This window comes from Coffea eugenioides, chromosome 10 (genome assembly GCF_003713205.1).
Source record: "Coffea eugenioides isolate CCC68of chromosome 10, Ceug_1.0, whole genome shotgun sequence".
Lineage (NCBI taxonomy): Eukaryota > Viridiplantae > Streptophyta > Magnoliopsida > Gentianales > Rubiaceae > Coffea > Coffea eugenioides.
Genome location: NC_040044.1, coordinates 22446371 through 22518459, shown reverse-complemented (window position 1 = coordinate 22518459; position 72089 = coordinate 22446371). Strand labels below are relative to the sequence as shown.

General features: G+C 39.1%; 1 protein-coding gene across 1 annotated transcript; it reads left to right on the top strand.

The window, feature by feature from the left end:
* Positions 1-20966: 20966 nt before the first annotated feature.
* Positions 20967-29397, top strand: LOC113750576. Its single transcript, XM_027294538.1, has 4 exons — positions 20967-21055; positions 21227-21317; positions 23983-24849; positions 26455-29397. Exons 1-4 carry the CDS (start codon positions 20967-20969, stop codon positions 29395-29397), a joined length of 3990 nt encoding a protein of 1329 aa, XP_027150339.1.
* Positions 29398-72089: the final 42692 nt, after the last annotated feature.

Genomic DNA, 72089 nt, shown 5'->3' with positions numbered 1-72089 from the left:
CTGGCCCGAACAAGGAATTTAAAACGGACTGACCCGAACAGGAATTTTAAAACGGGATTGGAAATTTAAAACGGGACTGGCCCGAACAGGAATTTTAAAACGGGACTGGCCCGAACAAGGAAATTTAAAACGGGGCTGACCCGAACAGGAATTTTAAAACGGGATTGGAAATTTAAAACGGGACTGGCCCGAACAAGGATTTTTAAAACGGGACTGACCCGAACAGGAATTTTAAAACGGGACTGGCCCGAACAAGGAATTTAAAACGGGACTGACCCGAACAGGAATTTTAAAACAAGATTGGAAATTTAAAACGGGACTTCACTGGGGAAGTTTGAAACGATGAATTGCATTTTTACCTGAGAGTAGTTCAAATTTTTGTACCTAAAGAGAGATTGGATCTCTGTAGTTGAAGCGATGGCTGACGTTGGTCCTTATAATCCAACTTTGTGAATAACATTGCTTTAGGTTTGAAAAAGAGAATGATCGCTTTTATTTGTGAATGCAGTGTTCCTGCAAGAAAAGAATAAATGATAATGGATTTGCCACCATTATTTGATCCGGTTTGCCTTGAGAATCGTGTAGACATGAGTCTTGTGACACTTTTGCCTCTGTTCCGCGGTGTCTAGCTTAAACCTTTCCATTTCTGAGGCTGATAAAATGCAGATTTACCACGTCACCCAATCCAGGTGGTAACTTTTTGTATGTTTCTCCCTGTAACTGATGATTGAATCCCCTATCTTTACACAAACCTCAGGGTTTATCATTCATTTGAATTTAATGGTGAAAGAATGATGCATGAAAATTAGTCATATAAAAATCAATGTATATGCAAGATGATTTCCTATATTAAACAAAAATGAGCATGCAAAAGAATGTATACAATCATAAGCATTCATACACAAATAATTGAGAACAACCAAGAGGTTTATAAAGATACATTTTGCCAAAGAATATTTGTAAAGAATAATACAAATTTAGCCGATGACTATCATATTCAAGACTTTGGATATTTTCTCCTTGGAACCCGATATTGGCAGAAGTATCACAAATATGAGGAAAACCCTAAATGCACCAAGTCACCAGCTGTTCCTTCTTGAGCTTGTCTGTTGAGAAAACCTACCTTGGCGCCCTTTCGGATTTTCACCAAGGTTGCCCCCACCCTTTTTGTTATTATTTTTCTTTTCCTTTTTCTTTTCCTTTTCCTTTTTTTTTTTTTTTTTTTTTCTTTTTTTTTTTTTTTTTTAAGGCGCCCTTTCGGGTTTTCACCTAAAGAATAAAGACACATCTCGCCCATGGTTGACTCAGAAATATGAGTTAAAGGTTTCAGGCATCAGTAAAATGCACTTCCCTTATAGATTAGGCGAAGGCATTACGGACATCATTTGCCAGTTGATTAACAAATTTTCTAATAGAAATGCAGCAAGTGACGAAAGCCAGGACTTTGGGCTTTGTAATGAGGTCCGGTGGGGTGTTTTTCCAGAAAGGTTAAGGCTTGAAAGCAAAATCGATGCCAGGGGTAAAATAAACTGAGATTGCCCAATTCTGAAATCATTTCCGATTTTGAACGAAACCGGGGAAAATTTGCCCCAGTTTGATCGGATTTTCACTCTTTGCATTTTCTTCATTGCATTTTCCTTGCTTTTGCAATTTTTCTTTGAAAACTAAATTTGCCCCAGTATAGGGTTTTTTTTTTTTTCCCGAAACTAATTTGCCCCAGTGAGAGTTTCTTTTTCGAAACAAATTTACCCCAGTGTAGGGTTTGCAATTCTCAAGGGTTATCAAACAAAATTTTGTCAATTCTGATGGCTCAAAGGGGACAAGTAGAGATAAAATGTTTTTAGTGTAAAAGAAGATGGCCTGACTTGCATTTCGCCATTTGCATGGATTTCTTAAAGAAAATTTGCATGATCAAATAAAAAACTTTTTGCACATATCTGAGTTGATGGGTTGAGGGAAAACCCGTCCATCCATTTCCGCCAAAATAAGAGCTCCGCCAGGTAAAACCTTTTGGACAACGAACGGCCCTTGCCAATTTGGAGCGAACTTGCCTTTAGCTTCATCTTGCATTGACAAAATTCGCTTCAGTACCTTATCACCTTCTTCAAATGCCCGCCGATGAACTTTTTTATTGTAAGCTCGGGCCACACGTTTTTGATAGCATTGCCCATGACAGATAGCATTGAATCGCTTCTCATCTATCAAAGTCAATTGCTCATGGCGCTGCTTGATCCAATCGGCCTCCTCCAATTTAGTCTCCATAAGGATTCGCAACGAAGGAATTTCAACCTCAGCTGGTAACACAGCTTCCATTCCATACATGAGTGAATACGGCGTTGCCCCAGTTGATGTCCGGATAGAAGTCCGATACGCCATTAATGCATAAGGCAACTTTTCATGCCAATCGCGATGCTTTTCTGTCATTTTGCGGATAATCTTCTTCAAATTCTTATTTGCGGCTTCTACAGCTCCATTCATCTGAGGCCTATAAATGGCAGAATTGCGGTGTTTGATTTTGAACTGCTCACATAGTCCATCTACCATGTCATTGTTCAGATTCTTGGCATTGTCCGTGATAAGCGTTTCGGGTACTCCGAAACGACAGATGATGTGATCTCTCAGGAAATTGGCCACTACCTTCTTCGTGACATGTTTGAATGACTCCGCTTCAACCCATTTGGTAAAGTACTCGATCGCCACCAATATAAATCGATGTCCATTTGAAGCGGGAGGATCGATTGTACCAATCACGTCCATACCCCACATTGAACAGGGCCACGGGGCGGTCATGCTATGCAACTCAGTGGGCGGAGCGCGTATAATGTCACCGTGCATTTGGCATTTTATACATCTCCGGACAAAATCTATACAATCATGCTCCATAGTAAGCCAGAAGTATCCGGTTCTCATGATTTTCTTTGCTAGCAAATGGCCATTCATGTGAGGTCCACAAACGCCACTATGCACTTCTATCATCTGCAGCACCTACAAATAGGACCCTCTCGTCAGGGAAATAAGTACGGAGTGGTTGATAATCATCATCCCTTGGATTTTCCGCCAAATGATCAGCTATAGCTTGCCCCTTGACCGCCTTTTGTGAGGTAAAAACAATATCGAATTCTGAGAGAATTATTTGCCATTTCGCCAAACGCCCAGTCAGCATCGGCTTCTCCAAAAGATACTTCAAAGGATCAGACCGGGAAATAAGATAAGTGGTATGGCTCAACAGATAGTGTAGCCCTAAAACCACATGCATGTAGCTGAATACCGGGTTGGCCCCGAAACAAGGAATTTAAACGAGGAACTGGCCCCGAACAGGATTTTTTTAAAACGGGACTGACCCGAACAAAAGTTTAAAAACGGGACTGGCCCGAACAAAAAATTTAAATGGGATAGACCCGGACAGAAATGTAAACGGGATAGACCCGAATAAAATTCAAAAGTCATGGGACTGGCCCGAACAAGAGGTTTAAAATCATGGGACTGACCTGAACAAACTTAAAATCATGGGACTGACCCGAACAAAATTTAAAACGGGACTGGCATCGAACAGGAATTTTAAAAACGAGACTGACCCGAACAAGGAATTTAAAACGGGACTGACCCGAACAAGGAATTTAAAACGGGACTGGCCCGAACAGGAATTTAAAACGGGACTGGCCCGAACAGGAATTTAAAACGGGACTGGCCCGAACAGGAATTTAAAATGGGACTGACCCGAACAGGAATTTAAAACGGGACTGACCCGAATAAGGATTTAAAACGGGACTGACCCGAACAGGAATTTAAAACGGCGACTGACTCCGAACAGAATTTTAAACGGAATTGGAAATTTTAAAACGGGACTGCCGAACAGGATTTTAAAACGGACTGGCCCGAACAAGGGAATTTTAAAACCGGGCTGGCGACCCGAACAGGAATTTTAAAACGGGATTGGAAATTTAAAACGGGACTGGCTCCGAACCAAGGATTTTTAAAAAACCGGGAACTGACCCGAACAGGAATTTAAAACGGGCTGACCCGAACAGGAATTTTAAAACGGGCTGACCCGAACAGGAATTTTAAAACGGGATTGGAAATTTAAAACGGGACTGGCCCGAACAAGGATTTTTAAAACGGGACTGACCCGAACAGGAATTTTAAAACGGGACTGGCCCGAACAAGGAATTTAAAACGGGACTGACCCGAACAGGAATTTTAAAACAAGATTGGAAATTTAAAACGGGACTTCACTGGGGAAGTTTGAAACGATGAATTGCATTTTTACCTGAGAGTAGTTCAAATTTTTGTACCTAAAGAGAGATTGGATCTCTGTAGTTGAAGCGATGGCTGACGTTGGTCCTTATAATCCAACTTTGTGAATAACATTGCTTTAGGTTTGAAAAAGAGAATGATCGCTTTTATTTGTGAATGCAGTGTTCCTGCAAGAAAAGAATAAATGATAATGGATTTGCCACCATTATTTGATCCGGTTTGCCTTGAGAATCGTGTAGACATGAGTCTTGTGACACTTTTGCCTCTGTTCCGCGGTGTCTAGCTTAAACCTTTCCATTTCTGAGGCTGATAAAATGCAGATTTACCACGTCACCCAATCCAGGTGGTAACTTTTTGTATGTTTCTCCCTGTAACTGATGATTGAATCCCCTATCTTTACACAAACCTCAGGGTTTATCATTCATTTGAATTTAATGGTGAAAGAATGATGCATGAAAATTAGTCATATAAAAATCAATGTATATGCAAGATGATTTCCTATATTAAACAAAAATGAGCATGCAAAAGAATGTATACAATCATAAGCATTCATACACAAATAATTGAGAACAACCAAGAGGTTTATAAAGATACATTTTGCCAAAGAATATTTGTAAAGAATAATACAAATTTAGCCGATGACTATCATATTCAAGACTTTGGATATTTTCTCCTTGGAACCCGATATTGGCAGAAGTATCACAAATATGAGGAAAACCCTAAATGCACCAAGTCACCAGCTGTTCCTTCTTGAGCTTGTCTGTCGAGAAAACCTACCTTGGCGCCCTTTCGGGTTTTCACCAAGATAAAGGGTTTCTCGTCCTCTTCAAATGGCAGTTCTATGACAAAAGGTTGGTCTGTGACCCCAAACACTTCAGCTTTCCTTGCCAATTCTTTGACTGGTTCCACATACTCCGTATCATCCAGAATAACCCCAATGGTATTGGCATGTTCCGGTAAAGGGTTCCTATTTACGTTCGGCCCTTGCGCCTCCCTTTTCCGGATTACAATCTCCCCGGCTTCAACCATATCTTGGATTTTATGCTTAAGCGCTTTGCAATCAAAGGTGGCATGTCCGGGGGCCCCAGAATGATAAGCACAGACAGCTTGTGGATTATACCACGCGGGCATACCATATGGGTAGGTAGGAGGGGGTACTGTACCAATTTTCCCGGCGGCCTTCAACTGGTCATACAATTGGTCCAGAGGCCTGCCTAAATTGGTAAATGTACGGCTAGGGGGTCGGTTGTAAGGTTCAAGAGGTTGAGGATGGTTGTAAACAGGTCTATTTGGTGGAGGAAATCTTGGGTTATATGGAGTGCGAGGTCGGTTTTGAGGTGGATTTGGTTGGGAAATTTGAAAAGGGGTTGAAAGTGGGTTTGGATAGCTTGGGTGAGGTCGAGGGTGGTGGATGTTGGTAGTATATACAGGATGCGGATTTGAGTAGTAAGGGTAATGGGGTTGGTAGGTTGGGCTGTGTTGGTATCGGGGTCTGGGTGAAGGGTTTTGGTTCCAAATAAATGTTGCATCCCCCTCTTTCTTTTTGAACGGCGGCTTCTTCACATTGCTTCCCTGCCCTTGTAAAGCATCCAACTGAGATTTCAGGGCAGAGACATTGACAATCTTCCCGGCTCTCACGAAGTCGTCAAACTCTTCCAATTTATTCACAATTGCAGCAAAAGAACAACCAGTCATGCGGAAAATTTCTTCGAAATATGGAGGATCATGCGCCTTTATGAATGTGCGAATAATTTCATCCTCAGTCATCGGTGGCTCCACCTTCGCAGCTATCTTTCTCCATCTCTTGGCATATGTCTTATGATCTTCAGATGGTCGCCTTTTCGTTCCTTCCAGAGTAGTCCGAGTTGGCGCTAGCTCACAGTTATACTCATATTGTCTAATGAAGGCATTGGACAGATCGAGCCAGGTCTTCACTTCCTCTGGCTTTAGGTTGGAGTACCAATCGAGAGCATCCCCTTCTAAGCTTTCTGGAAATAATCTCAACGGCAAATTCTCGTCATCCACTGGCTTGCCCAACTTGTTAGCAAACAAGCGCAGGTGCGTTTTAGGGTTGCTTGTTCCATCATATTTGTTGAATTTAGGAGTCTTGAACCCCTCCGGCAGTTGTACGTTTGGAAATAGGCACAAATCATCGTAATCCAGCACCCCTTGCTTGCTTAAACCTTGGCTTTTCCTGATAAATTCATCAAAACGATCCAAACGTTTAAGTAACTTCATATTAATCTGGGCAGACGACTCTCCCATTTCTGGCTTATTTTGAAAAGTGTGCTCCGGCACCACGGGCTCCGCGGTGGTTTGATAAAAAGCTGGTGGGTTCTGATGCATGTTTGGGTCGCTTTGAGGCTGAAACCCTTGACCATAAGGAGGGTAGAAAGGAGGATTTTGAGTAAAAGCATATTGCGGGTTAAAAGTTCCCTCAAAGGTGGTTTGAAATGGAGGAATAACAAATGGTTCGGATTGTGGTTGTGTAACGGGTACAGGCTCAGGTTGCACTCCGCTACTAACGAGCTCGTCAATCAACTTCTTCTGAGTGGCCATTTCTGACGCCATTTCTCCAAATTTTGTGAGTAACTCTGTCAACTGAACCCCAGGACTTGCAGCTTCTGGCTGGGTAGTGGCAACGGCCTTATCGGATGATTCTGGTTGAGTACTCATGTCTACACGATTCCTTTGGGCCTTACTTCGGGATCGCGTAATAATGGGGCTTTTCCGAAAAGCTATTTTGAAATTTACCTGAAATGAAGAAAGAACTCCCTTAGATAAACCAATGATTACTGAATTTCTGCAATTTATTCAAAAAGAGAAAAAAGAAAAAGGCATGAGTTAGTAATTATTCGAAAAATTCGGATGCATGTCCTATGGGGGGGCCCTTTTTGTGCCAAGGGTAGGCCTAGCATGATGCAACACTTTCGGAATGAGACCCATTAATCAAACCTGTTATTTGACAAACACTTTGTGAGAAGGGATTCATTGCAAAAACCAAATACATCTGTTTACATTATATTGCGAAGGCGATTTTGTACAAGATCACCAAAGTTCCTAAGCCTATCTAGTACAGAGTCTTTACTCTCTCTAGTATATGGCATCTGGACACGTTCGGCTTGATCATATAATTCCCCACATTTCCGCTTCATCTCTTGGCGCCTTTCTCGCTCCTTCTCATATAACCTCTTGTTTTCTTCTGCCTTTCCTTTGTGCACTTCGATGGATTTCTTCAACTGTACCACCTCCATGTCCTTGGCTTTAATGATGGCTCTCAGCTTCTCAATTTCCTCATACGGCTCATGTTGCAACCCTTGCGTGGTGGAATCTTTCAACCAATCCTCGTATGGTGCGGTCATTACCCCCTTCTGTTTGAGCTCCGGAAGATAACGAATGCTTCTATCGTCGGATATTGTTCTCCAAGATTCAGTGATTTGGCTCTTCATAGGGATCTCTTTTGGGCATACCCCCTGATCAAAGAAAATGGTGACTTCACTAAACTCGGAAATCGGTGGCGGCCCCTGAATGCGACCTAGTTGTCTGAGAAATCTCTTCGGGGTATACGAGATGATTCCTTGAGTACCCAGCAAGAGAACACGTTCGGATTCCTTAGTGCGAAGTATCGGCTCAAAGCAGTCTGTCCAATCTAATACCCACCTAATGTTGAAATCTTGCAATGTTTCCAAGTAATCCACACATTCGGATGCGTTCTTAGGTAGATCTCCCTCGTTGACTCTTTTGGGATGTGTGATTACCCAATTATATCCAACCACCGGCAAACTATCGGCAACTGATGCTTGTCTCTTAAAATGTTCCGTAGCCCATATGTATAAAACCAAGTTCGCCCCATGGAAAAACTTTTCTCCCTTTCGACAACCAGTACAAGCTAAGAAAATATCTGCGAGAATGGTCGGGACTATAGAGCATTGCTTACCCTGAATTCCTAAGAGAAGGTCATTCACAATTTTTGCTGATTTGAAGGCTATCTTTTGATCTTTTCGCGGAAAGAGATAGGTCCCAGCCATAACTACCCCATATACTAGTAGCCTTTTGCGCTCCCATACGGCTTTGGAAGTGAACACAAAATCCGTCACATGCCTCTCGAATCCATCGCGTGGCGCAAATCGTTCAAACAGAATATTCACAGCGACGCCCTGATCTGACCTTCGTAGCACGGACTCTTTCAATCCTATAATTTGACAAAATTCGGCCTTGTCGGAAGCAAATGGAAACACCAAGGCAGTTCCTCGTGTGGGTAAACCAAGGAGGCCAGCTACTTCTTCGAGTGTTATAGTCATTTGCCTATTGCCTATTCTAAAAGCAGTACACTCGGGGTCCCAAAGATGAACTAAAGCCTCTACCAAATAATTGTTGGATTTGATCTGCTTAAAGTCTCCAATTGGTCCTAAAAATTGGGCTACTTGATTCAATTCACTAGGTAACATGAAGGTGGGCCATTGTTGAACCTCAGTTGACGGTATTAACAATTGGTAGATGCGGCGAGGGCAAGCCATCTGATAATGAAGAGGGTAGTTTGTCAATTACCTTACCTACGAGTCTCATTCCTCCAGTTATGCGATAACTTAAACGTGCAGTCCCTTGAAGGGTTAAATACCCATGGGACACAAAAGGGTTGGCTTTATTCCTAAAACGGGATTCCCTACGTGGCGTTCCCTTTCTAGGGTTTATGCATGATGCCATTTTATTAAAACAATAAAATATGCAATTTGAAATGAAACGTGACCTAAGGATCCCTTTATTTGCCAGAGTAGGCCTAAAACGGTATGGCATTATGAATTGATGAACAAAATAAACCATAATTTGTCAAACGTGCAATAGCCTATCTACAAGGGTAGGTCCTAAAAGAAGGTCATGCCAGACCTCTTATTTCTTAATGTTTGTGAATGCCAAAGACAAAAACAAGGAAACGTGAGCTCAACACATAATCACATAACACATTTGGACAAATAGAAAATATAAAAGGCAATAAAGATAAATAAGAAAAGAGGGTTGGGACCCCTCCCCTCGTGAATAGTGTCCCTAGTTCAGGATAATGGCTGACTCTACTCTAGGCAGTTCTAATATGAATGCATGAGACTTGGCTTACTAATGCATCTAGACTCGATAGGTCATAGGCCCCCGAGCCTTCAGACTTAGAAACCAAGGGTCATCAATCCCAAGGTTCTTTGTCGGTGGCTCGAGCGATTCCCCAAACACCGCTACGCACACATCGTGTCACGGCTACGTGTTTGAGTGAATCTATCAAAACCTCAATCTTCGACCAAAAGCTAAAGGCTATCAACCAATAGCTTTAAGCGGAAGATTGAGTGACCCATTGGAACATGCTACACACACATCGTGTCGTGATCACATGTCCAAGTGAGTCACCTAATCCTAATAGGGTGGAGTGGCGTGACAAGCCACTAAAGAAAAATAAAAGGGATAAATAATTAAAGCGTATGCACGTATGCTAGTGCTCATTTGGAGGGGAGGGATCAAGAACCAACGCGTGGCTCTAAGGGTGACACACACCCCCCCAAAAATGCAAATGCAAAGCGTGAGATAAAGCAAGTACAATCATACATTCAATCGTCCAATCATACATACGTGAGTGAGGGAGTAGTTTGATATGCGCGTATGTGGCAAAAAGTCCTAGAAAGGGAAAATGCAATCCTAATATCCAAATGCTATACATAAAAAGGGTAGAAAAAAGGAAAAGAATGGCTAAATCAAATGCTTGGACCCACTTAGGAATTCCCCAGTGGAGTCGCCAACTGTCGCGCCCCACTTTTTGGTAAAACATAAAATGATTGTGTTTTGTGAATTTATTGATTTGGAAAAAATGAATTTTGTTGATAAAAACAAAAATGGGTCTAAATGGGACTTTTGAAAATGCGACGATTTGACCCAAGAAAAATAATTCAAAAAGGGTTTTTATATGAAAAATGGAGTCGCCACTTGGTATAGAGTTAGGGTGTACCAAGTCACCCAAAAAATGAATTTTTTAAAGAAAACAAGTAAGAAAACCCTTTTTAAACGACTCCTAGTCCACGTAAAACAAAGAAAAAAGGTTCGGGAGTCACATTTGACGAAGGGGAAGGCAAGGATAAAAATCCAAGGCACCCCTTCGACCTAGCCAAGGCTAGTTGCGTGATTTAACCCTTATTTTCCTAATTTTTCTACCCAAAGTATGTATTTGCAATTTGGACAAAGACTAATGAATGAGAAATGCAATCCTAAATTCTACGATGTCTCTTGTGAGGTTTTTGGTCCCAAACCACATGAATTGTGGCGGCCAATAAAGGGAAACCTCATAGAGGTCGATTGATGCAAATGGTGACTCAAGTGCAAGTGTGCAAGTGTATGAAAGGATTCATGTATGAAATAATGTAAAAAAACAAAGTGTTTGTGTGCGAATGTGTAAAGAAAGTGCATGTGTGAATTTGTATGAAAATCAAAGTGCTTGTGTGTGCAAATGAATGAAAATAGAATAGTACACATATAAGTGAAACTTGAATTTCATTTGTGAAGTAAAGTAAATAAATGATAAAGATGTAGCGAAAAATATGGATTGAGAAATGTAAGAAAAAATGTGATTAAAAGAGTATGGAAGTGATAAAAATGAAAGTATGACCCTAGGGGAATGCAACAAGTCGGGTACGGGGGTTGACTTCTAATTTTTCGACTTCGATTTTCCCTTTGATTAGAAGGCGAAACTAGCGTGCTAAGGCTATTTTGAAGCCACACTCGCTCGTTTCCCTTACCCAAGGGGGTTTCTCAGGCAAATGGACCCTATAACTAGCATGAAATGCAAAGGCCTAAAATGAAAGGGAAAAGGTTAGAGGGACATGCCAAATGCCATAAAAACTAAAAAAATGCATGAAATGTAGTGGAGCATGCGAATGTGAACTAACGAGGAGGGTCCCTAAGGGTCTAGCATTGGACTAGCCCATTCTACGAATTTCGACTAGCATTGGACTAGCGGAAACGTACATTCATCCATCACATTCATTTATAAATATAGAAAGCAAGTAGACATGCAAAATCACTTATAACACGTAGCACATAACACTTAGCATGCTCGACTAGATGCAATAGCTTAATAAAGCAAATTAAGCACATAGCAAACCAAATAATACCCCAAAAGCAAATGAAACTATTACATGGGCTAACTAAAACAAATGGGGAAAGGGAAAATGGACCGAATTACTTACTACGCCCTATCTATTACAAGCCAAGAGGTATACACATACCCCATAAATGAAAATAAAAGAAAGATTTAAAAAATGAAATAAAAGTAAATAAATGAAAGGCATTAATAAGCATTTAAGAAAATCAAATAGGCATGCAATTTTCATTTAGCAAGTTGGATCACATAGGGAGATACACAAAAAAGATAAAAGAAAGTATACCGTCCCCTTTTGTGGTGCTAATAAGTTGGAAAAGGTTCTAAATTGAAGCTACAACCACTAAACAAAGGATTAATGCACCAATTTAATAGTAAATCAAACAACACAAATTCTTCAAAAACAAAAATTAAAGAACCACTAATAACTATGAAATTGAACCATTAGATCCCTTTAGATAATCAAACAAGTCCATATTCATCAAATGAAATTCCAAGTTAAAAGGGAAAGGAAACTCGAAGGACCCAATCAATTAATCTTTTCAATTGCTTAGGCCATGGTAGAATAAGAAGGGACTTGAGGGGTTAAAGAGCTATTATAAGAACTCTTTTCATGCAAAAACATGCAACCTACGAAGGAAACTTGTTTCTTTGGTATATAAAAATCCTCCAAATACACTAAACCCCTCGGAATACAGATTTTCCATCAACAAGGGTATTAAAAAAAAATGAAGAATCTTAACACCTCCTTAGGACCTTTTGAGAAGAAAATAGATGTAATAACATCAATAAAAGTAGACTGCAATAGGTCCCTATTAAAATCAAGTTTGACCAATTCGCTACTGTGAGTCAAGTATCTTTTCCACTACACTCAAAGGAAGCAGGTAATGCAGCAAAAGCAAGAGACAAAGCATCACTTTAATCAAGAAATAATCACAAAAGATAAAAGTAAACATGAAATTGGATCAATCCAAGGCATTTAAAGGAAGGTGAACAGCCCATGTAGAATTTAAAACAAGTAGTGACTTGATTGCAAAAACTAAAGAAATTTGAGAGGTCAATTTGATTGATTTTCCCAATTTTTTTGGGTCATACTGGCATAAGGGGAAACTTGAGGGGGTTAAGAGGCAATTTTGAAACAATTTTCCATGCAAATTCATGCAAGCTACGTAAAAAACTGAAATCCTCTTCACTTATGCAAATTTCTGCCGCAAGTTTGGACAGCTTCAAATCACATACCAGAAAAAACACAAAGACCCATTTGTTTTGCTGAGATTAAACCAATCCCGTTGGGCCTGGATTTGGTGCCGCCAACATCACTTTATCACGTTGGGCTTGGTTTTCGTGCCACCAACTTCACTCTATCACGTTGGGCTTGAGTAAACCAATCCAACGTTGGGCCTGGATTTGGTGCCGCCAACATCACTTTATCACGTTGGGCTTGGTTTTCGTGCCACCACTCCAACGTTGGGCTTCACTTTATCACGTTGGGCTTGGTTTTCGTGCCACCAACTTCACTTTATCACGTTGGGCTTGGTTTTCGTGCCACCAACTTCACTTTATCACGTTGGGCTTGGTTTCGTGCCGCCAACTCAAATATCAAGTTGGGCCTGGATTTCGTGCCGCCAACATCAAATGTCAAGTTGGGCCTGGTTTTCGTGCCACCAACTTACTTTATCACGTTGGGCTTGGTTTTTGTGCCACCAACTTCACTTTATCACGTTGGGCTTGGTTTTCGTGCCACCAACTTCACTTTATCACGTTGGGCTTGGTTTTCGTGCCACCAACTTTACTTTATCACGTTGGGCCTGGACTTGGTGCCGCCAACATCACTTTATCACGTTGGACCTGGACTAGGTGCCGCCAACATCACAAATGTCACGTTGGGCTTGGTTTTCGTGCCACCAGCTTCACATCACCATGTTGGGCTTGGATTTAGTGCCACCAACTTCACAAAATCACGTTGGGCCTGGACTTTGTGCCGCCAACTTCACAAGATCAAGTTGGGCCTGAGTTTCGTGCCGCCAACAGTTCACAAGATCAAGTTGGGCCTGAGTTTCGTGCCGCCAACTGTTCAAATGTCAAGTTGGGCCTGAGTTTCGTGCCGCCAACAGTTCAAATGTCACGTTGGGCCTGAGTCTCGTGCCGCCAACAGGTCAAAAGTCACGTTGGGCCTGGATTTTGTGCCGCCAACATTCCAAAGATCCCGTGGGTCTATCCCAATTTTACATTTCTGTCCGGGTCTATCCCGTGGGTCTATCCCAATTTTACATTTCTGTCCGGGTCTATCCCGTGGGTCTATCCCAATTTTACATTTCTGTCCGGGTCTATCCCAATTTTACGTTTCTGTCCGGGTCTATCCCAAATTTAAATTTCTGTTCTGGTCTATCCCATTTTTTTTTCATGTTCGGGTCAGTCCCGTATTAGAATTCCTGTTCGTTGGATTTTTTTTGCAGCCCAATAACACAGGTAAGTATTTGGTGTCTACTTCTTTGCCTCAAGTTTTTTCAAAACTCAGACAAAGAGGGGCAAACTGTAGACACCAAATTTTGAATAATTTTATGTGGCATCTATTTCATGATTTTCATTTTAGATTGCTTGCATTCGTTGTTTACTTTTAGTTTTAATTTTTAGTTTTAGCTTTTAAGTTTAAAAATTAGCGTAGAGTTTTTAGAAAAAAAAGAAAAGGAAAACATCAAAAATATGTTGTAGTCATCTTGTTTTTATTCAATGCTTTCTTGAAAAGAAAAATTCGAAAAAATAGGCTTTAATTGGATTGGAAAAATGAAAAAAAGAGAAAAAGGAAAAAGGGAAATTCGTTCACAAAAATATGTTTATTTCTTTAAATTCAATCTTTGGGCACTTTAGTTATTTTTATTTTGAGAAAAAGAAAATGAATGAAAATGAAAAAAAGAAAATGTAGGAAAAGATTGAAAAATGGCCATTTTTTAGTTGTTTAGTTTTTTGTTTGTTTTCATCATTATTAGTATTATTATTATCATTATCTGGTTTTTGGCAATTTGTTATTATTATTTATATTTTATCATTTCTGTATTTATTAAGTTGAAAGTTAAAAAAAAAAAAAAAAAAAAAAAGGTGATATGCGGCAGCAAGCTGCGTTTTTCGCAGCTTGCAAAGAAATGATTCGGCAGCTCCTTGGGCTGCAAATATAGAAGAGCTGGCTTGAAGTTTAGGGTTAGCTTGGTATAAATAGCAAATGAAAGCAGCAGCCGCAGGAGAGAGTTTTGGGGGGGAGATAGAAACACAAGCAAAAAAAAAAGGAAAAACACAAGGAGAGGGTTTCTGGGCAGAAAGGGGAGAGGTAGTCGGGGACCTGGGTTTGATGAGAAGAAAAGCTGAGGTTTTCGAGTGAGTAGATGGCTAGGAAATAGAAACCAGAAGAGGGGGAACGAACGGGGAAAGAAACAGAAAAAAAGAAGAAACCCACCCGAGAGCTAAGAGTTACGGGCATCAGGAAAAGAAAGAAACCGAGGGAGAGAACCGACGGGAAGCAAAAAAAGAAACTAAGCAAGGGTTTTAGAAAGGGGTTTTCAGGGCAAAAACAAAGCACAGAGAGCTAGTGTAGGAGGAGAAGAGTGAACGGCTAAGGGGGGAATTCCAAGTAAAAGAAAGGGCAAGTAGTTCGTGAAGGAGAAATCCAGCACCTCCATAGTCGGCTACTACTATCGTTGGAAGGCAAAGCTGCCCGCTGAAGATCTTTCCAAGCTGCCTCATTTTGCTGTTCAGGTATATGGATGTTTGCTTCCTCTTTTCAAATCTTTTTAATGTTAACATTGTAGCCTTGCCATGTTTGGGTTTGAAACTTTTGATTTTTGGAAGAAGGTAATGGGAAGAACATCGTTGGCTTATGGTTTGTGTTTTAAAGCTGTGAACTTTTGATGTTTTTTGGCATATCGGGCATGGTAGGGTCTGAAATTTGTTGGGTGTCAATCATATTCCGTTCCTAGATTGAAATTCAATAGCAAGTTCCTAGCTTTGAAAAGGAAGGATTTTAGCATGGCCTGTCCATTTGATTTGTCGAATACAACCATGAAGAAAAGTAGCTTGTTTCGTTTTTAATCATCTGGTTTGGTTCGGACGTTGGAGCTTTTGTCTTGGTTGTTGTTGGAACTTTTTGTTTGGACTGAAATCTGGGATTTGTTGCTCAGTTTATGCACCACATGCACGCCCAAGCCAAAATTCTGATATTCAGCTTGAGTTGATAAGAAAGTTATAACAGTTTTTGTCCGTCCTTTTCTGCATTTTTTTTCCTTTCCAGATTTATCGTGTGGTACCTTTCCAAGTTTCTGGTCATGTGATTGTAATCATCATGAAGTTTTGTTGCTCAATTTAAAATTGTGATGTTAAGATAAGAAATATCTAATATAAGCTGCGCATTTGAATCAAAATCTGGTCTTCATGGAAGAGAAGGTCGTGTCTAAAATTTTGCAGCAAGTGTTCGTGACATTTAGTGGTGTTTTGTCCTTCCCCTCTCCCTTCCCCAAGTTTGTGCCTCTAGATTCTTGCATTTGGTTTATCCTACCTGAATTCGTTTAGGCTGAGCAAGGGAGTTGCTGCAATAGAAAATTTCAGCAAGTTTCACTCTCGGTTTGCTGAAAATTTTCATTCATAGGCAATGGTTTCAGTTTTTGTTTATTCGTTGGAGTGTTAAATGTTCTTGATTGGAGATGATTAGAAGGGTTTGCATGAACTTTGTTTGCCAAAAGATTGCATTTGATGATAGAAGTTTGTGGACAAAATGCAGCTGGCTGTTTTCTTTAAGTTGCAGAAGCAACATTGACCAGAAAATTGCAGAAAGTTGCGGCACTTTTTCCTCTTTTAATGCTGTTTTGCTGTTTAGTTTCTACCCTTGATGATCAGCTCTTTTTCTTGATTCAATCGTGCAATGAAATGGTATGTTTGGGCGATGTTTGATAGGCATGAAATCTGAAATTTGGAGAACTTGCTTGCATTATGAAACGGGTAAAAGCTGTGGCTGGAAATTGCAGAATGCTATTTCAATACTGACATGATCTTTGGCCTGAATTTACCAATGTTTAAACACAATGATTGTGGGTCATAAGCTGTCTTCATGCGCATGCTATTGCAATAAAAAGAAACCAACAGTTTTGCTTGGTTCATGGTTGCCGAAAGGAAAAACTCTTGCTGCACTTTGTTTGTTTCTTTTTGCTGTTATCTCTTTTGTTTTTGGCAGCTATCATTCCAGTTTTTTTCGGCCTTGATTCTGTAATAAAAACATGATATTTGGTTTGGTAGATGTTTGGGAATGGTATCTTGTGTTTTGGAGTGGAAATCCGTAAATGAAAGTTGAATGATATTTGGTTTGGTAGATGTTTGTTTTTGGTCGAAAGTGGTTGCAGAAATTTCAGTCTTTTTTCTAACGTTTGCATGCATGAAAATTTCAGGAAAATTACACTTTGATCCCTCAAGTCTCTTTTGTTTCACTTAGGCCCATAAGATTGGGAAATTTCTTCAATTTTGCCCTTTTACCATGCTAGTTTTCCTTGGCCTGTTTTTGTTTGATTCGTGAATAGATTTTTGGTGAATTCTTAGAATGAAATAAGAAGATTCAAGGGGTTTTGGGAGCTCATAGTTTGATTTTTTCGTTCGGTTAAGATCATGACTAATTTTCTCGTTTAACTCTAACGAATTGTTTTTTTCATGTCACTTTTGAGAAGTTTGGCGATTACTTTGATAGATTTTACTCTTGAGCCACCATTTTAGTTTAGAACTCTCATTTCCAATTGGCTTTTTGTCCACTCTAATCTCTTGAGTTTCAATGTGCTTTTTAGGGAAGAAATTCATCAAAAATGATTTTTCAATCTTTCTTTTCTCTTTCAATTGGATTCAAATTTTATGATTCATGGGTTGTTTAATCGTTTAAATGTTCTCAATGTGTCAATTTCATGTTTTAGGTTGATTATTTGAGATGCCTTGATCCCTTACATTCCATTTCCTGGCAATTAGGTCCTAAAGTGTTTGCATTTCAATTGTTGTTCGGCTTTATTATTATTTTGGGGACCTTTGAAATTCTTAAGTGTTTCGATTGAGCTCGAATGGGTGACTAGTGTTGCAATTGTTTCCCTCTTACATGGCAATTGGCTTTGGCACATTTTTATGTGATTTTTGGATAATGTTTAACAAATTTCTAGGATAAAACCATAGAAGCTTAATAATTCGGAAGAGTTTATAGTTTTAGCTCCGTTTCATTTTAATTTTGCTTAGTTAATCTTTTTATTTAACTTTAATAGATAACTTTCCATTTTTTTCCTTTCGTGATTTTCTTGCATTTGATTGAGGCAGATTACACCTTAGATCATTCAATTTAGCATTCTATTTTAGGTTTTGAGACCTTTCATTTGGGATCGAACTTTGCTTGCATGTGCATGGTCTATTTCATATCTAATTTTTGTTTTCGTGATTAATTACCATTTTCGTGTCTAATGGTTATTTTATGCGTTTATTTGACAATTTAAGTGGTACCTTGACTTTTTTATTATTTTGGAGGGTAAATTAGTAACTTCACTACATTAGGGCGTCGATTCAAGGGAGGTACATTCTACCCCTTTATTTGCACTTCATTTGACCCTACGTGCTCCTACGTGTTATGTGAATATGCATGTCTACTTCGCTTTCCTTATCTCCTTGCGTGCATTTACTTGCTTTTTACTTTTATTTAAGTTTTATGGGGTATGTGTACACCTCTTGGCTTGTAATAGATAGGGCTCGGAGAGCCTCTTGTCCATTTCCCCTTCCCCTTTATGCTTTTATGGGGTATGTGTACACCTCTTGGCTTGTAATAGGTAGGGCTCGGAGAGCATCTGGTCCACTTCCCCTTCCCCGTGCTTGCTTGTTTTTGTTGCTACATGTTTAATTGCTTTATTAGGCTCTTACATCTAGTCGAGCATGCTAAGTGCTACGTGTTACGTGTTTACGAGCATTTTGACATGTCTATTCGCTTTTCATACCCTGAATGAATGTGATGGATGAATGTACGTTTCCACTAGTCCAACGCTAGTCGGAATTCCTAGAATGGGCTAGTTCAACGCTAGACCCTAAGAAATTTCCTTTCTTTTCACTAGTACATCATTTGCTTGTTCACCACATATCACGCATTTTTCTTAGTTTTATCACTTGGCATGCTCCTCGAACCCCCTTTCCCTTCATTTTAGGATACCACAAGTAAGTATTTGGTGTCTACTTCTTTGTCTCAAGTTTTTTCAAAACTCAAACAAAGAGGGGCAAACTGTAGACACCAAATTTTTAAATAATTTGTATGTTGCATCTAATTCATGATTTTGTTTTAGATTGTCTGCATTTTAGTTGTTACCTTTTTATTTGTCTTTTATTTGCTAATTATTTGTCATATTAATTTTGTTCACGTTTTAGTTTTAGTTTTAGTTTTAAGTTTTAACGTAAAACTTGTGAAAAAAAATGATGAAAAATGAAAAATGAAAGAAAAGATCGAAAATGGTAATTTTGTTATTTTTAGTTTGTTTATTTTGATGTGTTTGTAATTAAAATTGTTGTTTTTATTTAGTTTTACTATTATTTTTGTTAAATTATTAAGTTGAGAAAAGAAAAAAAAGGAAAATGATGAAAATTGATGAAAATGGAAAATTGTGTTTTGTTGATTCTAGTTTATTTAGTTTCTACCCGATGTTAATTAAATTACTTTTTTTTTTGTTGTTTTTGTTGTTAGTTATCTATTTTTATTATCAGTTTTATTCAATTAATGTCAAAAAGGAAAAATCAAAATCAAGAAAAAAGGAAAAATCACAACTCTATTTCTGCCGAATCCATTTCCACTTCGCATTCCAGCACTTTCCAGCCTCTACCACAACATTTCGGAAGCTCAGGAGGACATACACACATTTCCATTTCTGCCGAAGTGCAATCATCCACTAATGCACACTACTCCCAACTCACTACAGCAGAAGAGAGGACTTCGGTTTCATTTTGTCTGCCACAATCCGAGAGAGAAAAGTGAGTGTCAAACCATTTCCTCTTTAAAAACACTAAAGCCGTGAGTGTTGTGAAAACCTGAGAAGTAGAAGTGGAGTGGAGAGCTTCGGTATTGACACCACCGACTGATGAGGAGCTGGAGTGATTAGTTACTTAGGTAATATCGACCGAGAGGAATAGAAAAAAAAACAGAGAGCGAGGCTTCCTTTCTGCGGCAGACTCGAAACTGTGAGAAAGAGCGAGAGTGGAGGAGCATTTCTGGTTCCTTCCAGCCACAACCAAGAGAGAGAGAGAGAGAGAGCTCTGTAATTTCTGAGCAGTAGTTAGACAGCAAGGAACCTTAACTCGGTAGATTGAGCACCAGGTAGAAACGGAAGATTTGTTTCTGCCGAGAAACTGTGAGGAACTAAAGTCGCAAGCTTGGACAAGAGAGAGGAGGAGTGACGGGCTGCATTTCTGGGCTGACCGAGAGGAGGGAAATTTGTTTTGCAGCTAGCCGAGGGTATTGAGCTTCAAGCTAAGGTAATTTCTGAACTTAGATGAGTTGTTTATGGGTTGATGAAGCTGATTATAAGCATGCATGTGGTGGTTGTGTGGTTAGATGTTAGATTAAGTCACAGAAAAATCTGATGTTGAAGGAACTGTGGTTGCCGAGAGCTTAAGCTGGAAATTTGCAGCTTTATTTGACCAACTTATGATAATCTGAGTTAGTTATGTGCTTAGCTAGCTGGAAACTAAATGATTATGCTATACGCGAGGGTAATCAGTTCGGATTAAACAAGAAAAGGAAATGAAACAGAAAACTGGTTGCATGCAGGCCAACCGAGAGAATTGGATGAAATTCTGGTTAGATGTTTTTTTATGACATCCGAAATTGGTTTTGGATTAAATCTTATGGGTAGCTGTTTGTTTGATCATGCATGTAGCTGAATACGGGTTGCATTTTGGTTTTAAGCCGTGACTAATATTTTGTGGCTGAAGGGAATTTTGATATATAAAAATGTGAGTTGGACCTAAAGTGAGGAACCGAGAGCTTGCATGTTGTTTTGCAGCTTGTGATTCTAGTATAACAGAAATTTATATTGATAGGGCATAAAAATCGTTAGCTTTATGTGTCAAGTGAAGGTTAGTTGCAGCAATTATTTCTACGTTTTGAGTTCCTTCCTATGTCTTTGCTTGCTCGATTGTCAAAATTTTGTTTGTTTAGTTCTAAGTTCGGATGTTATATCAAGAAAACTTGGTTAAGGTATGTGATTGGATCTGAATTTGGTGTTGGAAGTTGGAACAAAATTGCAGCAGTTTTATATCCAGTGCTGCACGCTTTCTCTACCTGAATTTTGTGCTTCAAATCCTAAAGTTTTGTGTTGCAAAGTGAGATGATTAGGTGGTTGTCTCGTTGCTTTAGTTCATATTGAATTTGAGTGTGTTTAGGAGCTGTGGAAAGCTTTGCGGATAAGAATTGCCGAAAAACTTTGCTGCACTTTCCTTTTCTCTGTCGATCAAAAATCAGATTTGTCATCTTAATCCTGCAAACAAAATTTCATGTTTTGATTTGGGTCAATAATTTCTGGTTTGGTGAACTTGTTTGTATGATGAAATGGATGTATTTGCTGCTAAAATTGCTGAAGTTTTGGAAACAAGAGGGCAGCAGCATGCGTTGGTTCTTGATTTGCAGAAGCTTGTTTTGTAGCTTTGAATGAAAACCTGCATGAAACTTTTCTAACAAGTGCATTATTTAGACATGTTCAGCCATGTTTTGATTGGAATTTGTTTCAAAGCCGTGGCATAAATTTGGTTTGCTGAGATTATGTGAAGTTGCAGCAGCTTTCTTTCTTCAAATGTTTGCATATGTTCCAGATTTCTGCACTCTTTTCCTTCTGAACCTTATGCTGAATGTAGGAGTTTAAGGTTAAAGCTGGGAAAAACATTTGATGATCTTGCTTCTTTGGTCTAAGTTTTAGTTTGTTAAGCCATTAGTTGAGTTTGGATTGGCAAACAAATGGGTCTTTGTGTTTTTTCTGGTATGTGATTTGAAGCTGTCCAAACTTGCGGCAGAAATTTGCATAAGTGAAGAGGATTTCAGTTTTTTACGTAGCTTGCATGAATTTGCATGGAAAATTGTTTCAAAATTGCCTCTTAACCCCCTCAAGTTTCCCCTTATGCCAGTATGACCCAAAAAAATTGGGAAAATCAATCAAATTGACCTCTCAAATTTCTTTAGTTTTTGCAATCAAGTCACTACTTGTTTTAAATTCTACATGGGCTGTTCACCTTCCTTTAAATGCCTTGGATTGATCCAATTTCATGTTTACTTTTATCTTTTGTGATTATTTCTTGATTAAAGTGATGCTTTGTCTCTTGCTTTTGCTGCATTACCTGCTTCCTTTGAGTGTAGTGGAAAAGATACTTGACTCACAGTAGCGAATTGGTCAAACTTGATTTTAATAGGGACCTATTGCAGTCTACTTTTATTGATGTTATTACATCTATTTTCTTCTCAAAAGGTCCTAAGGAGGTGTTAAGATTCTTCATTTTTTTTTAATACCCTTGTTGATGGAAAATCTGTATTCCGAGGGGTTTAGTGTATTTGGAGGATTTTTATATACCAAAGAAACAAGTTTCCTTCGTAGGTTGCATGTTTTTGCATGAAAAGAGTTCTTATAATAGCTCTTTAACCCCTCAAGTCCCTTCTTATTCTACCATGGCCTAAGCAATTGAAAAGATTAATTGATTGGGTCCTTCGAGTTTCCTTTCCCTTTTAACTTGGAATTTCATTTGATGAATATGGACTTGTTTGATTATCTAAAGGGATCTAATGGTTCAATTTCATAGTTATTAGTGGTTCTTTAATTTTTGTTTTTGAAGAATTTGTGTTGTTTGATTTACTATTAAATTGGTGCATTAATCCTTTGTTTAGTGGTTGTAGCTTCAATTTAGAACCTTTTCCAACTTATTAGCACCACAAAAGGGGACGGTATACTTTCTTTTATCTTTTTTGTGTATCTCCCTATGTGATCCAACTTGCTAAATGAAAATTGCATGCCTATTTGATTTTCTTAAATGCTTATTAATGCCTTTCATTTATTTACTTTTATTTCATTTTTTAAATCTTTCTTTTATTTTCATTTATGGGGTATGTGTATACCTCTTGGCTTGTAATAGATAGGGCGTAGTAAGTAATTCGGTCCATTTTCCCTTTCCCCATTTGTTTTAGTTAGCCCATGTAATAGTTTCATTTGCTTTTGGGGTATTATTTGGTTTGCTATGTGCTTAATTTGCTTTATTAAGCTATTGCATCTAGTCGAGCATGCTAAGTGTTATGTGCTACGTGTTATAAGTGATTTTGCATGTCTACTTGCTTTCTATATTTATAAATGAATGTGATGGATGAATGTACGTTTCCGCTAGTCCAATGCTAGTCGAAATTCGTAGAATGGGCTAGTCCAATGCTAGACCCTTAGGGACCCTCCTCGTTAGTTCACATTCGCATGCTCCACTACATTTCATGCATTTTTTTAGTTTTTATGGCATTTGGCATGTCCCTCTAACCTTTTCCCTTTCATTTTAGGCCTTTGCATTTCATGCTAGTTATAGGGTCCATTTGCCTGAGAAACCCCCTTGGGTAAGGGAAACGAGCGAGTGTGGCTTCAAAATAGCCTTAGCACGCTAGTTTCGCCTTCTAATCAAAGGGAAAATCGAAGTCGAAAAATTAGAAGTCAACCCCCGTACCCGACTTGTTGCATTCCCCTAGGGTCATACTTTCATTTTTATCACTTCCATACTCTTTTAATCACATTTTTTCTTACATTTCTCAATCCATATTTTTCGCTACATCTTTATCATTTATTTACTTTACTTCACAAATGAAATTCAAGTTTCACTTATATGTGTACTATTCTATTTTCATTCATTTGCACACACAAGCACTTTGATTTTCATACAAATTCACACATGCACTTTCTTTACACATTCGCACACAAACACTTTGTTTTTTTTACATTATTTCATACATGAATCCTTTCATACACTTGCACACTTGCACTTGAGTCACCATTTGCATCAATCGACCTCTATGAGGTTTCCCTTTATTGGCCGCCACAATTCATGTGGTTTGGGACCAAAAACCTCACAAGAGACATCGTAGAATTTAGGATTGCATTTCTCATTCATTAGTCTTTGTCCAAATTGCAAATACATACTTTGGGTAGAAAAATTAGGAAAATAAGGGTTAAATCACGCAACTAGCCTTGGCTAGGTCGAAGGGGTGCCTTGGATTTTTATCCTTGCCTTCCCCTTCGTCAAATGTGACTCCCGAACCTTTTTTCTTTGTTTTACGTGGACTAGGAGTCGTTTAAAAAGGGTTTTCTTACTTGTTTTCTTTAAAAAATTCATTTTTTGGGTGACTTGGTACACCCTAACTCTATACCAAGTGGCGACTCCATTTTTCATATAAAAACCCTTTTTGAATTATTTTTCTTGGGTCAAATCGTCGCATTTTCAAAAGTCCCATTTAGACCCATTTTTGTTTTTATCAACAAAATTCATTTTTTCCAAATCAATAAATTCACAAAACACAATCATTTTATGTTTTACCAAAAAGTGGGGCGCGACAGTTGGCGACTCCATCAAAAGGGCCGAACGTAAATAGGAACCCTTTCCCGGAACATGCCAATACCATTGGGGTTATTCTGGATGATACGGAGTATGTGGAACCAGTCAAAGAATTGGCAAGGAAAGCTGAAGTGTTTGGGGTCACAGACCAACCTTTTGTCATAGAACTGCCATTTGAAGAGGACGAGAAACCCTTTATCTTGGATCTCACGCCAGCTGAGAGTGAGTCTTTAGAGCCGGTGGTTATTGAATTCCCGAAGCAGGAGCCTGTCCTGAGCCTGCAACAAGTACCATGGAATTATGATGAACCTACTGTACAGATTGGGGAAAGGTCAATTGCAAAGAAGGAAGTATCAGTGGTCACAAGATCGGGGAAAATTGCAAGCCCGTTTGAAGCAACCATTCCGATTCAAGCAAATAATTCCGAGCCACCCGCCAAACCAACAATCACTGAGAAGGAAGCCTTGGATTTTCTTAAAAGGCTCCAGAGAAGTGAATACAATGTGATTGAGAAGCTAAGCAAGTCACCTGCCCAGATATCCATGTTGGATTTACTTTTTTCTTCAGATGTGCATAGGGATGCGTTGATCGAGGTATTGACTAAAGCTCAAATCCCTAGGGACATTTCTGTTGATAATTTTTCGCACGTGGTTGGGAGTGTGTTATTCACCAAGCAAATTACTTTTTCTGACGAGGAATTGCCGGCGGAAGGCATTGGACATAACAAGGCCCTGTACATAGTTGTGAGGTGCAACGGAAAAATGTTGCCGAAGGTATTAATTGACAATGGATCTGCTCTTAATATCTGTCCTTGGAGCACCTTGGAAAAGCTGGGATTACAAGACATCAAGCTGAGGCCTTCAGGGACCGTAGTTCGAGGTTTTGATGGAGCACAAAGAGAGCCAATAGGAGAAGTGGATTTAGTAGTTGAAATGGGACCCGCCCAGTTTCAAATAACCTGCCAAGTCATGCATTTTTCTAGTGTTTACAACGTTTTGCTTGGCAGGCCATGGATTCACAAGTCTGGGGCGGTGCCTTCTTCATTACATCAGTTGTTGAAATTTGTAGTAAATGACAAGCTGATAACTATATTTGCCGAAGAGGATTGCCTTGTAATCACCGATTCCGAGTCCAAAGAAGAGGGTAGCCGAAGCTCCACAATGACCCCTCATAGCACATCTGATATTGTCTCCGTCAGTTGGATAACAAAGGAGGAGCAAGCTATATCAAGGGCCAGTGTTATGATGGCTAAAGAAATGATTCGTGGAGGCTATGAATTTGACAAAGGGCTGGGGCGAGATCTGCAAGGAATTTTGAAGCCAGTGGAGATTGTGGAGAAAAATGATTCGTTTGGTTTGGGTTTCCGACCAACTGCTAAGGATATCAGAGAAATGAAGGAGCGCAAGAAAGCGGAGAAAGAAGGAAGGCAAAGGGCTCTTGACATTCCACCCCTGCATTATACTTTCCCACGACCGGCCGAGGTGATCATGTCAGAAATCAACCCAGTTGACGAAATTGAAGCTAGTTTGGCCCAGTTGTTCGTTGGGGCAACATTTGAAGACAGTGTTCCAGGTGAAGCTGAATTTCCTGACATCCCCGAAGGATCAATTCCCAATTGGACAGCCGAGTTCCTGCCCGTTCGGAAGGAGTTTCGGTAAACTGAAAGGGGTTTATCATTCATGTGAATTCATGAAAATGCCTTTGCATCTGTAAATAGCCAATGAAAACAATTTCCTTTTTTGACTAGCATCTGCGCATGTAAATATTGTTAAGTTTTCATTTCCATTTGCTTTCAATCAAAGGTCTTTATGAAAATGCACAAGTTGTTCTTGTCATTGTTGTGTTGTTTATTCGCTTGTTTATATTCATATTGCTTGATTCATTTGTTTGTTGTATGCTTATTTACTTATTATCCCACATTCGTTAATTCTTTCAGATGGCCAAAAATAAAATTATTTGACCCTTTGGATATCACAGTTCTGGAATACGATAATGGCAATCTCTATATCACTCACGACTTGGAGGTCTGTGAATCTGAACTCCAAAGCGAGAGTGATAATGAGGAAGTATTCGATTCTTTTGCAAAGGACTTTGAACAATATGAGGAAAAACCAAAACCGAACCTGGAAGAAACAGAAAAGGTTAACATTGGCACTGAGGATGAGGTTAAGGAGTTGCAAATTAGTATTCATTTGAATGAAAGGCAGAAAAAGGAGTTGTTTGAATTTTTGACTATGTTCCAGGATGTATTTGCGTGGTCCTATGATGATATGACTGGCATTTCAACTGATGTGGTGGTGCATAGGTTACCCACGGACCCTTCTTTTCCACCCGTAAAACAAAAACCCAGAAAATTCAAACCAGATATAAGCCTCAAAATAAAAGAGCAAATTGAAAAACAACTCAAAACCAACATTATCATTGTTTCCCATTACCCAATTTGGCTTTCAAATCCTGTCCCTGTTCCAAAAAAGAGTGGAGAGGTAAGAGTTTGTATTGACTATAGAGACCTCAATAAAGCCAGTCCTAAAGATGACTTCCCTCTACCAAACATTCACATTCTCTTAGACAATACGGCCGGACATGAGATTGAAACCTTTTGCGATTGTTTTGCTGGCTACCACCAAATTTTAATGGCAGAGGAGGATAGGGAGAAGACTGCTTTCATTACCCCTTGGGGTACCTTTTGCTACCGAGTCATGCCTTTTGGTTTAAAGAATGCCGGAGCAACATATCAGAGGACCATGACAACCCTATTTCATGATATGATCCACCGAGAAATGGAGGTCTACGTGGATGATATTATAATCAAGTCTAAAAGGGCAGAGGATCACTTGGTTGATCTGAAGAAATTATTCGAGAGGTTACGGAAGTACAATTTGAAGCTAAATCCTGCAAAATGCGCCTTCGGAGCACCTGCGGGTAAGCTGTTGGGATTCATTGTTAGCAAGAAGGGCATAGAAATAGATCCGGCAAAAATCAAAGCAATTCGAGATATGCCAGTGCCGAAAACTCAGAAGGACGTGAAAAGCTTCTTAGGGAAGATCAATTTCATTGGGAGGTTCATCGGCCAACTAACTGCCACATGCGAGCCGTTGTTCAAATTATTGAGAAAGAATGTGCCGTTGTATTGGAATGAGGAGTGTCAACAGGCTTTTGACAAGATTAAAGATTATTTGTTGCATCCACCAGTTTTAGTGCCGCCCAAACCGGGCCGACCTTTGATTATGTATTTATCTGTACTCGATGGAGCAGTAGGGTGTGTTCTAGGTCAGCACGATGAATCCGGAAGGAAAGAACAAGCCATTTACTATCTAAGCAAGAAGTTCACGCAGTACGAGGCTAATTATTCATTCATTGAGAAAAGCTGCTGTGCATTGGCCTGGGCAGCCCAGAAGTTGAGACACTATCTGTTGAGCCATACCACTTATCTTCTTTCCCGGTCTGATCCTTTGAAGTATCTTTTGGAGAAGCCGATGCTGACTGGGCGTTTGGCGAAATGGCAAATAATTCTCTCAGAATTCGATATTGTTTTTACCTCACAAAAGGCGGTCAAGGGGCAAGCTATAGCTGATCATTTGGCGGAAAATCCAAGGGATGATGATTATCAACCACTCCGTACTTATTTCCCTGACGAGAGGGTCCTATTTGTAGGTGCTGCAGATGATATAAGTGAACAAAGTCCTGAATGGAGGCTTTTCTTCGATGGAGCTTCGAATTCTCTCGGAGCTGGAATTGGAGCTGTTTTGGTGTCACCCGAAGGGAAGCATTACCCTGCCGCTGCCAAATTGCAATTCGCTTGCACGAATAACATGGCTGAATATGAAGCTTGCATTTTTGGTCTCAAAATGGCTTTGGAAATGGAAATCAAGGAGTTGATAGTTTTTAGTGATTCAGATTTGCTCGTGAACCAAACTTTGAAGCAGTGGATAACCAAAGATTCAAAAATTCTACCCTACCATTGTAGTCTGCTCACTCTGGCCAAGCAATTTCAAAAGTTGGAATTCAGACATCTCCCTCGAGCCCGAAACGCATTTGCTGATGCTTTGGCCACCTTGGCTTCCATGATCCAGTATCCAGATGAATTAAAGATAGAACCAATCCAAGTTCAACTTCAAGACAAGCCTGCCCACTGCTGGGTTGCAAATGAGTCTTCTGACAATGTTCCTTGGTATAGTGATCTTAAGGAGTTTCTTAAAACTGGGTCTTACCCTCTGCATGCTGGTACAAAAGACAAGAATTTTCTGCGTAGAATGGCTTCCAAATTCTTCTTAAATGGAGAAGTGTTATACAAAAGAACCTCAGATTTGAACCTTTTAAGGTGCATTGATGAAGATGAAGCTCAATATATGATGAAAGAAGTGCATAGTGGCGTTTGTGGACCTCACATGAATGGCCATTTGCTAGCAAAGAAAATCATGAGAACCGGATACTTCTGGCTTACTATGGAGCATGATTGTATAGATTTTGTCCGGAGATGTATAAAATGCCAAATGCACGGTGACATTATACGCGCTCCGCCCACTGAGTTGCATAGCATGACCGCCCCGTGGCCCTGTTCAATGTGGGGTATGGACGTGATTGGTACAATCGATCCTCCCGCTTCAAATGGACATCGATTTATATTGGTGGCGATCGAGTACTTTACCAAATGGGTTGAAGCGGAGTCATTCAAACATGTCACGAAGAAGGTAGTGGCCAATTTCCTGAGAGATCACATCATCTGTCGTTTCGGAGTACCCGAAACGCTTATCACGGACAATGCCAAGAATCTGAACAATGACATGGTAGATGGACTATGTGAGCAGTTCAAAATCAAACACCGCAATTCTGCCATTTATAGGCCTCAGATGAATGGAGCTGTAGAAGCCGCAAATAAGAATTTGAAGAAGATTATCCGCAAAATGACAGAAAAGCATCGCGATTGGCATGAAAAGTTGCCTTATGCATTAATGGCGTATCGGACTTCTATCCGGACATCAACTGGGGCAACGCCGTATTCACTCATGTATGGAATGGAAGCTGTGTTACCAGCTGAGGTTGAAATTCCGTCGCTACGGATCCTTACGGAAGCTAAATTAGAGGAGGCCGATTGGATCAAGCAGCGTCATGAGCAATTGACTTTGATAGATGAAAAACGATTCAATGCTATCTGTCATGGTCAGTGCTATCAAAAACGTGTGGCCCGAGCTTACAACAAAAAAGTCCATCGGCGGGCATTTGAAGAAGGTGATAAGGTACTGAAGCGAATTTTGTCAATGCAAGATGAAGCTAAAGGCAAGTTCGCTCCAAATTGGCAAGGGCCGTTCATTATCCAAAAGGTATTACCTGGCGGAGCTCTTATTTTGGCGGAAATGGATGGACGGGTTTTCCCTCAACCCATCAACTCAGATATGTGCAAAAAGTTTTTCATTTGATCATGCAAATTTTCTTTAGAAATTCATGCAAATGGCGAAATGCAAGTCAGGCCATCTTCTTTTACACTAAAAAACATTTTATCTCTACTTGTCCCCTTTGAGCCATCAGAATTGACAAATCTCGTTTGATAACCCTTGAGAATTGCAAACCCCACACTGGGGTTTCAAATTTGTTTCGAAAAAAAAAAAACCTACACTGGGGCAAATTTAGTTTTCAAAGAAAAATGCAAAAAGTGAGGAAAATACAATGAAAAATGCAAAGAGAGAAAATCTGATCAAACTGGGGCAAATTTTCCTCAGTTTCGGAGTTGTTCTCAAAAGGGTGCAATCTCAAGTTATTTCACCCCTCGTATCAAATCTGCTTTCAAGCCTCAACCTTTCTTGAAAAACACCCCACCTGACCTCATTACAAAAGCCCAAAGTCCTGGTTTTCGTCACTTGCTGCATTTCTATAAGAAAATTTGTTAATCAACTGGCAGGTGATGTCCGTAATGTCTTCGCCTAATTTTACAAGGGAAGTACATTTTACTGATGCCAGAAATCTTTAATTCATGTTTCTGAGTCGATCATGGTCGAGATATTTCATTCTTCTTTAGGTGAAAACCCGAAGGGGCACCTCGAAAGAAAAAGAAAAAGAAAAAGAAAAGAAAAAAAAGGAAAAAGGAAAAGAAAAAAGAAAGAAAAGAAAAAGGAAAAGAGAAAAGAAAAACAACAAAAGGGGTGGGGGCAACCTTGGTGAAAACCCGAAAGGGCGCCAAGGTAGGTTTTCTCAACAGACAAGCTCAAGAAGGAACAGCCGGTGACCTGGTTCATTTGGGGTTTTCCTCATATTTGTGATACTTCTGCCAATATCGGATTCCGAAGAGAAAATATCCAAAGTTTTGAATATGATATTCGTTGGTTAAATTTGTATTTGTTCTTTACAAATATTCTTTTGCAAAATGTATCTTTATAAACCTCTTGGTTGTTCTCAATTATTTGTGTATGAATGCTTATGATTGTATACATTCTTTTGCATGCTCATTTTTGTTTAACATAGGAAATCATCTTGCATATACATTGATTTTTATATGACTAATTTTTAGGCATCATTCTTTCACCATTAAATTCAAATGAATGATAAACCCTGAGGTTTGTGCAAAGATAGGGGATTCAATCATCAGTTACAGGGAGTAACATACAAAAAGCTACCACCTGGATTGGGTGACGTGGTAAATCTGCATTTTATCAGTCTCAGAAATTGAAAGGTTTAAGCTAGACACCGCGGAACAGAGGCAAAAGTGTCACAAGACTCATGTCTACACGATTCTCAAGGCAAACCGGATCAAATAATGGTGGCAAATCCATTATCATTTATTCTTTTCTTGCAGGAACACTGCATTCACAAATAAAAGCGATCATTCTCTTTTTCAAACCTAAAGCAATGTTATTCACAAAGTTGGATTATAAGGACCAACGTCAGCCATCGCTTCAACTACAGAGATCCAATCTCTCTTTAGGTACAAAAATTTGAACTACTCTCAGGTAAAAATGCAATTCATCGTTTCAAACTTCCCCAGTGAAGTCCCGTTTTAAATTTCCAATCTTGTTTTAAAATTCCTGTTCGGGTCAGTCCCGTTTTAAATTCCTTGTTCGGGCCAGTCCCGTTTTAAAATTCCTGTTCGGGTCAGTCCCGTTTTAAAAATCCTTGTTCGGGCCAGTCCCGTTTTAAATTTCCAATCCCGTTTTAAAATTCCTGTTCGGGTTCAGGGCCAGTCCCGTTTTAAATTTCCAATCCCGTTTTAAAATTCCTGTTCGGGTCAGTCCGTTTTAAAAATTCCTGTTCGGGTCAGCCCCGTTTTTAAATTCCTGTTCGGGTCAGTCCCGTTTTAAATCCTTGTTCGGGCCAGTCCCGTTTTAAATCCTTGTTCGGGCCAGTCCCGTTTTAAATTCCTGTTCGGGTCAGTCCCGTTTTAAATTCCTGTTCGGGCCAGTCCCGTTTTAAATTCCTGTTCGGGCCAGTCGCGCGTTTAAATTTCCAATCCGTTTTAAAATTCCCTGTTGGTCAGTTCCGTTTTAAAATTGCCCCTGTTCGGGTCAGTCCGTTTTTAAAATTCCTGTTCGGGTCAGTCCCGTTTTAAAAAATCCTTGTTCGGGGCAGTCCCGTTTTAAATTTCCAATCACCGTTTTAAATATTCCTGTTCGGTGTCAGCCGCGTTTTTAAATTCTTGTTCGGGCCAGTCCGCTTAAATTCCTAGTTCGGGCCAGTCGCGTTTAATTTCCATCCCGTTTTAAATTCCTGTTCGGGTCAGTCCGTTTTTAAATTCCTTGTTCGGGCCAGTTCCCGTTTTTAAATTCCTTGTTTCGGGCATTTTGTCCCGTTTTAAATTTCCAAGTCCCGGTTTTAAATTCCTGTTCGGGGCCAGTCCCGTTTTAAAATTCCTGTTCGGGTCAGTCCTGTTTTAAATTCCTTGTTCGGGCCAGTCCCGTTTTAAAATTCCTGTTCGGGTCAATCCTGTTTTAAATTCCTTGTTCGGGCCAGTCCCGTTTTAAAATTCCTGTTCGGGTCAGTCCCGTTTTAAAAATCCTTGTTCGGGCCAGTCCCGTTTTAAATTCCTTGTTCGGGCCAGTCCCGTTTTAAATTCCTTGTTCGGGTCAGTCCCGTTTTAAATTCCCTGTTCGGGTCAGTCCCGTTTTAAATTCCTCGTTTGGGTCAGTCCCGTTTAAATTCCTCGTTTGGGTCAGTCCGTTTTTAAAAATTCTGGTCATGATCGAATTATTTTGGCAGGCGCGAATACCAAGTAAGTATTGGTGTCCTACTTCTTTGTCTCAAGTTTTTTCACAACTCAAACAAGAGGGGCAAACTGTAGAACCAAATTTTTAAATAATTTGTATGTTGCCATCTAATTCATGATTTTGTTTTAGATGTCTGCATTTTGTTTGTTACGTTTTTATTTGTCTTTTTATTTGCTTAATTATTTGTCATATTAATTTTGGTTCACGTTAGTTTTAGTTTAGGTTTTAAGTTTTAACGGGTAAAACTTGGTGAAAAAAATGATGAAATGAAAATGAAAGAAAAAGATCGAAAATGGTACTTTTTGGTTATTTTTAGTTTGTTTTATTTTGATGTGTTTGGTAATTAATTGTTGTTTTTATTTAGTTTTACTATATTTTTGTTAAATTATTAAGTTGAGAAAAGAAAAAAAGGAAATGATGAAATTGATGAAAATGGAAAATTGTGTTTTGTTGATTCTAGTTTATTTAGTTTCTACCCGATGTTAATTAAATTACTTTTTTTTTTGTTGTTTTTGTTGTTAGTTATCTATTTTTATTATCAGTTTTATTCAATTAATGTCAAAAAGGAAAAATCAAAATCAAGAAAAAAGGAAAAATCACAACTCTATTTCTGCCGAATCCATTTCCACTTCGCATTCCAGCACTTTCCAGCCTCTACCACAACATTTCGGAAGCTCAGGAGGACATACACACATTTCCATTTCTGCCGAAGTGCAATCATCCACTAATGCACACTACTCCCAACTCACTACAGCAGAAGAGAGGACTTCGGTTTCATTTTGTCTGCCACAATCCGAGAGAGAAAAGTGAGTGTCAAACCATTTCCTCTTTAAAAACACTAAAGCCGTGAGTGTTGTGAAAACCTGAGAAGTAGAAGTGGAGTGGAGAGCTTCGGTATTGACACCACCGACTGATGAGGAGCTGGAGTGATTAGTTACTTAGGTAATATCGACCGAGAGGAATAGAAAAAAAAACAGAGAGCGAGGCTTCCTTTCTGCGGCAGACTCGAAACTGTGAGAAAGAGCGAGAGTGGAGGAGCATTTCTGGTTCCTTCCAGCCACAACCAAGAGAGAGAGAGAGAGAGAGCTCTGTAATTTCTGAGCAGTAGTTAGACAGCAAGGAACCTTAACTCGGTAGATTGAGCACCAGGTAGAAACGGAAGATTTGTTTCTGCCGAGAAACTGTGAGGAACTAAAGTCGCAAGCTTGGACAAGAGAGAGGAGGAGTGACGGGCTGCATTTCTGGGCTGACCGAGAGGAGGGAAATTTGTTTTGCAGCTAGCCGAGGGTATTGAGCTTCAAGCTAAGGTAATTTCTGAACTTAGATGAGTTGTTTATGGGTTGATGAAGCTGATTATAAGCATGCATGTGGTGGTTGTGTGGTTAGATGTTAGATTAAGTCACAGAAAAATCTGATGTTGAAGGAACTGTGGTTGCCGAGAGCTTAAGCTGGAAATTTGCAGCTTTATTTGACCAACTTATGATAATCTGAGTTAGTTATGTGCTTAGCTAGCTGGAAACTAAATGATTATGCTATACGCGAGGGTAATCAGTTCGGATTAAACAAGAAAAGGAAATGAAACAGAAAACTGGTTGCATGCAGGCCAACCGAGAGAATTGGATGAAATTCTGGTTAGATGTTTTTTTATGACATCCGAAATTGGTTTTGGATTAAATCTTATGGGTAGCTGTTTGTTTGATCATGCATGTAGCTGAATACGGGTTGCATTTTGGTTTTAAGCCGTGACTAATATTTTGTGGCTGAAGGGAATTTTGATATATAAAAATGTGAGTTGGACCTAAAGTGAGGAACCGAGAGCTTGCATGTTGTTTTGCAGCTTGTGATTCTAGTATAACAGAAATTTATATTGATAGGGCATAAAAATCGTTAGCTTTATGTGTCAAGTGAAGGTTAGTTGCAGCAATTATTTCTACGTTTTGAGTTCCTTCCTATGTCTTTGCTTGCTCGATTGTCAAAATTTTGTTTGTTTAGTTCTAAGTTCGGATGTTATATCAAGAAAACTTGGTTAAGGTATGTGATTGGATCTGAATTTGGTGTTGGAAGTTGGAACAAAATTGCAGCAGTTTTATATCCAGTGCTGCACGCTTTCTCTACCTGAATTTTGTGCTTCAAATCCTAAAGTTTTGTGTTGCAAAGTGAGATGATTAGGTGGTTGTCTCGTTGCTTTAGTTCATATTGAATTTGAGTGTGTTTAGGAGCTGTGGAGAGCTTTGCGGATAAGAATTGCCGAAAAACTTTGCTGCACTTTCCTTTTCTCTGTCGATCAAAAATCAGATTTGTCATCTTAATCCTGCAAACAAAATTTCATGTTTTGATTTGGGTCAATAATTTCTGGTTTGGTGAACTTGTTTGTATGATGAAATGGATGTATTTGCTGCTAAAATTGCTGAAGTTTTGGAAACAAGAGGGCAGCAGCATGCGTTGGTTCTTGATTTGCAGAAGCTTGTTTTGTAGCTTTGAATGAAAACCTGCATGAAACTTTTCTAACAAGTGCATTATTTAGACATGTTCAGCCATGTTTTGATTGGAATTTGTTTCAAAGCCGTGGCATAAATTTGGTTTGCTGAGATTATGTGAAGTTGCAGCAGCTTTCTTTCTTCAAATGTTTGCATATGTTCCAGATTTCTGCACTCTTTTCCTTCTGAACCTTATGCTGAATGTAGGAGTTTAAGGTTAAAGCTGGGAAAAACATTTGATGATCTTGCTTCTTTGGTCTAAGTTTTAGTTTGTTAAGCCATTAGTTGAGTTTGGATTGGCAAACAAATGGGTCTTTGTGTTTTTTCTGGTATGTGATTTGAAGCTGTCCAAACTTGCGGCAGAAATTTGCATAAGTGAAGAGGATTTCAGTTTTTTACGTAGCTTGCATGAATTTGCATGGAAAATTGTTTCAAAATTGCCTCTTAACCCCCTCAAGTTTCCCCTTATGCCAGTATGACCCAAAAAAATTGGGAAAATCAATCAAATTGACCTCTCAAATTTCTTTAGTTTTTGCAATCAAGTCACTACTTGTTTTAAATTCTACATGGGCTGTTCACCTTCCTTTAAATGCCTTGGATTGATCCAATTTCATGTTTACTTTTATCTTTTGTGATTATTTCTTGATTAAAGTGATGCTTTGTCTCTTGCTTTTGCTGCATTACCTGCTTCCTTTGAGTGTAGTGGAAAAGATACTTGACTCACAGTAGCGAATTGGTCAAACTTGATTTTAATAGGGACCTATTGCAGTCTACTTTTATTGATGTTATTACATCTATTTTCTTCTCAAAAGGTCCTAAGGAGGTGTTAAGATTCTTCATTTTTTTTTAATACCCTTGTTGATGGAAAATCTGTATTCCGAGGGGTTTAGTGTATTTGGAGGATTTTTATATACCAAAGAAACAAGTTTCCTTCGTAGGTTGCATGTTTTTGCATGAAAAGAGTTCTTATAATAGCTCTTTAACCCCTCAAGTCCCTTCTTATTCTACCATGGCCTAAGCAATTGAAAAGATTAATTGATTGGGTCCTTCGAGTTTCCTTTCCCTTTTAACTTGGAATTTCATTTGATGAATATGGACTTGTTTGATTATCTAAAGGGATCTAATGGTTCAATTTCATAGTTATTAGTGGTTCTTTAATTTTTGTTTTTGAAGAATTTGTGTTGTTTGATTTACTATTAAATTGGTGCATTAATCCTTTGTTTAGTGGTTGTAGCTTCAATTTAGAACCTTTTCCAACTTATTAGCACCACAAAAGGGGACGGTATACTTTCTTTTATCTTTTTTGTGTATCTCCCTATGTGATCCAACTTGCTAAATGAAAATTGCATGCCTATTTGATTTTCTTAAATGCTTATTAATGCCTTTCATTTATTTACTTTTATTTCATTTTTTAAATCTTTCTTTTATTTTCATTTATGGGGTATGTGTATACCTCTTGGCTTGTAATAGATAGGGCGTAGTAAGTAATTCGGTCCATTTTCCCTTTCCCCATTTGTTTTAGTTAGCCCATGTAATAGTTTCATTTGCTTTTGGGGTATTATTTGGTTTGCTATGTGCTTAATTTGCTTTATTAAGCTATTGCATCTAGTCGAGCATGCTAAGTGTTATGTGCTACGTGTTATAAGTGATTTTGCATGTCTACTTGCTTTCTATATTTATAAATGAATGTGATGGATGAATGTACGTTTCCGCTAGTCCAATGCTAGTCGAAATTCGTAGAATGGGCTAGTCCAATGCTAGACCCTTAGGGACCCTCCTCGTTAGTTCACATTCGCATGCTCCACTACATTTCATGCATTTTTTTAGTTTTTATGGCATTTGGCATGTCCCTCTAACCTTTTCCCTTTCATTTTAGGCCTTTGCATTTCATGCTAGTTATAGGGTCCATTTGCCTGAGAAACCCCCTTGGGTAAGGGAAACGAGCGAGTGTGGCTTCAAAATAGCCTTAGCACGCTAGTTTCGCCTTCTAATCAAAGGGAAAATCGAAGTCGAAAAATTAGAAGTCAACCCCCGTACCCGACTTGTTGCATTCCCCTAGGGTCATACTTTCATTTTTATCACTTCCATACTCTTTTAATCACATTTTTTCTTACATTTCTCAATCCATATTTTTCGCTACATCTTTATCATTTATTTACTTTACTTCACAAATGAAATTCAAGTTTCACTTATATGTGTACTATTCTATTTTCATTCATTTGCACACACAAGCACTTTGATTTTCATACAAATTCACACATGCACTTTCTTTACACATTCGCACACAAACACTTTGTTTTTTTACATTATTTCATACATGAATCCTTTCATACACTTGCACACTTGCACTTGAGTCACCATTTGCATCAATCGACCTCTATGAGGTTTCCCTTTATTGGCCGCCACAATTCATGTGGTTTGGGACCAAAAACCTCACAAGAGACATCGTAGAATTTAGGATTGCATTTCTCATTCATTAGTCTTTGTCCAAATTGCAAATACATACTTTGGGTAGAAAAATTAGGAAAATAAGGGTTAAATCACGCAACTAGCCTTGGCTAGGTCGAAGGGGTGCCTTGGATTTTTATCCTTGCCTTCCCCTTCGTCAAATGTGACTCCCGAACCTTTTTTCTTTGTTTTACGTGGACTAGGAGTCGTTTAAAAAGGGTTTTCTTACTTGTTTTCTTTAAAAAATTCATTTTTTGGGTGACTTGGTACACCCTAACTCTATACCAAGTGGCGACTCCATTTTTCATATAAAAACCCTTTTTGAATTATTTTTCTTGGGTCAAATCGTCGCATTTTCAAAAGTCCCATTTAGACCCATTTTTGTTTTTATCAACAAAATTCATTTTTTCCAAATCAATAAATTCACAAAACACAATCATTTTATGTTTTACCAAAAAGTGGGGCGCGACAAAGGGCTTTTGGGTTGTTGACCCTAGGTCTTCATGTTATCTTTTTGTTTCCAAGAAAATCATGTTCTTGCACCCTTGCATTAGTATTTATTTGGCAAGGCATACGACGTGTAGTCGAGCCTCACTTGTGCATTCCGTTTGCTCGATTTGGATATGAAACCTTCAATTGGTTTATTTTGATTATTTTAGGGTTTCTTGGCGATTAAGGCCAATCTGAAGTAAAAACTTTTGAAGTTGAGCCGGTGAGTGTACCACTCCCCTCCATTGCTATTTAACTTGATTTCTGCTCTGCAATCTGTTTATTTGTTCGAGACGAGGGTGTACTTTATCACACTCGTTCTCTAGTCTGTTCATATGCCAATTTACTATGCAAAAATTTGAATCTGTTATCTGTGTGTCTGCATCTGTTCGGATTTCTATGACCTATGAGCTCAATCCTGTGGCTAAGTTATTCGAGTCGGGCCGGCAAGGGCCTGGACGATTAGATAACGAACCACGGTAGTCTGTTCGGGGATTTTGGGTATTGAGACCCTTGATTCCGGGTATACTCGAGTATTACCATTTTGTTCGTTTGAGGTGAGCGGGCCCGGTAAAGGGGTGTTTGGTGGACGGAATTCGGTGATAAGAGGGGTCTACGGACGCATTGGTTCTATATACGTTGACGGAGAGTCAACCGGTTTGGATCAAGTATTGCGCTGGAAATGTGGCTCCTGAGAGCCACCCGTATCCTTCTGATTTGAATCATTGGTTCATTTGCTTTACATCTGACATGTGTATCTGATTTGTTAAATGCGAAATGCCATGATTTTAATGCTATCTGTTTGGTACCTCATTGAGCGCAAGCTCACCCCTTTCCGTTCCTTTTGTTTTCTGTGAGAACCCGTAAAACCCTAATTATTATCCTAGGGTTTATTTCCCCTTAATTGCATGTTTCTGCATTTTCTGGCTTAGAAATATTTTCTTAGTGGATTTTATGAGCAATTATAGTTTTAAGATGATTTTTCTAGCATTGGTGAATTTTTAGAAAATTGAGAAGATATAGTGGACGTGGGACCCACTAGTGCGAAAAGTTCGAAAAAATTCGGCCATTAAGGTTAAGTTTCGGATACTGTTTAAAATTTATCGGGTGTTAAGTAATAAGTAGAGTGTGTGAAGTGATTGATGTGAGAGAGAAAAGAAAGATAGGAATGCATTTAATAGAGTGCCACATGTCATCTTCTTATTGGATGCCTTTTAAGAATTACTATTCACAATTTTGACTTTTTTGACCAAAGGTTAAATATCCAAAAATTGCACAAAATTCACCATTTTTCTCTCCTTGTTGGCCGGCCACCTTGAGCAAGAAAGGAAGGAGATTTCTTCAATTTTCAAGCTTCTACTTGGTGCAAATCAACCAAAAACATTTGCTTCCATCCATTTCACTCCATAAAATTCTTCCTTCTAGAGCTAGTAAGTTGTTTGGTGAACTTTGTTTGAAGGATTAAGGTGCCCAACATCTTCTTCTCTCTTGGTTCTTGGTAAGTGAAGCTTGAAACACCCTACTACACCTAATGATGCTTATGTTGTGCTTATTAGTGATAAGAGTGCTAAAATTTCTGGTTTTTATCTTGGTTTGAATTGATTTGGTGAAGTTTTTATTTTATTGGGAATTTTTCTGGTTTAATATGAAATGAATGTTGTGGCCTTGTATGATGAATGGTAATGGTTGATAATGACTCTATGAGGTGTATTGGATAGGCAAATGCAATCAATTTTGGATTTGGTTGGAAATGTGAAAAGTTAGGGTTCTTAAATCCCCAATTCTGTCCGGTTTTGGATCATAGGGTTAGAGGCCGAATTTGACTTTTCTCAAAACATGAAAGTTGTAGGTATTGGTGATTTTGATGTGCCTGCAAAATTTCAGGTTATTTGGATTAGTGTGGAGTGAGATATGACGCAATTACTGTAGCTGTTCTGCTTTGGACAGAATGCGAAAACTGTACTGGTATTTGGTTTTTTTGACTGGATTTTGTTTGGATTTTGAAGTTGGTGTCTTCTGATGAAATGTAACTGGATGTCTTAGCTAACATATGCCTTTGGAATTTCGGCATTTGGACTTGTATGGACTGAGTTATATCGATTACAGTTTTCTGCGTTTTACAAACCTGTTTTGGTGAATCTGGTTTAGTATTTGGCACATTTGACCTAGTTGTGCTAGGAACTGGATTGAGTGGCCTTCTCCAATATTGTAACCCTGTTTCTTAGTTTCAAAACGGTGGGTCTTACACCCCCATCCGATAACCGTAGTGAATTTGGTGCCATTACCGCATATTAAGGTCAAATACGGTTTGTGATCCTGTTTTGCAATTCTGGTATAGTGTCTTGCATTTTTGACCTTGTTACATTCAAAATTGGACAAAGTTTCCTTCTTCAACATTGTAGCCCCTTAAGTCCTGGATATCCCTGTAAATTTTCAGGTTAAACGGATTAGTATATCCTGAGCTATAAACGAAATACTCAGACCTGTTTTGACCAGCAAATTCTGTTACGTTTTTGGAAAGTTTACGACTGGAACTTTGGCTGCACATTTGACTGAGTTACAAGCTGTTTGGGCTTGCGACCAAAACACCAAACTTATAGCCCTATATCAGAGCTTTCTAACGCCCTTGGAATTTCATGAATCGGATTTATAAAACCTGAGATATAGCCGAGCAAATAAGGCCTGGCCGTGAAGATGACCATTTTCTGGTCAGATCTGTTTTGGTCTTGATGACCAATTTCCGTTCCGAATTTGGATTGTCGACCTTCATGAAAGTTGTTCCATTTGGAATGAACTATCTAACTGCCAATTTTCAGCTCTTTTGACCATGTGTAGCATAGAAAACAGTTCGCACTCAAAACTGACCATTTGTGCATTGGCCAGATTTCGTAAGTGATTGTGTTTGGTTCATTTGGGACTGAAGCCTCCAGTTTCAGTTCTGGATGTCTTCATAACAGTTGTTGTTCATCCTTTAAGCTTCGATTTGGCATCTCATACGCCTTAATCCGATATTCGAAGCTCAACTTATGGGTAAACTAGAAATGAGTATCAAATCTGCCGTTTCCGTTTCCGTCCGTCATATTTACGTGCGCGCGTGTCATTTTGCCGTTTTGCTTGTTTTGGATCTGTTAGTAGTCGTTTGTGATATTATGTGATAAAATCTTCTATTTCAGACCGTGGTGAGCTAGGCGGAGCCGGTGGGGCCCACTACTAGCGAAAACGCGCGAAGCGATTTTGTTCTTGTACTGCTTTTGGTATTTTGAGTAAGTATCCAGGCCAGTTTGATGTGTTTTCTTTGCTATGTGTTTGAGATATGTGAAAAGGGTACTTAGGCGAGGGTGTACTTTATCGCACTCGACCTAAACCCTAATTTGAATGTATAATTGTACTTGGCATATGTATATGAACCTTTTGGAACCAAAACCCTTGAGCTTGTGGCTCGGGGCGACTTTCGAGTAAAGTTTGTGAATTTTGTGAAGTTTGTGAGTTCGTGGGCCCGATCTAAGACCTGTTTGGACTATTCGAGCCGGTTAGGGCTTGGTCGAAGTCAGTCCAACTTGGTCTGAGGTCACCAAGTTTGTAGGTTCATGTTATGAACCAATTTTGTGAATCCGGTTCACCGAGAAGGTGACCAAGTTTGTGACCCGAGCTTGTGACTCAAGCTCAAGTTTGTGATTTCGTTCGCCCGGGCAAGTTTGTGAGGTGACTGGCCAGTGAGGGTGATAAGGTGTCGGTGGGTGTACAAGTGAAGTTCTACGGACCATTGAGTGTGGTCGACGGAGTGTCGGCAGGAGATCACGCATGGCATATGAATTGGCTTTGGAGCCACCCGTATCCTTATTATATGATGTTGTTCTTTTCTGCTTTTGCTTTACTCTTATTGTGTAATTGTTGCTACGTGAATTTACGCTTTTGCCCCTGTTTACTTACTAAGCATATAGCTTACCCCATTCCTTTTGTTTTCCTTAGCAGGGGCCGACGCGGGGACTTTTGTCACACACACTAGCATAGTTAGGTTTGATTGTAATAGTTGGACTTATAGTATGTTTGTTTTTGTTTTAGTTTTGGGTGGTTTGTACAAGGACCCTCCTTAGGGTCTACATTTTGGTTTTAGTGGTAATTATAAGGATGTAATAGTGTGAGCAGGTACTTTTGGAAAATGTAATTATAACTCTTTTGGGTTTGTATCTAGAACTCTTTTGAATTTTCTGGCTTTTATTGTTTTAAGTTTTGAGTCGTGGCGCGAGCTAGGCAGGCGGCCCGCCGATACCCTTGGGTTCGCCCTTGGGAGAAGTAGGGTCGTCACATTTTCCTTACAGGAAAATAAACCCTTTTGGTCTGGATTTGACAAATGGCTGCCAAATTGTGCTAGTTGAACATATCTTTTGTATAGCTCATGTATTAAAACCCTAAGTGTACTTTTGGGGCGTTTTCTCTTTTGATTTGGCAAACCGTGTGTATATATTAACTTTTGAAAACTTTTGTATGTCATTTTGATTTGTAAACGCTAAAGTTCAGATGTGAATGTTTGTTGGCTATTTCGGTTGGGTTCTGACGGGTCGGTCACTATTCATGGCTGACTTCGGATTTCATTTTTTTAAATTTTTGGTTATTTTACCATTTTGACTCGTTTACGCTCGTTCGTAAGTTCCGGATCGCTATAGATAGTTCTAGTCTGCATCGTGAGTCCTGGCGAGAGCTGGGCAGGCAGTCCGCTCACCCCTTTGGTTCGCCTTAGGGGAAAGTGGGGCTGTTACAAGAAATATGCATGTCTTAAAGGAGTGCGTCATGTCGGGTACGGGGGACTAATGTTCGTGACACAATTTTCCCTTTTAATAGAGGGAATACGAGCGTGCTAAGGCTAGAAAAGCCAAACTCGTCCATATCCCATATCCAAGGGGCTTTCCTAATCTAGCATGCAAATGATTTAACCTAGTTTCTATCTCTTAAATGAAATGCAAATCTAATGTTATGTTTTCATACAAAGGGGTAAGGAATATATATATAAGGGAAAATATGGGGGAAGGGATATACGTATAAGGAGGGATGTCATGCAAAAAATGATAAAAGACCCTAAAAAGTGAAAATATGCATGAGATGAAGTGATTTTATCATACAATCATGATCTAACGCGCGAAGGGCTCCTAAGGGTCTAGTGTTGGATTAACCCATATTTCTACTTTCTCACTAGCGTTGGACTAGTGAGAAATCGAACAAGGAAACCACAACTAGCGTTGGACTAGTGTGGTATCGAGAAATGGATCACAACTAGCGTTGGACTAGTGTGATATCGTCACACATTAATTATAATCTCATAAAAAACACAATAAAGCGAGTAAACACATAATATCACATAAACACATAACACATAGCCATGATATCTAGATGCAAGGCCCTAAGAAAGCGGTAACACATAGCACGTAAGCATGCAAATCACACAAGCGAAAAGAAACCGAATAAAACCCTAGCTATTACATTTGAGGGGGGCCTGCTACAATCTAACGGAGGGAAATGAAAATAAATAAAATAAACCTAACTATTACAACTTGGCATTTAGATGCCTTTCAAATAATCAGAATGAACTAAAATAAATATATGAAATTAAAACGAATAAAGCGAATTAATAAATAAATAAAATGAAACATTCAAAAGGCATGCAATTAAACACATAAATCACATAAGTACACATAGGGTCAGATAAAGTAAAAATAAGGGATAGAGTGTACCTCTCTTGAGTTGGGGCACTAATGAAATGAATTTATTTATTTACCCTCCAAAAAAACAAAGAAAGGGTCAAGGCATCTCTTTAATTAACAAAATAATCAATGAAATGGAAATTGAATCACTCAAAGCGTTCAAATAAACTAGACGGCTCATAGTCATTAAATTGAAACAAACAAGGACCCAATTGAAGCAATTAAAAAGTTAAAGGGGCCAATTTGATTGATTTTTCCAATTGTTTGGGCCGTAGTAGAATTGGACAAAAAGCAAGGGGTAAAAATAGGATCTCTAGAACATTTTCCATGCAAATGCATGCAAATTGCTATGACCCAACTTCTGCAACAACCAAACTCATTCCAGCATGCTTCATCTATGATTTCACCCGCAAGCTTCATTCACAAACCTTCGGCAAGCAAAACTTTGAACTAACTCTAATCAAAACATGACTAAACACCTTATGGCAAGGCAATTCTTAGAAGTTTTTCATGTAAATTAACCAAAGAAATAAACCTCTGCAATTAATTCAGAAATTTTTCTTTTCTTCCGCACCCATTCTCATGCAATTTCCTTATGCTATTTAGACACATTCATGCAAACAAACCAAGAAGAGACATGATTGAATTGTTATCTACACCAAATACCAGAGCTTAGAACCGAAAAGAAAGAACAAACGAAACAATAAGACCGTGAAATATTGGGGTTAAGCAAGCTGATGTACATTTTCCAGCAAATATTTGGACATGTTTCAAGTGTTTTTTAGACCCAAACACGCAAACTCAAACCTTCCATTTCTTCCCTTCAACACCAGATTAAACATGCAACTTAACTGTAAACTCAATGAGTAGCCACGGAGAAAGAAAAAACAGCACAGAAAAATGCAACAGCTTTTTTACTTTGCTGCGAATTTTTACAGCTTCAAGCTTGCGTGGATTAAATGCCAGAAAACATTGTATTAGACCCACCATTTATCCACCAAACTCACACACATATTCACTTACCCATTGATCGATGTTCAAGCATGGTTATCTTCCTTTAACTATCCCAAACGAAAATGTTCCAGGTCCAAGAAAGCAAGAACAACAACCAAAATGCAGCAAAAAACCTTATTACTTTGTTTGAAAACGTTAAGCTACAACATTCAAGGAAGCAACCCAATCTTGGACCCAAAACCTAAACTCACCATGAAGATATAGTATTAACATGCAAGGGACAGCTTGGAACAAACATTGCTCATGTTATCACAAATAAACAGTAAACAACAACGAGGATATCAAGCTCACTACCAACTTCGGTATTCAAAAAGAGAAGAAAAGCTGCTGCATCAAGTCGATTGTTCAAGCTTATTGCAGCAACCTGTGGTTCCTCATACCAGTGACCAGAGAATGGATCGATGTATCTAAAAAGCAGGGACATGAAACAAGGGAAAGGGAAAACGTCCTACGAGCTTGTGGGGTACCAAAGTGCAAAAATGACCTGACCGTTTGCCAAACTTCAACCCAAATTTCAGAAAAACAAAAGTGTGAATCAGAAAATGCACATGAAAAGAAACCAATGACTTATGTGCATGATTTCCATCAAGAAGGTTATAAACACAGCTTTGGCAATAAAAATGCAAGTAAAAGGGCTTCAAATAAACAATCAAAACTAGTCATAACTCCTCTCGCATACACAGGGCTTCACTAGGCTCATTCCAAACAATTAAACTAAACTACAAACCATTCGAACAACGATCATTGAGCATGCAAATCTGGAATGGAAAAACTTTGACAGCCAAAATATCCCATGCAACCTACCCCACGTCGAAATGGACAAAATTGCAGCAAGTAAACAATGACTTGAGACTCATTGGACTCCGCACAACCCTCGTGAATCACTGCCCAAACACATGACCGAGAGAATCTAATGTAGAAAGGCCACATCTTTGGGCAGTATACCATGAACCAACGCAAGAAACGACCCTTCAATTCTCGGCCATATTCACAAACTCAAACCAACAGCAGCACATACTTATCAAACACCAAACAAACCCACAATTCTCACGGCGTCATAATTTATCAAACAGAAATTATCTACAGGAAAAAGGCTAGAAGAAATCTTACAGTGCGCTTTCCGATTCTGTTGAGAAGTGGTTTCACTCGGAGAACAGCCACAGGTGATGATGGTGGAGTCGGCTCAGTTTCTTGCTTAGTTTCTCCAAAGCCCGTAACTTTCCTTAGTTCCTCTACTCGAAGCCCTTCCTTTTCCTTCCTAACATATCCAGTAGCTACTTTCTTCAGCCCCAAAATCCTCTCAAAGCTCCCTCTTTTACTCTTCTTGTCTTAGTTTCCAGTAGCCTTTCTTGCTCGTCTGCTTTCCCTCTCCGACTCTTAGCCGTCACAAGGATCCCCTAGCTCTTTTCTTTTTCCTTTGCTTTTCTTTTACCTCAGCCCAGCCGCCCACTTTCCTTTTGCTTCATCAGCCATCAAAAGCCTCCCCCCCATTCTGGTTGTGTTTTCATCTATTTAAAGGCCCCAAAACCTACGATGAAAGGTTTAGATGGCCCTGCTCAAAAATGAGTTTATATGGTTCATTGCTGCCCCTTTGATCTTGTCCTTGAGTGATGAGCTGGGTTGGTACTAGGAATGTTTGGAGAGAAAAAAAACATAATGGGAATGAATGAAATTGGAAGAAAAGCCAGCTGCAATGTTGAGCCTTGTTGCTTCCTTTCGTATGAAACCCGGAGGATGATGAATACTGCACGTCCAAACATGCGCACGGGTCTCTTTCTTTTTTCTTTTTCTGTACCTGATTTTTGTTTTTCCTTTCCTTTTCTGATTTTCTTTTCTTTGCAATAACTCAGTTAATTAATAAAATGGAAACAAAACAAAATAAAAAATTAGCAATTTAAATAAAATCGAATAAAACTAGGAATAAAAGATAAAAACAAAATGCTAACATTTTGGCCTAGGCATGTTAGAAATACTTGACTTGAGGATTACATTGATTATGCCCCTTAAGATTATTTACGTTTACTTACCCTTTTGGTGTAGGATGGACGGACATAGTGGCCCTAGTGGTAGTCCTGCGGGTGAGCGACCCCAAGAAATACTTCCGGTGATTAAGTACCAGATCCGGTTAAGAGGGGCCGTTGTGCGTTGGAGTCCGGCTAACCGCCTTCGGTGTTGTGAGTGCCGCCATACATATGCCTATCCAAATACGGTCGTTTTGGCCGTGGTCGAAGAAAGAAAAGAGTTGGCGAGGGATAACGCTAGGTTGGAATCCGAAGTGAACCAACTGAGAGAAGCCAACCAAAAACAAGCCGAGCGAATCAAGGAACTGGAGTACTGTGACGCCCCGAAAGTATGAGTGTGAGAACCCGAAAATTTTATAATTTTCTAGGGTTTCTTTTATTTAATCGCTCGCCTTTTCTACAGTTTCTTTATTAGAAAAATTCCCCAGATAAAGTTTATGAGCAAAGATAGTTTTAAAATGATTTTTCTAGTATCGGTTAGTTTTTGAGAAATTACGAGCGTATTTTGGACGTGGGACCCGCAAGTGCGGTAAATGCATTATATTTTTTACAACTTGTTGGAATTTTGTATTAAGTGATATTATTTTACAAAGTGTTAAGATATTTGTATTGGAGAGACAAAAAGATAAGTTTTAAATCTAAAGGAGACAAGTGTCACCATAAGATTTGAGTTTGACTACTATTCATAACTTTACCATTTAATTAAAATTGGCCAAAAATCTCTTCATTTTGCAAGCTTCTTGGCCGAATTCTCTTGCTCAAAAAAGGGAAGAAAAGCTCTCAATTTTCTAGTCTCCAATCTTGCCCAATCTTTCAATTAAACCGATTAATCTTCCAATTACTCCATAAAACCTCTTAGTTTGGTGGAGTTGAGCTTGGTTGTGAAGTTGTTTGGAAAGCTAAGGTGGTTAGTTGCTCTATCTCTTGTATTGCTAAGGTGAGTTGTGAAGAACCACCCTCCTCCCTTAATTGATGCTTAAATCATGATTAGTGGTAGTATGAGGTGCAAGTTTATGGATTATTTCTTGATTTGTGGTTGAAGTGATGAAGTTTTATTATTTTTGGAGATTTTTCTGTTTTAATATGAACATGATTGTGTGGCTATCTATGATGATTGGAAATGGTATATAATGATTCTAGAAGGTGGAAAAAGTGGATAATTGCAACCAATTTCTGGTTTGGAAGAAAATTGAAAAAATTAGGGTTCTAATGGTTACATTCTGCCCGAATTTATAGCTCCTAGTTAGAGGCCGAATTGGCCTTGGCTTAAAACATGAAAGTTGTAGGGAATGACATTTTAGAGGTTCCTACAAGATTTTAGGTCAATCAGAGTAGCGTAGAATGAGAAAAGTCGAAATTACCCTTGCTGTCCTGGTTTTACCCGAATGTAGGAATTGCGCCTGTAATTGATTGTTTTGGTTGGGATTTCTTCCGAATTGGTTGTTGAGGTCTTCTGATGAAATATAGCCCTATTGTGTATCTTTCCGCTGGTTTTGGAATTTCTGGATTTGGACTTGGATAGCCTGATTTATGATATTTCCGCTAGAATGCATTCTGTGAATCTGTTTTTGTGATTCTGGTATAGTATCTTGCATTTTTTACCTGGTTACACTCGAAACTGGGTTGAGTGACCTTCTGTAATATTGTAACCCTATCTCTTAGCTTCGAAACGGTGGGTCTTGTACCTTCATCCGACAATCGTAGCGCCTTTGGTACCATTACCGGAAAATGACGTCCAAAACTGTTTTTCTGGTTTTGAGCTTAACTTTCATTTCCGGACTTTTCCCTAGCTTGACTTGTACTAGTACTACTTGGAGCTTGCTGAATGGCTATTGGATGAACTTGTTGTTGTGTGTGTACCTTTGGGGTTGGAATGAGGAAATAATGAAGCCATGATGGCTGGAAAAGTTAGCAAATTCAGGGGAAGTGCTGTCCGAACTTTGAAGGGATTTGTTTGCATTGGGTTTGTGATCTAAGGCTTGGATTTGAGCAAGGCAATGTTATATGATGGATGATTTCTGAGCCATGGAGGTGAGTGACCCTAAACTATTTCCAAAGTACTTGTGAAATGTTTCTTGCATTATTTATTCGATTGCATATCATGCGTGCTTGCATGTGGATTCATGATATGATTTGGCTTCAATGAGTTCTGGGAAAGTCTTGTGCTGGACACCAACGTCTCCACCTTGTTTATGGTTCATGTTCATGTTTATCTAGAGCTCAGAAAGGGGCTCCCTCTCAATGTTAATGTTAAATGATCTATTTGAGCGTTGGGTGTTCAAGTGCAATGATTTCACTGGCTCACGAGAGCACTAAACGAACATTTGATCTTTGAATCATGACATCATCAAAATGATCGAAATGCATTATTGTGAAATATATTTGTTTAATGATTTTCCAGGTTACTCGCTGAGCTTCTAGCTCACCCCAAAAATATTTTATTCCCCTCCACAGGGCTCAAGGCAAAGGAAGGACGTGTTGTGCTTATTCATGTGAAGGGATGGCCTATATTTTGTACAATTTGGATTTGGAATCATTTTATGTATAGTTGGGAATTGTTTCCGCTTCGCTTTTGATATGTAATTATTGGAGACTTGGATGTAATATTTGAGATTTATATTGTAATTCATTTGAGGAATGTAGTGAACGACTGAGTCCCGGCGAGAGCTGGGCAGGCGGCCCGCCGAACCCTCTGGTTCGCCTTAGAGGGAGGTGGGGCTGTCACAAGTACGACGTGATTGAAGGTCAAGATAGGGTGGACGACCTTTGCACCGAACTCAGAGAGGCGCGTGAGCGCATGGTTAAAAGGGCTAATAAAGTTAGGGTGAGGGCCGAGTCGATCTTGAACCTTTGCGATGACTTGCTCGAGGAGAAGAGCGATGAGGCTTCGTGTACGGGAAACGGGGGTGGAGATGAATCCACCCCATCGGACGGGTCCACTAGCCCGACGACAGACTAAGTCGTGACTCCTAGGGTATTTTGGATGGTTTGGCCTATTGTACATAGGAAGGATAGGGGGATGGTAGGCCGGGGAAGAGCCTTAGCTATCCGTTTTTGTACGTTTGGACTAGTTATGTGTATATATCACCTTTGATGATGCCATTCCCTTATGGATTGACTATGCTTGTACTTGACTGACTGTTTGATGTTGTTTTGTATTGTATATATGTTAGATTGTGAAAAGCTTTTGATTCCTTACTTATCTGTCTCGTTATCGTTAATGTTATAATTACGTTTACCTAGATCGACTAGACTGCATGGAAGGGACACGTAGTGGTCGGGGACGTGGGCGCGGGAGTAGGCAACCCATGTCGGATAGAGGCGCTGGGGAAACCTCATCCGGACCAAACCCTGAACCTAGGGTTGACCCCAACGTCCAAATAGCTGTTGCCATGCAGCAGATGACTAATTTGCTAGCCCAAGTTGTGCAACAACAGAGCCAAAACCCTAACCCCAACCCTGTGAACCTTGGTAACCACGTGGAGAGCGAGGATAGGGCTCTCGAGAGATTCCAGAAGTTTGCTCCACCAAAAGTTCATTGGGGGGCCCGATCCAGATGTAGCCGAAAGATGGCTAGAGAAGATGGTGGATATTTTTGCTGCCTTGCACTACACTGAAGAGAGGCAGGACCTTCGCCGTCTTTCAGCTAGAAGAGGCGGCTCGTTCCTGGTGGAATGTCATCCGACAGAAGTGGGAACGGGAGCAAACGTCAGGACCTGGGTGAACTTTATGCGAGAATTCAACGCTAAATTCTTCCCTCCTCTAGATCAGGAACGGAAGAAAGATGAATTTATTCGGTTTCGACAGGGGGCCCAGTCTGTAGCGGAGTACGAGAGCCAGTTCACCCGCCTATCCAAATTTGCCCCCGAGCTAATCATGACCGAGCAACGACGGATAAGGCGCTTTATCCAGGGCCTGAACGTAGAAATTCAGAAGGACCTCGCGGTGGCCCAGATTAATGCTTTTAGCGAGGCCGCGGAGAAAGCCCAACGGGTGGAAAACGCTAGGCTGCAGGTAAGGAACTTCCAAGCAAAGAAGCGAGACTTTCCTGGGAGTAGTTCAGGGTAGAGGGAGAAGAGTGCCTCTCCCAAGTACGAACGGGGAGCCGGAGGTGGACGACAGTCGGGTGCAGGTAGAGAGGCTCCGTCTAGGGATGGCCCAACTGGAAGAAGCCAGGGAGGAGGCTTCCAGAGAAGTACGGGTTCGGTATCTCGTGGTCCATGTGGGCATTGTGGGAGATCAAACCACACGGAAGATAATTGCTGGAGGAAGGAAGGGAAATGTTTACGCTGCGGGAGTGCAGACCACCAATTGGCCACGTGCCCAGTCCTAAAACAAGATGGAAGGGGGAGCCAACAACCGCCGAGGACCAATTCTGGACCAGCTAAGGGAGAAGGGACTAAACCCAAGGTGCCGGCTCGAGTGTACTCATTGGACCATAACTCACTCAATACAGGTTAGAATTGGGAATGGTTGGTGGTGTTGAAAACTAGATTCAAAAGGCTACAATTCATCAGAACAACTCATTTTAAAATTCAGTTGGCAAGTGAGAGAAAGAGAGGTACAAGTTGCAGCTTCTAGCTTTACCTCGGTTTGACAATGAAACAGGACAACAAACTTTGCTCAATCACTACAGATGACTCGATTTGAATTAGAAGGTGAGTATACACCGTTAGAAAACTACAGATGTCTAGTTTTGAATGCCACTGACGAAACTCAATTCCGACTTCCGGACAGAGAGATATGTTCGTTCAAAGAACACTGCCAGAGGACCACTGTTTCACGTTTTCCAGATATTGTTCTTGCCAAAATTCAATTTTTATCCAACCAATCCAAATGATTTTTGGTAGAAACTTTATACACACCACACAAAACATATATACATCAATTTTACAATCATTTGATCACCAAAAATTCGAACCTAGTGCACAGAAATAACAGGGCAGAATTCGGTCAGCTTCCTACGAAAATTTCCTTCGATTTTCCTTTCACTTTTCTAACTAATATCCTCCTGTTTAACACATAATTACCTCAAAAAACATTCATTATCACCATATCAGTCCAATATATCCATTGTGGGATTTCATAGATGTGAGAACCCGTAAATTTCCTTATTTTCTAGGTTTTATTTTATTTAATTGCATGTTTTTCCCTATTTTCTTTATTAAGAAAATTTCCTAGATACTTTTTATGAGTAAATATGGTTTTTAAGTTATTTTTCTAGTATCGGTTAGTTTTTGAGAAATTACGAGCGTATACCGGACGTAAGACCCGCTAGTGCGAAAAGTTCGGTAAAATTCGGCCAGTTGGGGTTAAGTTTGGTATACCGGGCTTATTTTACTAAGTGTTAAGAGATAATTAGAGGCTACCAAATGGATTAGTGTGAGAGAGACCAAAAGGATAGCTTTGCATTCAATAAGGGTGACAAGTGTCACTTGGTGAGTTGATCTTGATTTTGACCACTATTCACCACTTTACCAATTAATCAAAATTGAACAAAAAATTATCTTCATTTGCAAGCTTCTTGGCCGGCTATCTTCAAGAGGAAAAGAAGAAAAAATTGTTAACTTTCTTGTTTCCAATCTTGTTCAATCTCCTAATTCAACCGATTAAACTTGGATTTCCTCCATAAAAACCCTTAGCTTAGTGGTAGTAAGGTTGGTTGTGAAGTGGTTTGGAAGACCAAGGTGCTAAGTTGTCTCCTTTCTTGAGTTGGTAAGGTGAGTAGCTAAGGAACCTTTCTTTTCTTCTTAATGATGTTCAATTGGTGGCTTGGGTGAGTTAAAGAGATGGTTTTAGGTGTTATTTCATGACTCTTGGTGGAAATTGGTGACTTTTATATTTATTCATGATTTTTCTGTTTTGGATACATATTTAATATTGTTGGGTCATGGATGATGGCTTGGAATGATTTAGAATGAGGCTATAGTGCATAACTTGTGGTTGTTAGCGGAAAATTTCCGCATTGTACGGAAAATTTCAGATTTAGGGTTTGAATTTGGGGCTTATCTAGGGTTTCTATATAGCACTTGAATTGGCTTTGATTAAAGGGCTTTGTGACTCTAATAAGGTGTATTGAAGGGTTTATGACTTGTAGTGGTATTGGTGATTGTGTTCGGAAAGTATGGGTGAATATTTGTAGGTTGGAACTTGGAATTTTAAGGGAAAATGCTGTCCAAATTGAGGGGTTCTTGTGTTTTATTGGACTTGGGTTGTTTAAGGGGTCGTTAGAGACCTTAGGGTTGTCTAAACCCTTAGTGTCATTATTGTACTTGCAAGTTCTTTCGGTTTTACAATAATGATGTGTAGCTTGGATGTATGACTCGTAATCGAGTCTCATTGTGCTTGTTTGAATGTTTTAGGGTGTGACGGTGATACGAGACGCTCATCGGGCGGAAATTTATGAAATTTCATTTGCTAGCTTGGTGAGTGTACTACTCACTTGGTTGTTACTACATGGCTTTGTTATATGTGCAATCTATGCCTTCAATGTTTATGTCTACTGTTGTTATTGAATGAGACGAGGGTGTACTTTATCTCCCTCGTACTCTATGTCTTCTATGATTGTTTACAGTATCAATTGAATTCTACATGAATATACTTGAATTGGTGTCGTTTGGACGAGTATCCAATGACCATTACTGTTATCACTGAGCTCAACCCCATTGGTGGTCGATTGAATCGAGCCGGCGAGGGCTTGGTCGTGAATTGGAGTATGAGACTCTCGATTCCGGTATACTCGAGCATTACCAATTCTAAACTGTTTGGAGTTCGGGCCCGGTAGGGGTATGTGAGGTGGAAGGAATGGGAGTAAAGTGGAGTCTACATTTGGTTACTCTTTGAACATTGACGGAGGGTCAATGAGGTACGATCAAGTATGGCAAGCGAGGAAAGGGGCTCTTGAGAGCCGTCCGTATCCTTCTACTAATTCCATCGATGTGTAGTATTGGTATACTTCCTTATTGAATGAAATTGGAATGAAGGGCTTCATGCTTATATGAACTTCGTTGCTTGAATGATAGTATCTCATTGGGCGAAAGCTCACCCTATTCCTTTTGTTTTCCTTACAGGAGTTTGAATACTTTTGGAAAGGCATTGATAGTTGGTTGTCGAGTTGAGCTAGTTTAAATACTTTTGTATAGCTCCTCAATGAATGAAACCCTAAGTGCATTTTGATCCAACCTTTGCGTTTGAGTTGTAATTTGCAAAACCATACATGTATAAACTTGTTGGATAATTTTGTATGCTATTTTGGCTTGTAACTATTTAATTTCAAGGTGTATATGCTTGGTTGTTGTTTGGTTGGATTTCGGACAGATTCGGTTTTCAAATGGCAAAAGAAAAATTTTGGCAGGAAAGGACTGGGTTGAATCCGGCCGGAAATTGGCCGGATTGTCGGCCGGATTGCCCTGGGGAAAAATTGATCCGGCCATTTGCTCTCTGGCCAATATTCGGCCAGGAATCCGACCGGATTCTGACGTGTCCGGCACTGTTCGTGTCGGCTCCGATTTTCGTTTCTTTTATTTTGTGATTTTGACTTGTTTGAGCGTGCTTTTATTTTCCTGAAACGTTTTAGATCGTGTTTAAATGCATCGTTAGTCCTGGCGAGAGATGGGCAGGCAGTCCGCTAACCCCTCTGGTTCGTCTTAGGAGAAGGTGGGGCCGTCACAATAGAGCCTACTCCAACATTTAAATTCAAACCACAACAATAACCATGAAGCTACAAGCTTCCTAGCAAAAATAATCCCACTAAAGTTAAGATTAAGTGATCGGATGATTACCTCCTTCACTTTGGAGTAAAATCAAAAATTTTTGGTCCCAAAAGCTCCCAAGAAAATCGGGAAGATGAGGTCCTCCACCAAGAGTAAGTGAATCTCCAAGTATTTGTGAGTTTGTGTGAAAGATTTGAGTGAAAATGGAAGCTCAAATGAGGTGAAATGAAGAGAGGCTCTTCTCCTTCTTCCCTTGGGAGCTTTCGGCCAGCAAGAATGAGAGGAGAGAGAGACGGTTGCTGATAACTAAAGCTTCCCTTGGAAGCTTGGAAACTTGGGGCCATAGTTTGTCTCAAAAATCAACTACCAATAGTTTCGCGTGCGCACGCGTTTCGTATCCGTTTTCTCTCGGATTTGTTTCATTTGTGCACTATACCTTTAATGTACTTCTTTTAACATTATAATTATTCACTCTTAGTAGTCTAGAATAAGTTTCTTAATCTCCACTTAGCCGTTCCGACTCGATATACGTGAATTTTTCAATTCGTACGCGATAAAGCGAATTTTTTTTTTTGAACTCATACACCACTAATGTCTCAATTAACTTTTCTTAGCCTATTATTATTCATTCTTAATTCTCCAAGACTAATGCACTCTCAGATCGAATTTACTTTGAAAAACGTGTACTCGTTATTTCTTACCGAAAGAGCCTCCGAAAATTAAAATTTTCTAACGAAACGTTTTAAAAACGTAAGTGAGACATTGTTTCGTGTAAATGGATTTAAAATGGTTGAAATAAATTATTCGGAGAAAACGAGTGAATAAATATTTAAATAAGCTAGTAATATATGATAAAATAAGAAAATTTTCTGGTCCTCATACTTCCTTCCATAACCTACAATTAACCCACAAAACTAAAGGTTAGGACCTTATGATCATTGGTGCGATTCAAAATTTAACTTAAGGTTTATCACGAATTTCTATGACCAAAAGTTCATGACTAAAAACTCCTAACCCTACTCCAGGTATTTCAAACCTAGCGCTTTGATACCAACTGTGACGCCCCCACCTTTCCCTAGGGCGAACCCTAGGGTATCAGCGGAACGCCTGCCCAACTCTCGTCAGGACTCACGCACTCATTCAAGCTTAATAAAGCATTACAAATTAACCATCGATTTAATTAGGGAGTACTTCAAATATACAAGTTTGAAACTCCCAAGTATACCGTTTATGATTACAAACCACAAAACCCAAGTACACAAAATTTACTCTTCAATGGTTTCCTTTGACATACATAAGTATACTAGCTTCAACCAAGAGTCGCTAATCTAGGAACTCGAATTTTCACCTCCAAAGCCTGTTAAGGAGAACAAACTTAAAGGGATGAGCTAACGCTCAGTGAGATCAAGAAAACAAGCGAGCAAGCAAGCACGTAGAACCAATTAATCGAATAGCATGCTTAAAAGCAACTTTAAACATGACATTTAATTTAAGTGCATAAGTAGCAATTTAACACACAAGAAGGATACAGGAGCTCTCAGGAGCTATTTTCACGTCTCGACCGCTTCAAGATATCTGGGGTTGACTCTCCGTCAACCCAAGTAGTAACATGACCGTAGTGCTCCACTTACTTCCTCCATCCAACTTAACACCCACTCGGATCCGGAAACAAACACTTAAGGGGTGGCGATACTATTCGAGTATGCTAAGCAAGATCTCTCCAATAGATCAAGCTGTTATTTTTCCAAGGTTCACCAAACTTCTCGACCAAGCCTTTGCCGGCTTGAGTTACAAGGTTAGTCAATGAGTTGGGGCGTCCCATGCGTGTATTTGGTTGACGAGACAACGCTCCAATTGACTTTGAGTTGTTTGTGGCTCTGAATTGGTATGAGAGGCACCTCCCACCCGAATAGACTGTGGTACATGCTTCCGCTCAGTGCTCACAAGTTAGAACATGTTTATGTACAAGTGTAAGTCATATATATTCATGTAACAAGTATCATGTAATCTAAGGAGAGAGAACGAGAGCGATAAAGTACACCTCGCCTCGGCAAGTTAATGTATCATGTATAGCACTTGTACAAATAACATTTAAGTCACATCAGTATTTAACATGCACTTGACACTCACCAATCTTTAAAAGCAAGTGAGCAAGAAATTCCTTTAAAGTTCCTCGCCGGAATTCCTTTCGAATCCCTCTTGAGTACCTGAAGAAATATTAACCAACCATCACTCACGGATATCCTAGGTCATTGAGCATACAAAGAAGAAATTTCGTTTGCCTAGAATTACGACAATGCATAAAAAGGGGTTTATTTCATTGAAAATTCGAGATTCACAAATGAAGGTTTAAGGTCATAAGTTTGAGTCAAGTTAAAGGCGCTTTTCTTGCTAAATCATTGAAATAATGCTTAAAGAGCTCGAAAGTTGTTTTTGATTCAAGTCGTGGTAAGTAAATCTCAATCCAAGAGAAAATACGATTTTCCACTTTCGGCACGAAAATCGAGGAAAAGGGTATATGGTTTTCATCTCCCAAAACTTCAAATCTCATGACCCAAAAGTTAAAATATGAAGAACGTTCACATTTTCAAACTAATGGAGTCCAAATTCGTCCAAAACTCCACTCATTTTCATAGTAAATGTCAAGGCTAAGGTTCCCAAGGTTCAAGTATAGAGCTAGTGAAATTCATCAAGAATTACTCTAGTCAGAACGTTCCCTTTTTAGAATTCAAACCCATGGAAATCGAGGTCATAAGAATAGGGTTTGAAGTCCCTAATTCAAGTATGAAAAGAGGTGCTATAAATTAAGGGAGTTATATGACCAAGAAATTCCATCAAGAGAGGTTAACTTTCGGAAACCAAGATTTGAAATGAAAGTTTAAAATTCCAAATGGACCGTGTATTCAACCACAAAGTCACACCTCAAACAGTCCAACAATCGCAAAGGAAGGTGGAAATTTCTTTAAAAGTGTATTTGTTTGAAATCAGAAATTTTCTAGCTCAAAGTGACACTACTTGGAAAAATCGTATCTCGAGTTTCGTAAGTCCAAAAATTGAAAACTTTATACCATTGGAAACTAGACTCGAAGCACTAAAACTTTCAAGAAGACACTTTTCTCAGACTCCAATTTAAAGTCATTCAGATTTTAGTTCAAAGTCACTGTTCTAGACAGGACAGAGCAAAACAGGCTTGCAAATTCAGTGAAGTTTGGAAATTTAAAAAAATTCGTAGAAATGGAATCAGTTCTTGAAATTTATAACACAATTAAAAATCGAAACCTAGTTTCAAATGCAACAAACGGAACTCAATTCGGACCTTTCTACACCAAGATACAATAGTTGTAAGAAAACTGATTTTTAGGACCTGTTTTACGAAATTCCAGTTCTGACATACTTGACAAAGTTTAAGAATCTGATCATGCCTAGAGCTATGCAACTCAAAATTTAGTGTGGTTTCCGGCATTGAAAACTAGATTCAAAATGCTGAAAATCACTAGAAGGAACTGTCTTAAAATTCATTTTGCAATATAGGCAAAATTGAGCCACAAACTGCAGCTAAGACTGTTTCTCAGATGAATGCATTGAAGAATTTCAGTCATCTTTTCCAGTTCACTACGGCTCACAGGAAACGAGTTAGGAGGTGCATTTTATACCGACTTTCGGATGCCTTAAATAGCACTCAATTTCAGCTCTCAAACAAAAAGTTATGACCAAAACATGAACATTGGTTGGGGTCTCCTGACCAAAAAATTCCAGATTTCTTCCTCACTTTCACTCCACTTAAACACAACCAAATGGAAAGCTTTTTGGAATATATTTCATAGACATAACCACCAACATGTATCAAGCATTATTTCACCAAAATAACATCAAAAATTCGAAATTAACGTGAAGGTTTCAACAAGACAAAAATCGGACAGCATGCATTTTCATTCTTCTAGCTTTCTTTCCAACTTTTCCAACTCAAACCACACCATATCTCATCAAAGCAAGTAACAAACATGCAAATAAACACACAAAATTCTCAAGGCCTCTACCTATCAAGCCACCTCAAGTCCACTACCTAATGTCAAGATTCTTGTGAACCCATCAACAACCCAACAACTAAACTTACTTACTACTAAGATTTGAGAGAAAAAGTTGAGGGTTCTTGGAGGATTACCTTGCTGCCCAAAATGAAGAGTAAACACTAAGGATTGAGCTCTTAAATTACCAAGGTTTCTTCCTTGTTCAATTCCTCTCCCAAGCTTGTATGAAGAACCAAGACAAGAACAAATTTGGAGAGCTTTTGGTGGAGCACGAATGGAAGACAAAAGCTGAAATTTTTTAGGGGGAAATGGGGAGAGGGAGGTTCGGCCAAGAGGAGTGGAGAGGAAAAAAGGTTTTGGTGGTGGTTGGGTAATGTGATTGTGTGTAAGAAAGAATGGACATAAGGTGGTCTTAGTGCCCCAAAAGTCAACGACCGATTAGTGTGCAATTAGTGCTCCTAATTGACCATAACTTAACTCACTCACATCTAATCCCTCAATTGACTTTTCTTAGTCCACTATATATCATCCTTAGTTCTCCAAAATTAATGCACTCTCGGACCGATTTTACCTCGAAAAACATGCATTCACTATTTCTCGCTAAACGAACCGCAGAAAAATTAAATTCGCTAACGGAACGTTTTAAAAATATAAATGAGACATTTTTGCGTACAAATGGATTTAAAATGGATGAAATTAATTATTCGAAGTAAACGAGTGAATAAATAATTAAATAAGCCAGTAAAATAAAATAAAAGTAAGCAAAATAAAATTTTGGGTTCTCACAAGAGATATTTGGAGTTTTCAAGTTAAGGTATGAATTTCGAGAACGAAATTCTTTTAAGGGAGAGAGAGTGTGAGGACTCGAAAATTATTTTATTTTATCTTATTTCTTTGAGTACATTTTCTTTACTTTACTTTATTTCCTTAATTTCTCATACATTTTTATAAGTGAGTCAAGTTTTAAATCATTTTCTATGTATAAGTTAGTACATGTTAAATTCGTAGTGCATTATGGTAGTAGGACCCACTAACGCGGTATGTGCGAAATTTTTTTGAAGATTATGAGGAGTTTTGTACAAAGGGATATTATTTTATAAGGTATTATGGGATAATTAAAGGTTGGCTAGATATTTTAGTGATTGAAAGACAATAGGATCAGGATTAACCATGGCAAACCATTTGTCACAAAAGCCTTGGACTATTGACTTTGACTAAGACCTTTCTTAACCTTTTATTAACCAAAAATTGACCAAAAATCCTATCATCTTCTCCCCTCACTTGGCTGACCTTCATGAGCAAGAAAAGAAAGAAAGAAAACTCCATTTCCAACACAAAAACCTTGCTTGATCCTTGAGTTTTCACCTTAACCTTGCAAATCAATTCGTAAAAGCTGAATTTGAGGTAGGAAGGGGAACTTTGGTGGAGAGTTTTTGGAGGAAGAAGCTTGTGGCTGCTTGGTCTTCTTTGGGTTTCAAGGTAACAAAGTCTAGAAACCATCTCTTGTCATTTAACTTGCTTTTTAGTGGATTTTAGGGTTAAATTATGATGGTATTTATGAAAAATTTCATGGTTCATGTGGTGGATCAAAATTTCCAGATTTGATTGAGGATTTCTAGCATTGATGATTTCATTTCAGTTGTGTTATGATTTATTAGCATTAGCATATGATTTTCCAGCTTTCCAATGCTTGTTTGGCTTCATAATAGAAATTTCCAGCTTGTGATTATGAATTTCAGCATAGGGTTTAATTTTTCTAGCTTGGGTAGGTGATGGTTATATGTTATGTATATGCTTGATTTAGTGAGTTGTGTAAGGATCGAAGACAACCTAAGAGGGGGTGAATTAGGTTGATTAAAAACGTAATTAAGTTATGGGTACTTTTTGTTCAATATGAAATTTACCCTTTTTTCTAAGTGATCACACAATGAATCAATTAATGAATGAACAAAATCACTTGAGAGAAGTAGAAGAGATAAGCAATGTAAAGATCACAAACGTAACAATAAGTAAATAAAAAGGAAAGAATTGCAAACCAATTAACTACCCAATTCCTTTTGAGCTTGTAGATTAATTCAAACAAACTTCTTCAAGTTGATGATACAATCACTCTTGTGTACAAAGGAAGGTTCACCTCCTCCTTGCCCCGAACTCCACTCGGTCAAATTAGGAAGTTTTACTATCCCTCAAGACAACCCTCACAGAGCTACACATGAAGTATTCACTCACAAATGAAAAGCTTACAATAAACCTCACACCACTACGACTACAAATCTTCCTTGGAGAGTGTTTTCTCACTAAAACTACTCTAGATCTTTAGCATCTTCAGTGTGCAAAAGTTATTTGAAATATCCGACCATGCTCTATTTATAGGAGACTAAGAAAGTGCTTCATTAATGCTTCCAGTGGATAGAAAGTAGCTGAACAGTCAACTAGCCGTTGGGAGTGTCGGACGTCCGATAGTCCTGTTTTTTGCGTCCGACAGCAGGCAGTGAACTTAAGAGATTTTCTTCAATTCTTTCGGACGTCCGGTGTTGTCTTTGTGAGTGTCCGACAGCTTTCGTCGAGTTTGAAGGATCCTATCGGACGTCCGGTGATAGAGTTCTTCATGCGTCCGAAGTTGCGCAACGATTATCGGACGTCCGATCCTAACTTCACAAGTGTCCGACAGCTTTCAGCAGCCTTTGTCCCTTTCAATTGCACTTGATTTTTGAATCTAATTTGCTTCATAACTGAAAGCATTTCTTGAAAAAATATTAGTATTATCCATTGTTTTGTAAACATCAAAAGCTAGGGACCAAGGTCAACATTCTCCCCCTTTTTGATGATGACAAAACAATGGATGGAAGAAAGAAAAAGATTGAGCATAAGCTCCCCCTTACTCATTGCATCCAAACTTATAATCTCAGAATAACTCCCCCTTACACATAGTATCCATTTCTCCCCTTTTTTGTCATCATAAGATGAGAGTATCCAATATTCCAACAATAACAGAGAATCCAATATTCCAAACAAAAATAGAGAAATGATACCAGAATTCAGTAATCACCAACAAATCACAGAGACTTGATACCAAACGAAGTACCAACATATCACAGAGAGTTTAACAAAGCAAATCATCATTAGATCAGAATTATTCTTTTCTCTTCCTTTTTGACATCATACAAATTCAATAATATTCAAAAACATCAAGGAAAACTTAGTTCAAAGCATTAGAAACATCAAAAGAGAATTACAAAAAAGCATTATGAACAAGAATCTCACCAATCTTACCAATATCTCCTACTTGTTAGAGTTAGTATCATGTCTAACTATCCACATACATTTCATGCCTCTTCTCATGTTTTTTCTCACATAGCAATCACTTTTCTTGTGACCTTTTTTGACAACAAAAATTACACAAAGCCAAAGAGTTATTTGCAAAACCAAGTTTAATAAATGTTACAAAATTATTTGCACCAGAATTTAATTTCTTTTCATGAGTGCCAAAATGAGTTTTTATTTCATTTCCTTGAAAACAGTTTTATTTTTTATGTTGGAGCAACTTATTTAAATTATTCATTCTTCTTTTCAAATCACCTTGCTCCTTTTTGAACATTTCACAAAGCCTTATTTTTCTATCAAACTTATTTTGTAAATCAATCTCATTCTTTTTCAAGAAATAATTTTCAGTTTTCAGCATCTTGTTTTCTTGAATAAGACATGTATTATCATGAAGAAGAAAACTAATTTTGTGTTTTAATTCTTTATTTCTAATATAAGATTCTTTCAAACTATCATGCAACTTTTTAATGAAAGATTCAAGATCATCATCAGTTTCATCATCACTATCAAATTGAGAGTTACAAGTTGTTACCTCATCATCTCTAATGGCCATGAAAGCCAATTGAGCAGATTCATCATCCTCTTCAATTTCACCATCAGAGTTGCATCCATTCCATGTGAACTGAAAGTTGTTGAATCTTGGTTTTCTTTCACTGTTCCTCTTCTTCATTGGACACTCACTCATGTAGTGTCCAAGTTGGCCACATTCATAGCATTTGTCACCTTGCTTTTTGTTGGCCTCATATCTTCCTTTGTTTCTTGCATTGTTGAATTGATTAGAATTTGAATTGCTAGACCTCCTCTTCTAAATCTCCTTTCGTTGAGGATCCTCTTGAAACTTCTTGTGATGAGAGGTAGATCACTATCATCAACTTCCGCATCTTCTCCATCTAGAGAGGCAGAATCATCTTCATCATGCGATGTCTTTAGAGCAATGCTCCTTCTTACCTTTGCATCTTCTTCCTCTTGTACCTTAGTCTTAAGTTTCAGCTCATAAGAGGTTAGAGAATTAATAAGTGATTCAATAGGCATAGTATTCAAATCTTTAGCCTCTTCAATAGCAGTCACTTTACTTTCCCAATCTTTGGACAAGATATTCTGGATTTTTCTATTTTTCTCACCTAAAGAGTATTATTTTTCCAGCACTTCAAAATCCTTAATGAGATCATTGAATCTACAATACATTTGATCAATATTTTCATGAGACTCCATCTTAAACGACTCATATTTAGTAACTAAGATAGATTTCTTTGGTTCTCTAACATTCTCACTACTTTCATGAATTTCTTTCAGTTTGTCCCAAATTTCTTTAGTTGACTTGCAACCCTTGACTCTAATAGATTCATTTGAGTCTAAAACACAATATAACACATTCATGGCTTTTGCATTTAAGGTGAGATGAGCTCTATCCACAGCAGTCAGTTCACTTCTTATTTTTGGCCTAGATTTATGAGTATTTTCATCTATAAGAGAGGCATCATATGGACCTTCACTAACAATAAACCACAATTCAATATCAATTGATTGTAAAAAGATAATCATTCTTTCTTTCCAACTCACTTAATTTGACCCATTAAACATAGGTGGTCTAATGACAGAATGTCCTTCAAAAAATATGGCATTGTTGGTTGTCATTTTTACTCTAAAATCGATTGAGCTTAATCTCTAAGAGACTAAACTCTGATACCAATTGTAAAGATCGAAGACAATCTAAGAGGGGGTGAATTAGGTTGATTAAAAACCTAATTAAGTTATGGGCACTTTTTGTTCAATATGAAATTTACCCTTTTTTCTAAGTGATCACACAATGAATCAATTAATGAATGAACAAAATCACTTGAGAGAAATAGAAGAGATAAGCAATGTAAAGATCACAATAAGTAATGTCCACTTTCCCTTGGGGAGAGGTTGAGGGACGTGACAAGCGTCATTGGAGGAAATGGCAAGCATTGTGTAAGCCTACCCAAGAAAATGGCCTAGGCCTCCGTCGTTTACAGGATGTCCAGGATGCTTTTGGGTGCAAGCTATGGTGGAAAATACGCACTTCAGATACCTTGTGGACCAGATTTATGCGTGCGAAACATGTCGCAGTCACGGAGCATCTAACCACTGTTCCTGCCAGCCAGACAAGCTCAGCTGTTTGGAAGAGAATGTTGCGAGTTAGGGACTTCGTTGAGGAACATTCGCAAACCTTGATTAAGAATGGGAGTGCTTCCTTCTGGTATGACAACTGGATCGGCTCCGGTCCGTTGGGCAAGCATCGCTTGCACGTCCCCTCCCCGAACCTCTGCCTTCGGGATGTATTGCACGATAACATTTGGCACTTGGACCAGGTGAGCCTTTCCAGCGAGGAGATGTCGCGTATTCACCATTCACAGGTGCGGCTCAGTCCAGGAGCTGCTCCTGACTGCCTAATCTGGTGTCCTACTTCGCATGGGGGCTTCCAAATATCTTCTGCGTTGGAGAGAGCCTTTGTGATCACTCTCTCCCAATGCCTTCCCGCGTGTTGCTCTGGAATAAACGCATCCGCTGAAAGTTTCGGTATTCATGTGGAGACTGTGTGACAGCCCCACCTTCCCCTAAGGCGAACCAAAGGGGTTAGCGAACTGCCTGCCCAGCTCTCGCCAGGACTAACGGTTCGGTATAGAACGAGGTAATACATTCCGGAGCTTACCAACGCGGGTAAACAAATCAAAATGTTAAAATAAAAAAAAAAGGAAACCGAAGTCGGCTATGAATAGTAACCGACCCGGCAGAACCCAACCAAATATCAAGCAAACATTCACATCTTGAAACTTAGCATTTACAAGCCAAAGTGGCATACAAAAGTATTCAAAAGTGGATACATGTCTGGTTTGCCAAATCAAAAGGAAAACGGTCCAAAAGTACATTTAGGGTTTCAATACATGAGCTATACAAAGATATGTTCAACTAGCTCAATTTGGCAGCTAATTGTCAAATCCAGTCCAAAAGTATTTATTTTCCTGTAAGGAAAACAAAAAGGAACAGAAAGGGGTGAGCTTGCGCTCAATGAGGTACCAGACATATAGTAGTAAAATCATGGCATTTCACATTTAACAAATCAGGTACACATGCCAGATGTAAAGTAAATGAACCAATGATTCAAATCAGAAGGATACAGGTGGCTCTCAGGAGCCAAATTCCCATTAGCATCATCGAAGCTTGATCGAAATAATAGTTGACACTCCGTCAACGCTAAAGGAGTAACCAATACCGTAGACTCCACTTTCTTCGATTCCTTCCACCTCACATACCCCACCGGGCCCGAAATCCAATCAGATCAGAAATGGTAATACTCGAGTATACCCGGAATCAAGGGTCTCAATACCCAAAGATCCCAAAACACACTACCGTGGTTCGTTATCTAATCGACCAGGCCCTTGCCGGCCCAACTCGAGTAACTGGCCACAGGTGTTGAGCTCAGAGGTCACAGAAAGGTCGTTGGACACAAGCTTCCAAACGACGTCAGAACAGATACAGATCCAGATACAGATAACAGATACAGATACAGATACAGATAGCAGATTCAAATACGCGTTCAAAATTGGCATATGAACAGACCAGAGAACGAGTGTGATAAAGTACACCCTCGCCTCCCTTTTATCAAAACAGTATTTGGCTCCAACAGTCATAAATCAAGTATTCAGATATTCAGATATTTTACATAACGGGTAGCAGGTAGTGGAACACTCACCGGGGTCAGTACAGATACCTCCCAAAAGAGAGCTTTAATCACCAAGAAACCCTAAGATAATCCAAAGAAAACAATTGAAGGTTCCACTTTCAAAATCGAGTATACAGAATGCACATGTGAGGCTCGACTACCAGTCGTATGCCTCGCCAAATAATGATTAAAGCAAGGGTGCAAAACATGAATTTTTGGAAACGAAAAGGTAAAATGAGGACCTAGGCTCAAACAACCCAAAAGTCCTTCGCTCAAATCACAAGTAAATCCAACTAGCCTTCAAGTAAAATTTCGGCAGCATATCCCTTGTGTTTACCTAATTTCCAGCCATCATGGCTTCATTATTTCCTCAAATCAGTCCCAACATCTCGTACAAAAATAATCTCATTCCCAAAAGCCGTTCACTCGGCTTAATGGCATTCAAGTACAACATTTAGCTAGGAAATGACCGGATATGAAAGTCAAGCCCTAAACTATTCAAATAAACACAATAAGACTCGATTACAAGTCATAAACCAATTCTACATACTACCAAAACAGGGTTCCCTAAGCATACACAAACAATAGAGGAAATCAGAAAAATCCGGAATGATTTAGCTTTAGCCCTGAAAAAAAATAGTTTTTGTCCTCATTTTGCGGTAATGGTGCCAAAGGCACTACGATTATCGGATGAAGGTGAAAGACCCACCGTTTCAAAGCTAAGAGATAGGGCTACAACATTACAGAAGGTCACTGAACCCAGTTTCGAGTGTAACCAGGTCAAAAATGCAAGATACCATACCAGAATCACAAAAACAGATTCACAAACGCATTCTAGCGGAAACATCATAACTCAGGCTCTCCAAGTCCAAATCTAGAAATTCCAAAACCAGCTGAAATATAAGAAACAGGGATAAATTTCATCAGAAGGCCTCAACAACCAATTCGGAAGCAATTCCAGCCAAAACAACCAATTACAGGCGCAATTCTTACATTCGGGTAAAACCAGAACAGCAATAGTAATTTCGACTTTTCTCATTCTACACTACTCCGATTGACCTGAAATTTTGTAGGCACCTCTAAAATGTCATTCCATACAACTTTCATGTTTTAATCCAAGGCCAATTCGGCCTCTAACTAGGAGCTGAAAATTCTGGCAGAATGCTCCCACTAGAACCCTAATTTTCTGAAATTTCTTCCAAACCAGAAATTGGTTACAATTAATCACTTTTTCCACCTTCTAGAATCATTATATACCATTTCCAATCATCATAGATAGCCACACAACCATGCTTATATTAAAACAGAAAAAATCCCCAAAAATAATAAAACTTCATCACTTCAACCCAAATCAAGAAATAATCCATAATATTGCATCTCATACTACCACTAATCATGATTTAAGCATCAATTAAGGGAGGAGGGTGGTTCTTCACAACTCACCTTAGAAACAAGAGAGAGAGAGCAATAGGTCCTCTTAGCTTTCCAAATAACTCCACAAATCAACTCACTAACACTAATTGAAGAGGTTTTATGGAAGGAATTCAAGATGAAACGGTTAGTCTGTGAGATTGGGCAAGATTGGAGCAAAAAACTTGGAAGCTTTTCTTTCTTTTCTTGTAGGAAGAGGTTCGGCCAAGAGGAAGACAAAAATGAGGAATTTTTGGTAAATTTTTTATTTATTTGGTCAATGGTAAGAAAATGAATAGTGGTCTTACAAGTTCCTCCAATCAAATGGTGACACTTGTCACTTATTTAATGCAAGTCTATCACTTTGTTCCCTCTCACATCAATCCAAATAGCTTCTTCTAATATCTCTTAACACCCGGTAAATTAAACCCAGTATCCGAAACTTAACCTAGTTGACCGAATTTTTCCGAACTTTTCGCACTAGTGGGTCCCACGTCCGGTATATGCTCTTAATTTCTAAAAAACTATTCGATACTAGAAAAATCATCTAAAAACTATATTTACTCATAAAAATTATCTAGAAAAATTTCCGGATACAAAAAGTGCAGAAAACAAGCCATTGAAGATAAGAAAACCTAGAAAGATAATAAAACCTACAAAATGGAAAAGTTACGGGTTCTCACACTCTCTCCCCCTTAAAGAAATTTCGCCCTCGAAATTTTCTTATCAACGGAATCTATCAAAATCTATGGTACCCAACGGACCATACCTTCTACGTCCTCAGACGAGTCAGGATCCTGATGGTGTTCTAAAGAATACACCTGAGCCGGTGCCTTGGATCCAGTCTCTTACTTTACGACTGTCCAGGGTTAGTCTTAGTTGGTTGCGGGGTCCTTTTTCCTTTTCGCTCAACTGGGTCGACTTTAGGGTTAATTTTCTACTAGTGGCTGTAGACACCAAATTTTTGGTGTTTTATTATTTATTTATTTACTATTCGTTTTTATTTGTTCTATTTTTATTCGTCACATTTAGTTTTATTTACTTTTAATTTTAGTTATTTTAGCCATTTTAGCTAGAATTTCTCAAAGGGAAAAGAAAAGTGTTCAAAAAATATGTTTTAGTTGTTTAGGCTTTAGTTTCATTATTTAAAAGAAAAATGGAAAAATGAAAAAAAAACGAATTGGAATTTGCACTTTGTTGTTTCTAGCTTATTTATTTTTCGTCCAATGGTAATTAAATTGTTTTGTTATTTATTTTTACTATTATCAACTTGTAATTAGTTTTAACCAAAAAAAGGAAAAAGTGAATACGCGACATTGTTGCTGCGTTTTTCGCAGCTTTGCAAGGAGGGGCTCAGGAGACCTTAGGCTGCAAATATAGAAGAGATGTTTTGAGTGTTTAGGGTTGGGAGGTCCGAGATAAAATAGAGAGAGAGATTGAGAGCCGCAAGGGGAGAGGAGGATAGGATCGAAAAACTAAGAAAAAACAGAGCAATGGAAAAGAAAGCAGGAAGCTACGGCTAAAAACGAAAAACACAGAGGGCTTAGCCTGGAGAAAGAGGGCAAGGCAATAGGGGGCAGCGGACGGATTGAAGAATGAAAAAAGAAGGAAACAGAGGCGGGCCGCGGCAAGAAAACACAGAACCAGAGAGTGGTGGCGGAATTTTTGGGCGAAAGCAAAAGGGCGGCGGACGGAGCAAAAAGGGAAAGAACTGAGAACTGGGCTAAGTGGGAGGAGCTGCAGCCGAGAGAAGAAACGGGAGGAAGAACCGGGCCTCCACCAGTTCGCGTCTGCTGCCGCTGCTGTCCGCCATCGCCACCAGCCGCCCGCTCAAGAACTGGAGCCGCCACCACCAGACCCACCATCACCACCTCACCAGAATCTACCATCCTAGTTTGCGGATTCCCGCTGTAAGTTGACTCTTCCCCCTTCTGTGAATTTCAGCTCCTCTCCAAGTTTGGAACAGGTCTGCCGTGGCTCTGTTCTTGCAATGGTCCCTCTGATTGTTCAAGTTTTTTTATATTGGCATACGCATGACTTATGTATTGATTGGACTGTAATTTCTTGTGTTTCTGATAATCTTGGGTGCTGCCTACCCCCAATTAAGCAAAAAATTCGATGGAATTGTAATGCCCATCTGCTGTTCGATGAAATTCCTGAATTGAAAACTCTGGTTGAAAGACCATTTGTCTGCATATTTGCGCATGAAAAAACTGGCCTAGTCGGCCAGTTCACTTCCTTGCATTCGAGAATTTTGATTTGTCTTTTCCTTATGCTTCCGGTCCGTGAATTCGGATTGATGTATGAGGGAGAGTGTTGTGAGTTTCATTGCTTGTTGGGATGGTCAAAATCGAAACCAAATTTCTGTTAATGCTAATCGAACAGAAAGCTGAAATGCTAACTGAACTTTTGTCCAGAACTGCAATTTCAGTCCCCCTGTTTTCTTTTTGGTTTTGTGATTTGGTCCTGGACTTTCTGAGCTTTATAATTTGCCTCCCACACTTTCATAAGTCCTTCAATTAGGTCCCTGCTTTTATTGCATATGAACCCCCCAAGTCCCCCTTGTACTGATATGACCCGAAAAATGGGAAAAAGTGCGTTTGTTTTCTCCCTTTTAGATTTGAGTCATCTTCTAATAAGCATGAATAGTCCTTTAACTAGATTAATTCTTGTTTGTAGGTTCTAATTGGGGATTAATAATTTTATTTGATTTTATCATGTTGGGTTTAATGAAACAAGTGTTTTGGGCTAAGAGTTTATTTTTGTTTGGGTTTAAGAAAGTTGTTTTAGTTTATTTGGTTTGTTTTTTTTTTGGGTCCGGGCTAGAGGGTCAAGGCCCATCTTTTTGTTTGGCTTTTTTTTTTTTTTTTTTTGGGCCAGAATAATATACTAGCCCACTTGTTTTTCCTTGGACTCCCGATCGGGCCAAGTGATCTTGGCCCAAGAAAGGTGACAATGGCCCATTCCCTTTTGTTTTGGGATTTCCGATTGGGTTTGGAAGGTCTTGGCCCACGAAATAAATACAAATGGCCCAATGGCCTGTTTTGCCAAGAAGCCTGATAACGAAATTTCATTCCAGTCCCCTGACTTTCGAGTGCTTTCACTATGGCCCCAACAACTTTCAATTTCATTCAATTGGGTCCTTACTTTAATTGCAAATGAGTCCTTGAGCTTTATTTTTCTTTAATTTTGGCCCCAAACTTTTGTCAATCTTTGCAATCAAGTCCTTTCTTCTCTTGACCTTTTAAATATGGGTTGTTGACATGATTCAATTGATTCAATTCATGCTTATTTTTTATCCTTTTTGATTATTTGCCAAATAAATTGGTACCTTGACCTTTTTATTGTTTTGAAGCTAATATCTCATTTACTCGATTTCCATTGCAAGGGAGGTAACTTCTATATTCTTGAGTTTATTTTTCCTACGTGCTCCTACGTGTTATGTGAATATGCATGTCTACTTCGCTTTACTTGCTTCCCTTTAATTCCTTGCGTTTATTTCATTTACTTTACTTTTATTTAAGTTATTCATTATGGGGTATGTGTACACCTCTTGGCTTGTAATAGATAGGGCTTGGCGAGCTTTCTTGTCCATTTTCCCCTTACCCCTTTGTCTAAGGTATTCATTATGGGGTATGTGTACACCTCTTGGCTTGTAATAGATAGGGCTTGGAGGAGCATTCGATGAAGACCTATCGAAGACGTGTGCCTAGCTAGCAAATGTAATAGTTAGGGCTTTAATTCCCTTATGTGTCTTGCATGCTTAGTTGTTACATGTTAATTTGCTTTGTTAGGGCCTTGCATCTAGTCGAGCATGCTAAATGTTATGTGCTACGTGTTTACGAGTGTTTGGCATGTCTACTCGCTTTCCATAACCATGAATGAATGTGCTGGATGAATGTACGTTTCCGCTAGTCCAACGCTAGTCGGAATTCATAGATGGGCTAGTCCAACGCTAGACTCTTAGAATTTTTCCTTTATTTTTCATTAATGCATTATTTGCCTGTTCACTACATATCATGCATTTTTTTCTTAGTTTTATCATCTGGCATGCTCCTCGATTCCCCTTTCCCCTCACTTTAGGTTTTGCATCCCATACTAGCTATAGGGTTCATTTTGCTTGAGTGTCCCCTTCTGATAAGGGAAACGAGCGAGTGTGGCTACTCGATAGCCTTAGCACGCTAGTTTTGCTTTCTAATCAAAGGGAAAATCAAAGTCGACAAGTTAGGAGTCATTCCCATACCCGACCTGATGCATTTCCTTAGGTTCATTCATTCTCATTTATCACTCACTCATTCTTTTCAATTCACATTTTCCTTTCCTTATTGTTCATTTTGATTTCTACTTCACCAAATTGCACTTAATTACACCTATATGCACTTATCACTATATTTCATATACTTGCACACAAACACTTGGAATTTTCATACGATTGCACACGTGCACCTTTTCATACACTTGCACACAAACACTTGGATTTTTAATTTCTTTCATACACTTTCACACTTGCACACTTGAGTCTCATTTGCATTAATCGACCTCTATGGGGTTTTCCTTTGTTGGCCGCCACAATTCATGTGGTTTGGGACCAAAAGCCTCACGAGAGACATCGTAGAATTTAGGATTGCATTTTCCTTTCCGTTTTGCATTCATATAGTCATATCCAACGTGCGAACATACATTGGGTAGAAAACTAGGAAAGATAAGGTTAAGTCGCGCAACTAGCCTTGGCTAGGTCGAAGGGGTGCCTTGGATTTTTATCCTTGCCTTCCCCTTCGTCAAATGTGACCCCCGATCCCTCTTTTGGTTACGTAGACCCAAAAGTTCTCAAAAAGGGTTTATTTACTTTTTTATTCAAAAACAAAAAAATTATTTTTGGGTGACTTGGTACACCCTAACTCTATACCAAGTGGCGACTCCATTTTTGATACAAAAAACCCTTTTGAACTTCACTTGGCCAAATCGTCGCATTCTAAGTCCCATGGCCTTTTACTTTTCATTTTGCACACGTTCACACATTACACACCACACATCACACATTCACACACGATCGAAAAGTGGGGCGCGACAGTTGGCGACTCCACTGGGGACTTCCTAAGTGGGTCCGAGCATTTGACTTAGCCATTCGTTTCCTTTTTCTACCCTTTTTATGCATTGCATTTGGATATTAGGGTTGCATTTTTTATTTTAGGACTTTTTCGCATCGCGCGCGTATCAAACATTTCCCTCACTCACGTACGTGTGATTGGTTGATTGGATGTTGTTTATTTGTTTATCTCGCGCTTGCATTGCATTTGGGAGGGGGTGTGTCACCTTTAGAGCCTCGCGTGGTTCTCAACCCTTTCCCTCAAATTAGGGGAACACTTCATACGTGCATATTTATTTGCTTTATCCCATTTTATTTGTATTTTCGTGGGCGCCATCCCACACCGCCTTGTAGGATTAGGATCGATTGCCTTGGGTAGGCGGATGGTGTGCTCTGCGCCCATAGCGCTACCTAAGGGATCACTCGAGCCACCGATCGAAGGCCCTGGGAGTGATGACCCTTCGCCTTTAGGTCTGAAGGCTTGGGAGCCGAAGCTTTATCGAGTCTAGGCATTAATGAACCAAACC

What these genes read in the sequence shown, in the direction of transcription:
- LOC113750576 (XM_027294538.1), top strand. Translation starts at nt 20,967, where the DNA reads ATGGATGTATTTGCTGCTAAAATTGCTGAAGTTTTGGAAACAAGAGGG. An exon ending in GATTTGCAGAAGCTTGTTTT is followed by an intron (nt 21,056 to 21,226) that starts GTAGCTTTGAAT and finishes CATATGTTCCAG; the next exon opens with ATTTCTGCACTCTTTTCCTT. An exon ending in TTGATGATCTTGCTTCTTTG is followed by an intron (nt 21,318 to 23,982) that starts GTCTAAGTTTTA and finishes GGGGCGCGACAG; the next exon opens with TTGGCGACTCCATCAAAAGG.